The sequence below is a fragment of the Epinephelus fuscoguttatus genome, linkage group LG16 (assembly GCF_011397635.1).
Source record: "Epinephelus fuscoguttatus linkage group LG16, E.fuscoguttatus.final_Chr_v1".
Taxonomy (NCBI): Eukaryota; Metazoa; Chordata; class Actinopteri; order Perciformes; family Serranidae; genus Epinephelus; species Epinephelus fuscoguttatus.
The window spans coordinates 39,487,489-39,559,577 of NC_064767.1; the positions used below are offsets into that span (position 1 = coordinate 39,487,489).

At 43.2% G+C, this 72,089-nt stretch overlaps 1 long non-coding RNA gene across 2 annotated transcripts; it reads right to left on the reverse strand.

Annotated features, from left to right (window-relative positions):
* Window positions 1-9,630: 9,630 nt before the first annotated feature.
* LOC125904035 (uncharacterized) lies at window positions 9,631-27,418 on the reverse strand. Of its 2 annotated transcripts, XR_007451352.1 has the most exons (5): window positions 27,233-27,418; window positions 26,909-27,087; window positions 22,029-22,156; window positions 12,426-12,921; window positions 9,631-10,756 (listed from the first exon to the last, which is right to left on the reverse strand). It is a non-coding gene; the product is annotated as an uncharacterized LOC125904035 (long non-coding RNA). The 2 variants fall into 2 exon arrangements; XR_007451351.1 differs by having other exon boundaries at window positions 9,799-12,921.
* Window positions 27,419-72,089: the final 44,671 nt, after the last annotated feature.

The following is a 72,089-nucleotide window of genomic DNA, read 5'->3' on the forward strand; positions in this document are numbered from 1 at the left end:
GAATGCCACACAGAGTTCTAGCAGCAGACCCATCTCTAGAACAACTGTTAAGAGGAGACTGTGCGAATCAGGCCTTCATGGTCAAATAGCTGCTAGGAAACCACTGCTAAGGAGAGGCAACGAGCAGAAGAGATTTGTTTGGGCCAAGAAACACAAGGAATGGACATTAGACCAGTGGAAATCTGTGCTTTGGTCTGATGAGTCCAAATTTGAGATCTTTGGTTCCAACCGCCGTGTCTTTGTGAGACGCAAAAGGTGAACGGATGGATTCCACATGCCTGGTTCCCACTGTGAAGCATGGAGGAGGAGGTGTGATGGTGTGGGGGTGTTTTGCTGGTGACACTGTTGGGGATTTATTCAAAATTGAAGGCACACTGAACCAGCATGGCTACCACAGCATCCTGCAGTGACATGCCATCCCATCCGGTTTGTGTTTAGTTGGACGATCATTTATTTTTCAACAGGACAATGACCCCAAACACACCTCCAGGCTGTGTAAGGGCTATTTGACCAAGAAGGAGAGTGATGGAGTGCTGCGGCAGATGACCTGGCCTCCACAGTCACCGGACCTGAACCCAATCCAGATGGTTTGGGGTGAGCTGGACCGCAGAGTGAAGGCAGAGGGGCCAACAAGTGCTAAACACCTCTGGGAACTCCTTCAGGACTGTTGGAAAACCATTTCAGGTGACTACCTCTTGAAGCTCATGGAGAGAATGCCAAGAGTGTGCAAAGCAGTAATCAGAGCAAAGGGTGGCTATTTTGAAGAAACTAGAATATAAAACATGTTTTCAGTTATTTCACCTTTTTTGTTAAGTACATAACTCCACATGTGTTCATTCATAGTTTTGATGCCTTCAGTGAGAATCTACAATGTAAATAGTCATGAAAATAAAGAAAACGCATTGAATGAGAAGGTGTGTCCAAACTTTTGGCCTGTACTGTATATATATATATATATATATATATATATATATATATATATAATGTATTTTATACTTGAAAATGACATTATTTGCCAAAAATGCATTTTTCTCAGCTTTTTGTCCAAAAATTATTCTTTTTATTTTTATTTTTTTTTTTATGAAAATGTACAAATTCAAGTACTGATAAACAGAGCAACAGAAGGTCTCTTCTTGAGTTTCATGTATATACTATTAATATATTTATAGAACAAATTATTCTGTGGGTCTTGAAAGATTAATGAATATGATCAAAAAAGCTGGTGGTGGTTGGCAACTTAAAAATAATACTCTGGTGGAGAAAGTGTTAAGTATCTAGTGCTGTAACAACTACTATTCAGACACCAACATTATCAGCTCCTTTATATATTTTATTTATTTATTTATCAGGATCCCCATTAGCTGATGCAGGACATCATCTACTCTTCCTGGGGTCCAGACATAACAAACAAACATGACAGTATACATTTACAATGACAGTGTGATACATACTAATATACCCATTTTTTAAGTAAACTTAAAAGACAAAGAAAAATAATATTAACAACAATAAAACCATCTTGTCTTCCTCCTGCTATAGTGACACCCGCTATTTCATTGGCCAAAGCCAGGTGGCAACCAACAGAAGTTCAACACGAGGTACTCAGCATGGTAGAGCAAAATCTGTGTGCGTTCAGGTGGGTAGCAACTGTTTCATACTCCTACTGCCATTTTGGAAACCACTTCCCCTCTGCCACCCTGCCCTTCCTGACTGGAGGCTGCCAGTGATTATGTGGCAATGTGAAAGCAGCTTTAGAGACTACATAGTGAACATAATGGAGCATTTAACAACTAATGATTTATTTTTGTCAGGAGTTGGTGGACACTAATATTGCTTTGTGCCTGGTGGTTGCGGTAATAGGCAATGGGAGTGATGGGAGATGAAATCAACAGTCTACAAAAATACAATCCAAAATTTATCTGCAGCAAGTATCAGCCTTTAATTTATCCTTTAAAGCTAGGGTAGACAATTTAATTTGGGCTTCTCTGCGCAAAAATCCCATAATAAACTTTGAACATATTGTAATTCAAGTTGTCTGGAAAAAAAAACTTGACTTCTGCCCCTCCTCTTGGCTCTGTTGTCAGGCTCTAGAAAATGTAGCCCTTGATGGAAGACTTTGGCCAATCACAGGTTTGTATAAAAACCAATTAAGGATTTATCAAAAACAGAGTCTGAAAAACAGTCGACAATAAATGAAATAAATTGTTTTAATATCAGCGAAGTGTTTCAGAGATGGAGAGAAAATGTTGCTAATAGTTTAGCCTTCTGCTAACTGGAGCCAAAGGCTCATGCCAGAGGCTTCAAGTTCATGTTTAACATTATGAAGATGTTGATGTTAGTTAGAGCCTTGAATCAAAGTGTGTCCTCTGCCTCACTCCCTGCTGCTATAGATCACCTCACTGGGAGGCAACCCTGCTGGCACAAGATGTCAAAATGACACCAGAAAGACGTTGGACTCTTACATTGGTAAGACATTTAGATTTGATTGGAATGAAAATCAGGTTAACAATATTTTAAATATCTAAAATTTCACAATGTGTGAATGTTAACATTATGACATTTTACAGACAGATTTTGTTCTCAATACCATATGACTAAATGTCATTAGCAGAGTTGGGTATAATGCGTTACTTTGTAATGCGTTAGATTACTTTGATTACTTTTTGCAGTAATGAGTAACCTAACATGTTAGTTTGCTGTTTGAGTAATCAAATACTTGAGTACATTTTCAAACAAGCCATTAGTTACTTTTAGAACACTGATCCTTCAGTTCCGAAACAGCAACAACTGTCTTTTGGTTCTAATAACGGAGATAACGTTAAACCAGTCCGAAAGAAGTCATGAAGCTTGTGGCTAGCTACGTGGTAGAAGAAATGCTGCCATTGTCTACGGTGGGGTCTAAAATATTCTGCAGGATCGTCAGTAAAAATCCCCACAACTCAATAGATGGAGGAGGACTCGCTGACAGACAGGTCAGACTCAGGACTTTCATTATACCTGGTACACACTAGTACCACACGACTTTTCTGCCCGTTCTGAAGTCACTATGTCACATTACACGATTGTGGAGTCATAAAATCGTGCCGTGACTTGGCCGACAGACATGACACACTACACGATGGTACTCACCAATTATCCCCGGTCGTCTTTCACGATGTGTGTGATGTCATCGGGTTATTCTTGTCCTATTTTTATTACTTTTACTATTATTTGAGTCACTGTGTCTGTTCATGTGCCAGCCAAAATGTTGTTGTAGTCACCTAAAAAGCGCCAACAGGTGGCAGGAGCTACATTTGAAGTACTGTACGCAAACATTCAAGCTACTGTATCCTCCACAACCAAGTTCCTACAAATGTTTCACAATAAAAGCCTATTTAGAAAATGGAGGGATTCTTTCAGTCGAGGTTATAAGGGGCTTTTAATTTGAAACAAAATCAGGAAGTGTTGAGTTTGAAATGAAGGCACGATGTGTTAACTTTATAAAGACAACGGGAGCAGATACAAAGTAAAAATATAAAGATACAGAGTGATTAATAAATAATGGTCTATAATGTAGTCTGTTTCAAATGAAGCTGGTAGCCTGTGCAGTTGTGGTGAGTAAAAGCCCTGCCACTATTTGTTAGTGTATAATGGATTGTGAGGAAATTTGTCAGGTTTTTATTTTGTAGACAATCAATCTGTATTGATTGATGTGTGTGGTATCACTGGAAAGCTCTGGTCCTGCGCTCTGGTCCTGCGCTTTGCGTGGCATTCCTGTGCGACCCTGCATTCGCAAGTAATCCATCCAAGAGTAATATGTGTGCAACGCTGTATAAAAGCTCTGTTATATATAATTTTAGTGTAAATTTATAGATTTTTTTCACTGTGAAAACATTGGACTACCGACAAGTGCTTGGTCTTGTCAGAAAGCTGTTTCACGTGATATGGTCGTGGAGAGAATCCAAAGAGAAGAACAGGTGTGAATTTGGACGCACTATGCGTCGTTCGGGCCCATAGGGTTAAATGCAGATTTAAAGATTTACGCGAAATTACTGGCCTGGCAGCTTCAAGGCCATATGACAGAATTGATTCATAGTGCAGGGCTCCAGACTAACTTTTTCCACTAGGAGTACCAGTGCTCCTTACTGAAAATTTTAGGAGCACCAGCACAAAATTTAGGAGCACTGTCTATATCGACACAACATATTCATAATTTTGTCTATATTAATTGCACTACTGATAATTTAGCAATAAACACAAACAATTTAAAGTAATAGCAATGTACTGCTTTATTTCAAATGAAACAATAATAAAGTGCAGTGGGCTAGTGCTTAAGAAAACACCATTACGGTAAATTAAAGGGCTTCCTTCAACAGAGGCACCAAATAATAAATTCATTCATTCATCTTCTAACCGCTTCATCCTCTTGAGGGTTGCAGGGGGGCTGGAGCCTATCCCAGCTGACATCGGGCGAGAGGCAGGGTACACCCTGGACAGGTCGCCAGACTATCACAGGGCTGACACATAGAGACAGACAACCATTCACACCTACGGACAATTTAGAGTTATCAATTAACCTAGTCCCCAGTCTGCATGTCTTTGGACTGTGGGAGGAAGCCGCAGTGCCCTGGGATCGAACCGGCAACCCTCTTGCTGTGAGGCGACAGTGCTAACCACCACACCACCGTGCCGCCCAAATAATAAATCAGCAAATGTAAACATTAAGTATGTGGTCAGTAACTTACTGTCAATACAGCACAACCACAACAAAACAAGTAAACAAATACACTGAACAAAAATATAAACGCAACACTTTTGTTTTTGCTGCCATTTTTCATGAGCTGAACTCAAAGATCTAAAACATTTTCTATATACACAAAAGACAAATAAAATATTGTTCACAAATCTGTTTAAATCTGTGTTAGTGAGCACTTCTCCTTTGCTGAGATAATCCATCCCACCTCACAGGTGTGGCATATGAAGATGCTGATTAGACAGCATGATTACTGCACAGGTGTGCCTTAGGCTGGCCACAATAAAAGGCCACTCTAAAATGTTCAGTTTTATCACACGGCACAATTCCACAGATGTTGCAAGTTTTGAGGGAGCGTGCAATTGGCATGCTGACTACAGGAATACCCACCAGAGCTGTTGCCCGTGAATTGAATGTTCATTTCTCTACCATAAGCCATCTCCAAAGGCATTTCAGACAATTTGGCAGTACATCCAACCAGCCTCACAACCGCAGACCATGTGTAACCACACCAGCCCAGGACCTCCACATCCAGCATGTTCGCCTCCAAGATCGTCTGAGACCAGCCACCCGGACAGCTGCTGCAACAATCGGTTTGCATAACCAAAGAATTTCTGCACAAACTGTCAGAAACCGTCTCAGGGAAGCTCATCTGCATGCTCGTCGTCCTCATCGGGGTCTCGACCTGACTGCAGTTCGTCGTTGTAACCGGCTTGAGTGGGCAAATGCTCACATTCGATGGTTGGAGAGGTGTTCTCTTCACGGATGAATCCTGGTTTTCACTGTTCAGGGCAGATGGCAGACAACGTGTGTGGCGTCGTGTGGGTGAGCGGTTTGCTGATGTCAACGTTGTGGATGGAGTGGCCCATGGTGGCGGTGGGATTATGGTATGGGTAGGCATATGTTATGGACAACGAACACAGGTGCATTTTATTGATGGCATTTTGAATGCACAGAGATACTGTGACGAGATCCTGAGGCCCATTGTTGTGCCATCATCCACGACCATCACCTCATGTTGCAGCATGATAATGCACGGCCCCATGTTGCAAGGATCTGTACACAATTCCTGGAAGCTGAAAACATCCCATTTCTTGCATGGCCAGCATACTCACCGGACATGTCACCCATTGAGCATGTTTGGAATGCTCTGGATTGGCGTATACGACAGCATGTTCCAGTTCCTGCCAATATCCAGCAACTTTGCACAGCCATTGAAGAGGAGTGGACCAACATTACACAGGTCACAATCAACAACCTGATCAACTCTATGCGAAGGAGATGTGTTGCACTGCGTGAGGCAAATGGTGGTCACACCAGATACTGACTGGTTTTCTGACCCCCCCAGACCCCCCCAGTAAAACAAAACTTCACATTTCAGAGTGGCCTTTTATTATGGCCAGCCTAAGGCACACCTGTGCAATATTCATGCTGTCTAATCAGCATCTTGATATGCCACACCTGTGAGGTGGGATGGATTATCTCGGCAAAGGAGAAGTGCTCACTAACACAGATTTAGACAGATGTGTGAACAATATTTGAGGGAAATGGTCTTTTGTGTACATAGAAAATGTTTTAGATCTTTGAGTTCAGCTCATGAAAAATGGGAGCAAAAACTAAAGTGTTGCGTTTATATTTTTGTTCAGTATATTTCATTTGAATTGAATGAATTTCATTGTCATTTCAGCCTCTTCTGCAGACCTTTTTTTACTTGCCTGCCTCTTAAATGATGTGTGCAGTGGCGCTTTTGCTCCATCATTGCATCTGTCCCTGCATAATTTATGCCTGATGCTGTTGTTGTGCTTAACCAGCATTTCATGTTTGAAGTGTGTGGTAGAGTCGGCGAATCTAGTTTTCCCTGCAAATTTCGGACAGCACTGAGAGCAGTACATGCAGGACATCACTTTCTTTTCTTTACAATATCTCAACCACGTAAATTCAGTGAGCCATTCTTGTCGGAAATGATAGGGCTTTGGCTTTTTCGGTGCTGCGACATCACCTGCTGACTCGTCCTCTGAACTATCATCGTCGGAAGTTTGGGAAACTGGCACAGGACCGACAAGAGTTTCTGGATTATTTTTTCTTGTGAAAAACGAATCTATAGTTCATTCTATAGTTCATTTCATAGCGTCACTTTATGGTCAAACGACACAGCACTTTCGACTCCGGCTCTGTCACCCCTCTCTGTCTAACCCCACGCACAGTGCACATGTACTAAAACTGCTAGACGTTGCTACGGTTACTGCCCCCCCCCCGCCTTGCAGTGCACATCCAGACACACATGACAGGCACACACACACACACACACACACAGACACTCGCTTCCGCTCCTCCATGAAATGCAATTATAAAAAAAAAAAAAAAGAAAGAAAAAGGGGGAGAGGGGTGGATTTGTAAGTCGCGCTGGTGCTCCTAGTTAAAAAACTATGTCGCACGGCCTCCAAAAAAGGTCGCAAAATGCGACCAGTTAGGCGCAGTCTGGAGCCCTGTAGTGACCAGACAGGATTTATAAAGTCTAGACTGGCTACTGATAATGTTAGAAGACTACTACACGTTACAGATGGTCCTCAGATCATAAGTTCCCCTGCTGCTGTCCTTTCACTAGACGCAATGAAGGCCTTTGACCGCCTGGAGTGGCCCTTTCTGTGGTCAGTGCTTGAGTTTATGTGGTTCGGCATGCCGTTCATTAATATGATTAAGGTGCTGTATAATAACCCAACAGCTGTAGTACATACAGGCAAAACTAGCTCTCCTCCCTTTGCTATCTAGAGAGGATCAAGACAAGGCTGTCCTCTCAGCCCTCTGTTATTCATCCTTTCTCTTGAACCACTGGCACAAGCCATCCGCAGCTCACCCACAATCTCTCCAATTTCCATTAGAGGAACACACCATCACATCTCATCGTATGCTGATGACGTTTTATTGTATTGTATTGTATAAACAACCCAGTGCAACGTATCCCACATGTTTTGTCAACCTTTGAACATTACGGCAAGCTTTCTGGTTTCAGAATAAATTGGCAGAAATCAGCTTTGCTACCTTTAAATCAGGCCATGTGTAATACTCGCATCCCTGCATCTATTCCAGTCACGAAAAACTTTATCTTTTCCTCCATACAGACAATAATTAAAAACAATTTTTGTAACACACTTAACAAAGTCATGGTGGATCTGGACAGGTGGTCTAACCTGTCAAATTCACTTTGTGGCGGGTAGCCATAATTAAATGAATATTCTGCCCAGAATCAATTTTGTTAGCTTGATGCTCCCCCTTCCCCTGCCCCCTCAATATTGGAGCAAATTACAGTCAGCAATAACTAAATTTCTTCAGCATGGCAAATGACCTTGCATTAAGCTCACCACAATGCAGCGAGAAAGGCAGGCTGGCGGCCTGTCTCTCCCGAACTTCAAGTTAGACCTCTCCTAACTTCAATCTGATGCTCAAGTGTCATGGTGAGTTTTGGAGGAGCGGATGATAGCTCCATACTCTTTTACTAACATTCTGCATTCTAATATCTCACTCCATCACTGCCGTTTGAGATTTGGTCCTATGATTTCATATTTAGGGCCCGAGCGACGACAAAGTCGTCTGTGAGGACCCTATTGTAATCGCGCTGTTTATTATTATTAGGGCCCGAGTGACGACGAAGTCATCTGAGGACCTTATTGAAATCGCGCTGTTTATTATTATTATCATTATTATTATTCTTGCGACATTTCGTGCCCCAATTTCGCCCCTTTCCCAAATTTTAAAATGCTTCTAACTTTCCACATTCGTCTGGCCGCATCCGAAATTCGATATTTTTGGGTGGTTGCACATGGTCGACGCAAAATGCCGAAATAGGGCCCCCTACAAATATTCAAAAACCCCTCCCCATTGGGGTTAGTTTGTCGTAGGCAAACGCAATTTAGTACACACATGTATCATACCGAGACACACAAAAAAGTCATTTTGTTTTGAATTTTTTCGTTACGACGATTTCCACAACTTAAATTTGAACGAACTCCTCCTAGGGATTTCGTCCGATCGACTTCAAATTGGCTACAGATCATCCTGAGAACATGCTGATCAAAAGTTATTAAAAGCTTTTCTCTATGTCAAAGGGTGTGGCCGCTAGGGTGTGACAAATTTTGGCGACTTTTCGTTTTCTTGCCATCGAATTTCGAACGGCTCTCCCGCCCACATACTTGATCTCAGCAGCTTCAAACTTGCTGGACATGATGATGGCTCCGCCCCGAAATGTTAATATCCCACCTTACTCATAGCGCCCCCCGATGGTAACAGGAAGTTACCAGTTTTTACTTTAACATGTACTAATGCCACAAACTTGACCACATCAACTTCATTCCACTTCTAATACATGCAGAACAAGCTGGTGAAGCTACCTTATGAACGCTGTGAAGCTTCATGTAATGGTGTCCATGTGGCGGCGTGGTGACTATCAATCCCCTCGCCACTAAATACGTTTGACTTTTTGATGGCTTCAGCAACCTTGTTTCCTCATGAAAATTGATACACCGGTCAAAAATGGCAAGCTCTTACATGTGATAGGGGCGTTGCCCATGGGGGGGACAAAATGCCTCTAATGCCCCCCTTGAAATTTTCAAAAACTCTTCCCCATAGGGTTTTTTTTGGAGTTGGAACATGAAAATTGGTACACATGTGTATGTTGTCCAGACGCACATAAAAGTCTCTGGCACCAATGGTCCACTCCAAACAGGAAGTTGGCCATTTTGATTTTGATTTGTCATCTTGGCGTGATTTCCACATATTGTATTTTAACGAACTAGTCCTAGGGATTTCATCCAATTGACTTCAATTTTTTTTACAGATCATCCAGAGACCATGCTGATCAAAAGTTATTAAAAGCTTTTCTCTATGTCAAGGGGTGTGGCAGCTATGACGCCGCCCTCGCCACCAAATCAGTTGGCTTTTTGATGGCTTCAGCGACCTCATATCCTCACGAACTTGATACACAGGTCAAGAATGGCAAGCTCTTACATCTGATAGGGCTGTTGCCCATGGGGGGGACAAAATGTTTCTATAGTCCCCCTTGAAATTTTAAAAAAACCCTCCCCATAGGGATTTTCTTGGAGTACGAAGATGAAACATCACACCATGTCAGGGTTAAGTTACTCTGAGTTTTCACATAACCGCTTCAGTGATGCATGCCGCAATAGTGCGGGAGAGCAAGGGCCTGGTCACAGCTGCTTGCAGATTAGATTAGATTAGATTAGATTAGATTACATTAGATTACATTAGATCAGATAGAACTTTATTAATCCCTTGGGAAGACTCCCTCAGGGAAATTAAGATTCCAGCAGCATTGGATAACAGCACACAGGGTAAAGAGCACACAGGGTATCAAAACGTAAAAAGTAAAAACAATATGCAAAACATAAATATCAATTTCAATTTCAATTTTATTTATAAAGCCCAATATCACAAATCACAGCTTTCCTCACAGGGCTTTACAGCATACGACATCCCTCTGTCCTTAGGACCCTCACAGTGGATAAGGAAAAACTCCCCAAAAAAACCCTTTAACGGGGGAAAAAAAATGGTAGAAACCTCAGGAAGAGCAACTGAGGAGGGATCCCTCTTCCAGGACGGACAGACGTGCAATAGATGTCGTACAGAACAGATCAACATAATAAATTAACAGTAATCCGTATGACACAATGAGACAGAGAGAGAGAGACAGAGAGAGAGAGACAGAGAGAGAGCGAGATGCAGGACAGACGGTAATGACAGTAGCTTACAACAACATTAATGAAAGTAATAATATTATAATTATAGTTCTGGTTACTGTGGTACAATATGTTGAAAGTATATATTAATATCTGATAGTATACATATGTGACAATAATCATATGTGTATAATAACAGTAGAAGTATGACTAATGATAACAGCAGCAGCAGGAGGCATCTGGCAGGACCACGGCAGCAGCACAACGACACACGTCACACTATCCAGGCACCGCTGCAATACGAGTTAACCTGAGAGACAGTGGAGCACAAAGGCTCCGGAGAAGAAGGGTCAGGGTTAGTGACATCCAGAATGGCCGAGTTAGCAAGATGCAGTAATAGGACACGAGAGAGAGAGAGAAAGAGAGAGAGAGAGAGAGAAGGAGAGAAGGTGCCCGGTGTATTATAGGGGCTCCTCCAGCAGACTAGGCCTAAGTCAGCCTAACTAGGGGCTGGTACAAGGCAAGCCTGAGCCAGCCCTAACTATGAGCTTTATCAAAGAGGAAAGTCTTGAGTCTAGTCTTAAATGTGGAGACGGTGTCTGCCTCCCGGACCGCAACAGGAAGATGATTCCACAGGAGAGGAGCCTGATTGCTGAAGGCTCTGGCTCCTGACCTACTTTTGGAGACTTAAGGGACCACGAGTAACCCTGCTTTCTCCGAGCGCAGAGTTCTGGTGGGATAATATGGCACTATGAGCTCTCTAAGATATGATGGAGCTTGACCATTTAGAGCTTTATAAGTTACAGTAACAGTAGGATATTAAATTCAATTCTGGGTTTTACAGGGAGCCAGTGCAGAGAAGCTAAAACAGGAGAAATATGATCTTGTTTCTTAGTTCCTGTTAGTACACGTGCTGCTGCATTCTGAATTAGCTGGAGAGTTTTTAAGGACTTACTAGAGCTGCCTGATAATAGAGAGTTACAGTAATCCAGCCTAGAGGTAACAAATCTGTGAGGTTTGTTTCTCACGGTAGTGCTAGAGGCCAGAGCAATGACATTTAGAGAAACTATGTCATCAGATAAAGAGTCTCTGAGTTGTTTGGGGCCAAGAACAATAACTTCAGTTTTGTCTGAATTTAACATCAAGAAATTGGTGCTCATCCAGGTTTTTATGTCTTTAAGGCAATTATGAAGTTTAGTTAATTGATTAGTTTCTTCTGGCTTCATAGATAAATACAACTGTGTATCATCCGCATAACAATGGAAATTTACAGAGCGATTTCTAATGATGTTACCTAAAGGAAGCATTTATAGAATAAATAGGATTGGTCCGAGCACAGAACCTTGCGGAACTCCAAAACAAACTTTAGTATGTAAGGATGACTCATTATGAACATGAACAAACTGAAAACGATCAGATAAATAAGATTTAAACAAGCTTTGTGCAGAACCTTTTAGGCCAATTAAGTGTTCCAGTCTCTGTAGCAGAATTTGATGATCAATTGTGTCAAATGCTACACTAAGATCTAATAAAACAAGTACAGAGAAGAGTCCTTTGTCTGAAGCAATCAGAAGGTCATTTGTAATTTTAACTAGTGCTGTCTTAGTGCTCTGGTGCACTCTAAATCCTGACTGAAATTCCTCAAATAAATTATTGTCATGGAGAAAATCACACAGCTGGTCTGTGACTACTTTCTCAAGGATCTTTGAAAGAAAGGGAAGATTAGATATTGGTCTATAGTTGGCTAACACCTCTGGATCCAGGGTGGGCTTTTTTAGGAGAGGTTTAATTACAGCTACCTTAAAAGACTGTGGTACATAGCCTGTTAATAAGGAGATATTGATCATATCTAATATATGAGCGTTAACTAAAGGTCAGACCTCCTTAAGTAGCCTAGTTGGGATGGGGTCTAAGAGACACATTGATGATTTAGATGATATATATATGATACAGATATGATATAGACATAGAATAAATAAGTAATTCCTTATTATATTCCTTACTGTAGTGGCTACTGGCTTCTAGTTACTGCTCCTTCCTGTCCTCTGTCTTCTTGCTACTCCTCCTCCCCTCGAGTGAGGAGTTGTACAGTCTGATGGCCTGAGGGACAAAGGAGTTTTTCAGTCTGTTAGTCCTGCACTTGGGAAGGAACAGTCTGGTTGCTGATGATGGTGTGCAGAGGGTGACTGGCATTGTCCATCATGTCCAGCAGTTTGTCCAGTGTTCTCTTCTCTGCCATCATCACCAGAGAATCCAGCTTCATGCCAACCACAGAGCCGGCCCGCCTGATCAGTTTGTCCAGCCTGGATCCAGCCCCCCCCCCCACCCCCCCAGCACACCACTGTGTAAAAGAGGATGCTGGCTACCACGGACTGGTAAAAGATCCGTATGGAGGAGGGTGGAGAAATTAGTTGGTTGCTCTTCTGTTTGGGGCCCACACTCTCCAATATTTAACAATGAGAGTTTGTTGATTGGCGGTCTTCCTGTTCGTTTTCCTGACTGGGGAAAAAAAAACATTTGCACACTTGGTGATATTTATGGGGAGGGAGGGTTACTTACTTTTCAGAACATATGTATTAAGCATGGTATACCACGTACCTCCTTTTTCTTTTATTTGCAGCTGAGATCAACTTTAAAAGACAATGGTGTCCCTTTACAGGGCCCTCTCACACCACATCCACTTCGTAAATTGTTCCACTCTGCTAGGAGCACAAGTGGTTTTGCATCGAGACTCTACTGGTTCTTATTGCAGCACTCTAACAGACCTCTGGCGTTAGACATGATGTGGAGGAGAGATGTTCCAGATTTGGAACCTACTTTTGACTGGGATTGAAGTGTGGATTAGTGTGGGCTTAGCATCCAGAAACCCTGATCATCAGCAAATAAATTTTAATTATATACATAGGGTATATTTAACTCCTAGGAAGCTTTATTTGATGAAAGTTATTGATGATCCTAGGTGTATTTTCTGCTCTTCCAAAGTGATTGGCAGTTATTTTCACATGTTTTGGGAGTGTACCCCAGTGACTGAATTTTGGAAGATGGTTGCCTTTAATCTCTCTAAGTTGTTTAAGATCAGATTGCCCTTGCCAAGATGCATCGGCGTCAGGTTTCTCGTCTCAGTGACGCAGAATGCAGCAGTAATGTGAAACTCCGTTAAACTCGTCGTAGTGTCTCGTGTCATGAGATACTTAATATGTAGATAACAACAAAAAACAAAAGTAAATATAGCAATGTGAGCAGTGTGAGAGTGTGAGCCTGTCAGTGCGAACGTTTCTTCAATCACACAAGCACAGCGAGAGATGAGTGCCTGCTGCATGTCCCATACTAAGGACAAATGCCCTGTGTGTGCCAGACCCATACATAAAGCCCCGCCCAGCCTCTAGTTCTGCACAGCGATTTTTATAAAGCTTTTATTAACGTTTCACTCCTGCAGCTTTCATCAGCTCATAAGGAGAGTGGAGTGAAGAGAAATCTGTTAAATTGCTAACAAAAAAACAACAAAAAAATGACAAAACAAAACAAAAAAATATAAAATGTTCTGCGCTAGCCTATATCTGTTGTGTTTGTTAGTTCTGTTAGTTTGAGAAGTTTTTTTTATAAGACTAGCCTTGGTAAATATTGGCTATAGTGAGGTTATTGTAATTATTAGGTTCAAATTTATTTCATATGTCTAGATGCCTAATGGCCATCCGATAAGATAAATGTTAAGATGTTGGTTGTACCTGGATGAAGGATATTTTTATTTTATTTTTTCTTAATTTTTATTTTATTTTTTGTTTTTTTTATTTTTCAGTTTTCCTCCCTGAGGGATTGCCACCTTATTTTGGTCAGGGGGTCTTAGGGTAGAGGCCTGACAAAGTGCAGTCCATTTCTTTAGGTTGGGGGTTGGACACACAGTTAACAACAACCCAATTCCATGTAGAAAACACTGTTATCAACAATAACAACAACAAAACAAGCGGCGAGCACATTTGAGACAATGGTGCTTTAACACCTTCTATAGGGCACTCAGACAGCGTCCCCACATCCTGCAAGTGAGTGAGTGAGTGAGTGACCTTTATTTGTCAGCTCTACCTATGGCAAAAATGTGCTTGAGCATGATGCCCCCTTCACATTTATGACTGCCCCCTCATATACAGTACAGGCCAAAAGTTTGGACACACCTTCTCATTCAATGTGTTTTCTTTATTTTCATGACTATTTACATTGTAGATTCTCACTGAAGGCATCAAAACTACGAATGAACACATGTGGAGTTATGTACTTAACAAAAAAAGGTGAAATAACTGAAAACATGTTTTATATTCTAGTTTCTTCAAAATAGCCACCCTTTGCTCTGATTACTGCTTTGCACACTCTTGGCATTCTCTCCATGAGCTTCAAGAGGTAGTCACCTGAAATGGTTTTCCAACAGTCTTGAAGGAGTTCCCAGAGGTGTTTAGCACTTGTTGGCCCCTTTGCCTTCACTCTGCGGTCCAGCTCACCCCAAACCATCTCGATTGGGTTCAGGTCCGGTGACTGTGGAGGCCAGGTCATCTGCAGCAGCACTCCATCACTCTCCTTCTTGGTCAAATAGCCCTTACACAGCCTGGAGGTGTGTTTGGGGTCATTGTCCTGTTGAAAAATAAATGATCGTCCAACTAAACGCAAACCGGATGGGATGGCATGTCGCTGCAGGATGCTGTGGTAGCCATGCTGGTTCAATGTGCCTTCAATTTTGAATAAATCCCCAACAGTGTCACCAGCAAAACACCCCCACACCATCACACCTCCTCCTCCATGCTTCACAGTGGGAACCAGGCATGTGGAATCCATCCGTTCACCTTTTCTGCGTCTCACAAAGACACGGCGGTTGGAACCAAAGATCTCAAATTTGGACTCATCAGACCAAAGCACAGATTTCCACAGGTCTAATGTCCATTCCTTGTGTTTCTTGGCCCAAACAAATCTCTTCTGCTCGTTGCCTCTCCTTAGCAGTGGTTTCCTAGCAGCTATTTGACCATGAAGGCCTGATTCGCGCAGTCTCCTCTTAACAGTTGTTCTAGAGATGGGTCTGCTGCTAGAACTCTGTGTGGCATTCATCTGGTCTGTGATCTGAGCTGCTGTTAACTTGCGATTTCTGAGGCTGGTGACTTGGATGAACTTATCCTCAGAAGCAGAGGTGACTCTTGGTCTTCCTTTCCTGGGTCGGTCCTCATGTGTGCCAGTTTCGTTGTAGCGCTTGATGGTTTTTGCGACTCCACTTGGGGACACATTTAAAGTTTTTGCAACTTTCCGGACTGACTGACCTTCATTTCTTAAAGTAATGATGGCCACTCGTTTTTCTTTAGTTAGCTGATTGGTTCTTGCCATAATATGAATTTTAACAGTTGTTCAATAGGGCTGTCAGCTGTGTATTAACCTGACTTCTGCACAACACAACTGATGGTCCCAACCCCATTGATAAAGCAAGAAATTCCACTAATTAACCCTGATAAGGCACACCTGTGAAGTGGAAACCATTTCAGGTGACTACCTCTTGAAGCTCATCGAGAGAATGCCAAGAGTGTGCAAAGCAGTAATCAGAGCAAAGGGTGGCTATTTTGAAGAAACTAGAATATAAAATATGTTTTCAGTTATTTCACCTTTTTTTGTTAAGTACATAACTCCACATGTGTTCATTCATAGTTTTGATGCCTTCAGTGAGAATCTACAATGTAAATAGTCATGAAAATAAAGAAAACGCATTGAATGAGAAGGTGTGTCCAAACTTTTGGCCTGTACTGTATGCCTGCCTAAAACCTGGCCTGATAAGACCTTAACCCGTTTATAAGAAACCTGCTAGGTGGAGCACTCTGAAAAAAACAGGGAAACTGTTGCTTAGCCAATATGATGAGATAATCATTCAAGACAATATTGGTCAGCTACTATAATGGTCATCATGTGTCCAAGATGGTTGTACTACTACCGTGGTCCTGCCTGATGCCTCCTACTACCTGGTATTATTAGATATACTTCTACTGTTATTATACACATATGGTTATTATTATCACATACATATTCTATCATATATTCATATATACTTGCAACATATGTTACCACAATTAATGTTATTATTATTGTTACATTATTACTAAATGTTATTAACTGTCTGCCCTGCATCTCTCTCTGGCTCTGTAAAGCCCTAGGGCAAATTGTGATTTGTTATATTGGGCTTTATAAATGAAACTGGATGGAATTGAAAGATGATATTCAATTATGCAACCCCTGCAGGCTCCCAGGAATGCTCAGTCCTGCAGCCAATTTTTCCCGGTGGACACCAACGGTATTGCAATGAAATAGCAGCCCAGAAAGTATTTTCCCCATAGACCACCAATGTAAAAGAGATATGGTAAATGGTAAATGGACCTGCCTAGCGCCTTTCTAGTCATCTAGTGACCACTCAAAGCGCTTTTTACACTACGAGTCACGTTCACCCATTCACACACACATTCATACACTGGTGGCCGAGGCTACCATACAAGGTGCCACCTGCTACTCAGTTTTTTAACACACTCACACACCGATGGAACAGCCATCGGGAGCAATTTGGGGTTCAGTATCTTGCTCAAGGATACTTCGACATGCAGCCTGGAGGAGCCTGGGATCGAACCGCTGATCTTTCGATTGGTGGACGACCCGCTCTACCTCTGAGCCACAGCCTGTATCTGTAAAACTGTTGGCAGGACACCTCAAACTGCAAACAAGGTTGATTATGACACTTTTAATTACGAACTTTTGATCCATGGAGATTTTACATTTTCCTGGAACCAAGAAAAGCGACTTAAAAATCTATAATGTCATCATAATGTAAAGTCATAGGCGGGGCCAGCAAGAGAGACACCACAGCGCAAATTCAGTGGGCCACATACCATGGAAATAAACCCTGAAGCTAGAAACTTTTTTAGCGTATGCCACGTGAGCAACTCCGCAGGAATGAGTAGGCGTCATCTTGGCATCTTGGTATCTAGATTTTATTGCAAATCATGTTTGTTTTCTCTATTCTTCAGCCATACAAACAAAATAAGAAGAAAGGACACTGAACTAGTAAAAAAGAAAATAGCAGTTGTTGTTAGTTGTTATGGTGACAACACACATCAGTGAGGCCATAAGGTGTGTCACATTCACTAATTTGAAAGTTGGTCAGTTTTGTCCTATTCTTACGCCTGTTTCCCTTATCAAACAGATAGATACAATCATACACCAATCCAAGTTGTAAAACACACTTAATTTAACTCAACAGAAAAACAAAAAAAACTTCATCAAACCTGTCTTAGTTTGTCTTGCTGGTCATCTAGTTAGTTACTCCACTGTTCTAACACTCACCAACTCTTGTTTGGCCAAACAAACCCTTAATTCACTAAGTTAGATGTGCAAACATGGTGACCTGAACAGGGTCTCTGTGCGTCTCAGATGTCTGCTGAGCAGCGGTATGTCTGTGCAGGAGACCACAGAGAAAGACATTTTTAAAAGTATCTGTGTGTTCAGCTCTCAGTAGCTTCTAACGGAATCTCTGTGGTGTGGAGTTTAGTTTCTCTCTTGTGTCCTTGTTTGTACGTTAAGATATCTGCTTTATTTTACTATTTCATGTTCGCTCTCAGCTGTGTAGGAGTTATGTTAAGTTACTGCTGATGAAAACTCAGTATTTCCTTATTTTGCTGCTTCACAATATAAGCTTTTACATAACAAAACAATGGTGACTTTTATTGTGAAGAATTTAGAGATAATTAATTTGCAGAACTTTGTTAGTCGCTTTTCTTTGATACAAACAAGTCTACTAATACCACAGGGAGGAATAGTAAAAGCAGAAACAGCCACAGTGAGATGTTAGTGCATGTGTCCACATAGCGTGTTTTCTTCAGCAGAAAAGCAGTGGCAGGGTGCTGGGGAGCACTTCATCCTAGTGCTTCATAAAAAAGCACTCCCAGCATTTTTGTAAATAATGTATGGAAACCCATTTCCGCCACTTGATGGAAAAAAATAAGATCTAATAAGTCAAAATAATGAGATACTAAGTCAAAATAATGACTTACTAAGTCAAAATTATGAGATACTAAGTCAAAATTATGACTTGCTAAGTCAAAATAATGAGATACTAAGTCAAAATTATGACTTACTAAGTCAAAAATAATGACTCACTAAGTCAAAATAATGAGATACTAAGTCAAAATAATGAGATACCAAGTCCAATAATGAGGTGAATGAGTACAGTTTCAGCCTTCGACAATCCATACTCTTCATCTCTCAGTCACGATGGATAACATCATTGAGGGATACTAACTCAAAACAGTGAGGTCATAACTCATGTACATCGGATATGCCACACACTACACTTTGATGTAACGTATGGGGTATGTTTGGCTACTTAAGTAGTCTACAAATTACAAAATGTAGTAAAATAGTGTTGATTTTAAGTGTTCTGTTTGGCTAAGACATAAAGTTAATTATACAACAGTTAGTTCCGACCGAGTAATTTGACTGGACGAGAAGCATTCCGTGAGTGCTGATATAGAGTATAACATCACTGGGACTTGTAACAGTAAAATCACTCTGCTCACAGGTGTTAAAAATATAAACACAACCGTTAATTAGCTAACCAACTGTCACACTCGCTACACTGACACAAACTGACACTAGCGTTACACCAAGAAGATGGATATTTTCCCCAAAATTACATTTGAATTAAATTATGAGTGGTCGTCAGGAGAGCCAGGAGTCTTCTGTGCAGACCTCCAGGCAGGAGCGTCGTTTCAGCAAAAGCTAAGGTGTGACAATATGACGTGACATCACAGAGCTACTGATGATGGAGTTTCAAAAATATGAACTTATATAAAACTTCACTTTGGTCTTTGACCTGTCAGAAGTACATACTATGCTATTGAAAACTGTTTCAAAGGACATGAAGCTGTTTCTCACATTCATAATACCTCATGTCTGCATGTAATGCACAACTTGGTGAGAGCAGTGAAAACATCAGACCTATTTCGGCGCATATTTCAGCACCACGGACAGCAAGCGGACGTTTAATTATCATTATTTAACTTCACAGAAAATAAAGAAAATAAATTAATTACAAGCTCATTTCTAGAAGATAGCCAAGGGGTCCGGTGTATGAAACACAGTAAAACAAAGGCCAATTTGGTACAATACTGTACAGGCGAATTTATTGGAGTGTCTGACCGAAAATACAAGCTTAACATGCCGACATGAAGAAAAAACCCCACATACAATCAGACAGGCTTCAAGACATCATTTAGACGGGCTGTCTACAGCAGCAGAGCAAAATGCTTTTACAACACATAGATATCGTATTTTTCAAATAGTAGCCCGGGCGTTTATTTCACAAAATCGATTTTGACCCCAGGCATTTAAAAGAACCAGGCGGCTATTTGCTCAAGGCTCTTTTTTTTTTTTGGAACCAACCTGCACCAGGCCGTTATTTGGTTACAGTTCCTGTCCAGTATGTTTTTTAGTGCAAAAATACTGTATAATGTAGGGGTGAGTTCATGTACAAAAATCTCTAAACATTTAGAGTGGGTCATTTTTTTCGTGTACACGGGTTTAACCGCTGGGTGGTGCTATTGCATTATACCAGTAAAGCCCCAGTTACCCGGGCCATTTAACCAACAGTTACAGGCCAACACACCGAAATATCGCCATCCCGAATTCTGGTCCCTGAGTCCTGACAGTAAGCTATGGCGAGCCTGTAGAAGCTGCAGCCTATTCCCCCATGCATGTCAGCGATTTTCACCGGGGACGCACATGAGTAATTCAGGCTGACATTACCTGTTTTTCAGAGAACTCTTCTGGTAATTTTGTTAAAAGGCATGGCATATAGGTCCACAGTAACTTATTATTATTATTATTATTATTATTATTGTTATTATTGGGTCTTATAAGAGTGAGCTACAATGAGTACCGGGCCATCAAATCACAGCATTGCGGTGAGAGGACACGGAATTGTGTGCGCTTTTAGGCACGCGGGTCAAGACGATCACGGATATTTGATGTGGGAAAGATGTAGCCAGATGTATTATCTGTTTTAAATACGTGGCTGTCTGTCTGTCCATCCATCCGTCCGTAGCACGAGTCATGTGCACCACTTCACCACCGACCCGTGCATAAAAGCGCAAACAGCCCCTCAAGGAGGGACAGCCATGAGGCAATGAATGAGAAAATAATCGCCCGGGCGTTTAATCTGACCGGCGTTTAATACGCAAAATGGGGTCAAAATGACGGCTATTAGGTGCCCGGTGTCATTTGTCACCGGGCGACTATTTGGAAATATATGGTAACTCACATAACTCATAACTCGCGGAGGAGAGGCGAACAATTTGATTCAATAACACTCGTATTCACTAACACTTGTATTCACTGATGAGCATATTATTGACCTATTTAAGTGCAACTTAAATGTTCTTAAACTAACACTTAAAATCAACACTATTTTACTACGTTTTGTAATTTGTAGACTACTTAAGTAGCCAAACATACCCATATGTTACATCAAAGTGTGTGGCATATCCAATGTACATCAGTTATGACCTCATTGTTTTGAGTTAGTATCCCTCAGTGATGTTATCCATCGTGACTGAGAGATGAAGAGTATGGATTGTCGAAGGGTGTAACTGTACCCATTAACCTCATTATTGGACTTGGTATCTCATTATTTTGACTTAGTAAGTCATTATTTTGAGTTAATAGATCTTATTTTTTTCCATCAAGTGGTGGAAATGGGCTTCCATACATAGCACAGGGAGCAGCCACACTCTTCTTTCTGAGAACAACTTAAAAAAGATGCTGGCACCCAGAGAAAAACGCTCTGTGGACACAGGCCTTTAGATCACGAGCTGCAGCAACAGGTTCTTACTGCACCTTTGCAAACAGCTCACCTCCAACAGATAAATGTCTTTTACTTGCTGTGCTGTGTGATGGGTAAACACTCGCAAAACGTGTGCCATGCAACTCTCTCTTTAGCTTTTTGTTATGATAATAAATATGTAGTTGTTATTTTTATTTATATTGTCAAAAGGGAAATTAAAATTTCAATATCTATTTCTGATAGCTAGTCCTAATACTGCTGCATGTTTCAGGGGTTAAAGCAAGAAAAAATTTTGTGCCTGAAATGTGGAGCACGGAAGATTTGTGTGCCTGAAATCTGAAATCTTTTCTGGAGCGGGGGCCTTGGTGTTGCGGTCACAAAATGAAGAAATAGAAATGTATGTGTTGCAAAGGAACATGTTTATTATCAAAACGACCAAAAAGATTATAGCTTTAGTAGTTACTTTTCAGATTACTGATAGCATAATGAGTTTATAAATAAAGATTAAACTTTCAGTGGTTACCAGACTTTTTGACTTATAACTCCTACATCTCTTTTTGCCTTGGTGCTATTTATTTTTAGAAGCTAAATCATTTAGGCTGTTGGCAAAACTGTATTGCGCTTGATGTGAATTAAACAGGCAGTTTGGGCAAGCTTGTCATCATTGAAATGGATCATATAATGTTGTGGTGGTGACTTTAAAACTTAAGCATATAGGAATTTTATTTCAACTTTAGTTTCTGTCTGGTTTCTGTTAGCTTACCTTCAAAATTACCGCTGGCTTACTGAGGCCTCTCCCGCTCCGTCTGTGCTCTGTGTTAGAGCCCTGCCCGGGACTGTTTTCTTCATCCCACTCCTGCCCGCTCCCGCTGAATTTCTGACCATTATCGCCTGCAACCGCAACATGTGTATTACACTCCCGCCCACAATTCATCTGATGTAAACAGCCAATTTAGAAAATTATACCAGTTATAAAAAACAATTCTATCAAGCAAGCTAACATTGTTTGATTTTATGCTAGTGAGTGCCTCACTAGATTTATAGTATATTGGTTTATAGTATTGTCAACAGCACCACTTAGGGGAACGTCACTGCCAGGAATTCATTAGTAAATAACCCACTTTAAGACTCAAAAGGTCAGACAAAAACACTAAACAGAGATGTGATTTCCAAAATAAATAATTCATTTAATTATGCTTCTGGGGGGAAACAGAGGAAAATCCAACAATAAACAAGAAAAACAACCAAAAATAATAGTAGTAGAAATAAAACACAAACAAGCAGCTACCACTGGGGCTGAAAAATGAAGCCAACACAGAAGTCCCAAAAACTGTAGCTGTCTGAATGCCCGGAATCCTAGGACAGTGAAGGAACAGCCTACTTTACTGTGCCTGTAATTGGCTTACCCTGACATCCTTACGCCAACCCTAACCCATCCCACTCCTTGTGCCTAAATCTAACCATTCCAATTAGCGAGGACACTGAGCACTAGACAATAAAAGGGAGCGTTGTAGGGGTGGGCGGAAAAGATGATACAGCATAGTATCACAATATTTTGCCTGGCAATATTGTATCAATACACAGACGCCAAGCATTGATCCTTGAGCTGGGCTGTGAAATTATATACATTATTATTTTTTTCATATACACATTTTAATACAACTTTTGGTACTAGAAGAATAAAGTCAATTGCTTTTTCAGTCTAGATGGTGCTGATGTTTTTTTTGCATTGAGCAGGAATTTCATCAAAACAAAGATGGCGGCACTGGAGAAAGACATCAGAAATGTGCAGTCAGCATTTAAATCAAACATTTGGACTTGTTTTGCATTTTTCTAACATGGCAGAAAGGAGGACTTGGATATGACACGTGATTTGCAAGCAGTGTCATATGAGGAATAAAATACTCTGGGAATACTATAAACATGAGGGCTCACCTCACACTCCACCATCCATAGATAGCGTTAGCTTCTGTCAAGCTAATGCTAAATCTGCTTTGCTGAAAATTCAACCAGCACTCAACTAAACTACCATCAAACTCTGAGAGAGCTAGTAGAATAACTTCAAAAATTTGTCTTCATATAGCATTGTTGAAAACCAAGTCTTTTGTTACATGCTAAAAACACTGGAACCCGGGTATGTGACTCCGTCCCAACATTTTTTTACTGACACAGTCGTACCCAAGCTCTACAGAGAAGTGAAGCATAAACTTGAGGAATCTTTGAATACAGCAGAAGGGTGGCATTAACTTATGATGCCTGGACTTGAATTCATATGTGACTATAAGGGCACATTATCTCACAGAGAACTGGCGACTGCTGTCTCACGTTCTCCAAACTAGAGCAGTACACATAAGTCACACCGGAGCAAACATTGCAGACCTACTGCAAAATGCAGCACAAACATGGGAGATTGTGGTTGTAACAGACAACGCTTCCCACATGGGTGTTGCCATTCAGTTAGCAGGATACCTGCATGTATAGTGTTTTGTTCATGTGCTTAATCTGGCCTCACAGGGGGCGTTAAATTTGCCAACAGTTTAGTTTGTCAGGTGTATGCAGCAATTCTGACAGGTTTTATGACAGTGTTGGTCAGTCTGTCTGTTTTGCATCACATTTTGCTGCAATAAAAATGATAAAAGTCAGATGAACAGACTAAAAAAAAAATATCTATGAGGTAAAACTGATGCTGACAAAGTTTTCCTTTGGGGAAATAATTTGTAGTTGGAAAAAAGGCAGTAAATCCCAATATACTGTAATGTATGTTACCACAATACTCAGCATATAGCAATATCACAATAATATCTTATTATGGCCCAAGTATCGTGATGATATTGTATTGTGTGTCCTCTGGCAATTCCCACCCCTACTAATTACAGTGCCATGATGTGGCAGATTAGGGTCATATTTCTTGGGAAGCATTTGCACATAATTTCCAGTTTCATGTTTCTAGTTCATTCCAGCTCATTGCAATTTAAGCTGTAGTATAAGATGCCAAATAATAAAGAAAAAAATAAACCGGCACAACTCAGTAGGATCGTGTGGCTGCCCCTTCAGGGCTTTAACACTATTGACATGCCAAAATCAAACCTGGCACTTAGATCTTTCTCACTGAAAACAACTGCCTTCTCCTGCTGAAAGCTCAGGAAACTGCAGATTACACAATAATTCTCATGATTTTACTCATTGATTTTATTAAGAATATCAAGGCAAGACAAACAGAGGCAGAGTCAGGCAGAGTAGAGTGGGTCATGTCTTTGCCATCCTATAAAACTAGAATTACCACCTTACAGTTAGTGAAACAGTCAAGTTGCAGTTACAGTTTACATCCATGTCTGTCCAGCCTCATATGTAGCTATGATAGTTGACAGTGCTTCAAATATGGATGTGGCTCCAGAGGAGCTACAAATTCTAAAACATAAATGCTTTATACACATCTTCACCACGGCAACACAGAAGATCTATACAATTGGCAGAGTTTCAAGGTGGTCACCCAAGATTAGTGTCACCAATTCAATATCTGACCAAATCTCTTCCCTTCTGTTCCTGAGTAATGATGCTAAATAATGGTCATAAAAGTGTTTTTTGCCGAACATTAAAATGTCACTATAGAGTGCCCCAGGGATGATGGTTTTCTGTAGGCCAATGTGGCGCCCTGGTTCCTTCATCAAAAAGTCAATGGGATTTTTCCACTGGATTTTGGATTACTGACGAAAAAAAAGCACTGTGGCAAACCATTATTTATGATTCGTACACATTTTGCTCAGCAAGATGATGTTTATAAATGAACACCACTTTTATGATTTTCAAAGTCTAAATGCAATCACCAGAAGTTAAAAGCTAATGTTTGGGTTTAAACAAACTACATCACAGTTGCATGACCTCCACCACGTCACCACCTAACAAGTCTGTAAAGCCATGCTCAGCTTGGTGTGATGACATTCTGTAGTCACATTTAGCCACTTGTTAACAACAGCCTTTTTTAAGACACATAAAAACTTCAAAATTCACAGTGGAGTACTTACTGCCGTATTTGATGTTGTAGAAAAAAACGCGAATGTCTCTTAAGCTTGTGATAATCACAGACCTTCAGACGTTTAACCAAAAACATTTGCAAAAAAAACCCACTGACTTCTAGACAAGAGAACCATGAGTGCTAAAATGCAAACTTATTTCTGGGTTTTAGGACTCAAGGACTCTAGGGCTGTTGGACTTTAGGACTCATTCCTGGGGCACTCTGTTAGACATTTGGATGAAATTTTGTCATAATTAGCATATGAATTCTTAAGTTATGGCCAAAAATATGTTTTGTGAGGTTACAGTGACCTTTGACCATCAAAATCTAATCAGTTCATCCTTGAGCCCAGGAGGACATTAGTGCCATATTTGAAGAAATTCCCTCAAGGACTTTATTGAGATAGATTCCCGAGAATGGGACGCATGGACAGAGGGAGCAACAGAAGGACACTTTCGATGTACTACACACCCTTCCACCATTTCAATCTCCTACCCCTACTTTCAGCTCTGCACATTATGTAGATATACTGCACGTTGTGCTCTGTGAAATCACTCATTAATAATAGCAGAGTTCCTAGAGGTACCCTGCAGGACTGAGCTTAACATACAGTTTATACATCAGGACACTGAATGAGCTCTTTAACAACAGCATGCATGCAAAATGAATGCATGAACATTTGCATATCTATTATTTGCCTAGATGGGTGGATCTAAGGAGTTTGAGGGAAATCAAATCCCTTTGAACTCATCATAAAAGACTCTGATAATACTGATATTGAAAACTGATATTTCAAAAATGAGGGCACTGCTCCTGTAGGCAGAAGCCCTTCACTTGCATTAATTTGCTATTTTTTGCATGCGGCCTGAAACATTTGGATGAGCTCTCTAGGGGTTGCCGTCAGCCTCACATGGCAGTGCTTACCACTTCAATGTAGTGCTTTTCCGCCATCAGAGAGCTGCGCATGTCTCTGTGATGTGTGACTGCCAGTGTGTTGGTTGTGCAGGGGGCATGGTTCAAAATAATTTTCAAACAGTCGCTTACAAGCTATTGTGCGGAACATGCTGCGTCAAATGAGAATGGATCAGAGCTTCAAAAATGAGAAACAGCAAACTAAGAGTTTTTAAGGGGAAAATGTGTGCAATCATGTCATTTTACCTGCCACTCAACAGTGTACTCACCAAGACATTGTGTTCGTGAATGTGTGTGTGTGTGTGTGTGTGTGTGTGAGAGAGAAGGGGAGGGGGGGGGGGGGGAGAGAGAGAGAGAGAGAGAGAGAGCACATCTATATTAAAATACAGCAGAGGTATCCAGTATTTTAAGATACAAATCACGAAGCATTTCAGTTAGATATGTCTCCTCGACACCAAACTCACATATAAACTTCCACAATAATACTTTTAAATGGGATACACACAATATTCAACTAATATTTGATTATCCCTTTTCTTTTAAATAAAATAAAATAAAATACCAGTGGGCCCACACTCACCAAGCTCACACACACACAGTCACCCGCCGGCAATTAGTTCTAAATTTCCCTGGGTTGCAGGCCTGATAGGATGCTTGGGTACGGTGAGGCTTAAAACTCTGGCCGCTTCACTCAAAAGACCAACAAATAAAAATGGTACCTTAAGCAAACAGTGAAGTCAGTTTGGCGGTATGAAGCAGTCTCTCGAACCAGCAGTCAGCAATCAGGATACTCTTGAGTTTCATCTGGGTGGCTCACGGTGTAGTCAGTAGCTCAGGGCCTCTCGTCCTTCTCCTCCTCCTTCTGCTTCTTCCTCAAATCTCCTCTTCGGAAAGATGCCTTGTAGATAAGATAAGATAGCCTTGTTAGTAAACTGAGTTAGCTTAGCTTTTCTGTCGCTAAAAGTTCATTCACTTGGCTAGTGATGCATGCACACCCCTGCTAACCATACACCTGTGGCAGCTAATTGATTAATTATACATACCATGAAAAACTGTTCAACACACTTCGGGTAGAAATGTTCTCAGCTCCTCACAGAAGATATGTAGAATGTCCAGGCACAAACTGTCGGATAGGCAGCCCTAAAAACACCAACTACATACTTTTCACGGACTTTGTTTACAAGTTGTGACTCAGCCGATTAAGCGACACACATTCACACACCACTTCCTTTTCCTGTTACTACCTTCAAAGTAAAACACTCCTCAAAATAAAATAAGCATTTACTCAACATATATCTTTACATCCGTACCTGTTTAACTTATTTATTCCACAGCATTTTTTAATCTTACAGGAAACAACTTTTAACCATACTTATGATGTATCTTTTTATGAACTGACTTTTTAACCTTATTTAAGATACTTTTAATGTTTTAACAATTTTAAACATTAACTTTGGTATGGTATTTTTAACCGGGTTACAGATATGAAATGCCTTATCAAGAATGTAAATTCTCAAATAGTAACTGGGCCTTTGTTTATCCCAACTGCAAAGAGAACCACACATTTATTAGTTGTTTAGAACCTGTTTCCCATTCAAGTATATTCAGTTCAATACAATTCAATTTTATTTATAAAGCCCAATATCACAAATCACATTTTGCCTCACAGGGCTTGACAGCATACGACGTCCTTAGGACCCTCGCAGCGGATAAGGAAAAACTCCCCGGAAAAAAATCGTTAAGGGGGGGGGGAGAGAGAGGTAGAAACCTCAGGAAGAGCAACTGAGGAGGAGGAGGACGTGCAATAGATGTCGTACAGAACAGATCAACATGATAAATTAACAGTAATCCCTATGACACAATGAGACAGAAAGAGACACAGAGACAGGGAGGGATGCAGGACAGATAGTAATGGCCTATTTCCACCAGATGCGTGTTTGCATCTCCGCTCTGGCATGGCAGCGGAGCTGGATTCAATTCTAGTCAATGCGTGTGTTTCCACCGTCTGCAGCTGAGCTGCATTCCGGCTCCGTCTCAGCTCCAGCACTCCGGAGCCCTCCGGAGCCCTCTAGAAGAGATACGCAGGACTTCCATTTTTGTCGGATGCCGTAGCACAACACAGCAGTTTAGCACAGAGCAGATCGTGCGGGGCAGGAAGTCCTGCACAGAAACAAAATAAAACATCCGGTTAATTTTCAAAATAAAATACACAGTGTTCATGGCGGATCATATTTTCCTGCACTACACCTTGAAAACTACATAATGAGCAGAGGCAGGCCTGCAGTCAACAGGTCAGAGGTTTTCAGACGTCATTTCACCCCGTTGACACCATGGACGAGGAGATATTAATCATGGCAGTGCACCGAGATGTCTTCTGGCGGAGCTGCACCGCTCCACACAGCAAATGCAGCTGGTGGGTATTGACGGACGGCGGAGCACACAGTGGATAACCAGCGCTGCTGTTCCGCAACAGACACGCATCCAGTGGAAATCCGGTGTAATGACAGTAGCTTATAACAACATTAATAAGTAATAATATAATTGTAACTGAGGCTATTATGGTACAATATGTTGAAACTATATATTAATATCTGTTAGTATACATATGTGTATAATAACAGTAGAAGTATGACTAATGATAACAGCAGCAGGAGGCATCAGGCAGGACCACGGCAGCAGCACGTCGTACTATCCAGGCACCGCTGCGATATAAGTTAACCTGCAAGACAGTAGAGCACAAAGGCTCCAGAGAAGAAGCCGAGTTAGTGACATGCAGTACAGCTGAGTTAGTGAAATGCAATAACAGGATATGAGTGTTAGCAAAGGGGAGAGAGAGAGAGAGAGAGAGAGAGAAAGAAGGTGCTCGGTGTATTATAGGAGGTCCCCCGGCAGACTAGGCCTATGTCAGCCTAACTAGGGGCTGGTCCAAAACAAGCCTGAGCCAGCCCTAATTATAAGCTTTATCAAAAAGGAAAGTCTTAAGTCTAGTCTTAAATGTGGAGACGGTGTCTGCCTCCTGGACTGCAACAGGAAGATGATTCCACAGGAGAGGAGCCTGATAGCTGAAGGCTCTGGCTCCTAATCTACTTTTGTTGTTTTTTTTTGTTGACCTAATTTTTCCAATATTACACAGATGAAAAAGTCTGTGAGGTTTGTTTTAAATGGGAATTAAAAGACGAATCTTGGTCAAATATTACTCCGAGGTTTCTCATGGTAGTGCTAGAGGCCAGAGCAATGCCATCCAGAGAAACTATATCATCAGGTAAAGAGTCTCTGAGCTGTTTGGGGCCAAGAACGATAACTTCAGTTTTGTCTGAATTTAACATAGGAAATTGGTGCTCATACAGGTTTTTATGTCTTTAAGGCATTTTTGAAATTTAGTTAATTGATCAGTTTCTTCTGGCTATATCGATTAATACAATTGTATATCATCTACATAAAAATGGAAATTTAAAGAGTGATTTCTAATGATGTTACCTAAGGGAAGCATATATAGAGTGAATAGGATTGGTCCCAGGACAGAACCTTCTGGAACTCCAAAACAAACTTTAGTACATAGAGATGATTTATCATTAACATGAACGAACTGAAAACGATCAGATAAATAAGATTTAAATCAGCTTAGTGCAGAACCTTTTAGGCCAATTAAATGTTCCAGTCTCTGTAGCAGGATTTTATGGTCAATTGTGTCAAATGCCGCACTAAGATCTAATAAAACAAGTACAGAGATGAGTCCTTTGTCTGAAGCAATCAGAAGATCATTTGTAATTTTAACTAGTGCTGTCTCAGTGCTATGATGCACTCTAAATCCTGACTGAAATTCCTCAAATAAATAATTATCATGGAGAAAATCACACAGCTGGTCTGCAACTACTTTCTCAAGGATCTTTGACATAAAGGGAAGATTAGATATTGGTCTATAGTTGGCTAATACCTCTGGATCCAGGGTGGGCTTTTTTAGAAGAGGTTTAATTACAGCTACCTTAAAAAACTGTGGTACATAGCCTGTTAATAAAGATATACTGATCATGTCTAATAAATGAGTATTACCTAAAGGTAAGACTTCCTTAAGTTGCCTAGTTGGGATGGGGTCTAAGAGACACATTGATGATTTAGATGAAGAAATGATTGCGGTCAGCTGTTGAAGAGAAATGAGGAAGAAGCTATCTAAATATATATTAGGTCTTACAGCTGTGTTTGAGGGCAGGAGGTCATGAATTTTGCCTCTGGTTAGAATTTTGCCATTAAAAAAGCTCATAAAATAATTTCTGCTCGGGGCTAAAGGAATACAAGGCTCAATAGAGCTGTGACTCTCAGTCAGCTGAAAAGATACCTGGGGTTGTTCTTATTTTCTTCTATTAATGCTGAGTAATAGTTTACTCTGACATTGTGTAGGCCCCTCTTACATTTTACTACTAAACAAGATTCTTCCAGTTTGGTTAATTGCCAATTCCTTTCAAATTTTCGTGATATTGGTTTTAATTTTCAGGTTTGAGAGTTATACCAAGGAGCGAACTTTCTTTGCTTTGTTAACTTCTTTTTAAGAGGTGCTACAGAGTCGAGTGTTGTTTGCAGTGAGCCTACGGCACTATCGACAAGATGATCAATTCGGAGAGTTTAAAGTCGGTACGGGAAACCTCTGTTACAGAAGGACATGGTATTAAATTCAATGTCGATGAAATCTTTGCCTTAAATTTTGCAACAGCACTATCTGATAAACATATAGTATAGTAGCTGTTGTGTAATCGAGTAAAAAGAAAACAAAAGTTGTTAAATAATGATGTGATAGAGAGGGATTCTGTGGAAAGACTGTTAGGTTATCAGTTTCAATTCCATACGTCAGAACTAGCTCAAGGGTATGGTTAAAACAGTGAGTGGGTTTATGTACACTAGAGGGTGACAGAGAGTGGACTTTCAGTCCTGTCCCATCCCGTCCCAATCCCATGAAAAAGGAAAAAAAAAATCCCGTCCCAATCCCACAAGAATGACCCCCATCCCATCCCGCTCCCGTGTTGTTTCAGTTACAGTAAAAAACAAATATGTATATATATACATATTTGTTTTGACTGATATTATTATATATGGCATCATTAGATTATTAATACTGAAGCATCAGTGTTAGAGCAGCCTGTTACTGTTGGAGCAGGTGTGCAGTTAAGTTGGTCGTATTCGCTCTTTTTGTTGAGCTGGTTTTAGAACAAACCCGGCACACCGGCTCGTCCAAATTGCTGGGCTGCCCTCTGTCATTTGGTTTAAATCCAAAACACTCCCACACAGGGGCTGTGGCATTTGGTTTAGGAACAAGTTCCCTGTCTTTCTCTTACGCTCAACTCTCTGTTTTCTTCTCCACCTCGTCTCCCCCTCATGAAGATCACACTGTGTGTGTGTGTGTGTAGCCCATAGCCCTGCCTCCCCCACAGAGGCAAAGACACTTGATGACAAGAGCTTTCCCTCTGTTCATTACGCTAATGAACCAACTCACCTGGCTGCCAGACGATGCACGGAAGTGAACGCTCTTGTCGTCCAGTCTCTTTGGTGGAGAGAGACGAGGAAAACAAACACGCATGAATATGGCAATTAATCCCTTTTAATTTACTGTGCAAGTAACCGACTCGCATATCGCAACAGGCCTAATTATGATTCCCAGTCCTGCCCGCTCCCGTTGACTTTTTTTCCCATTCCGTCCCAATCACGTGAAGAATAGTGAAACTGATTCCCATCCCGTGGGAATCCCACGGGAATCACGTGACCCGTGGGACTCCCGAAAAAATGTCAGCCTCTAATGCACACCCTCACTAAAGCCAATGGAGTCTAATAATGAGATAAACGCAGTAGCCAGGGAGTCATTATCGACGTCAACATGAATGTTAAAATCCCTACAATAATAACTTTATCTGATTTAAAGCTGTAGTGCGTAACTTCTACAGGTCTGTAAATGTCCGTTTCACCCAAGCCACTACTAGAGGAGATGACACAATGCTAATTAAGCCAATCGGCTCCTAACATCTCGCGGTATTTTTCAATATATATAATTTTTAGTTTGCGTGTCGACCGGTGACATTCCCGCGCTGGCGCAAAGGAAATGCTTCCTCACAACAAGAAGGGAGGGGGAGGAAGAGCGGAGAGCGTCACAGCAAGAGGTAGAGAGCAGGCAGAAAGTGAAAGTAACATGGTGGAGAAGTGGCCGAGACATGGTTCAGAAGTGGATCCCACCACAAAGAAAAAGCCTGGACATTCGGCTGAAAGTCTGTTTGCAAAGAAGGAAAGTGACCGACGGAGAAGGCAAACAAGGATTTGTATTGGCGTCGCTTTTCCTCGGTGGAGAGCCCTGAAGGAAAAAGTTGGGCTGAGGGCAGACATGGATGTTGCCTTGCTGCTGTTGGATAATTAAGTGACTTGGTTTATAATTATATTATGAGTAGTATGAGTTGCTGTTACATGTACTGGACCTAGTACTTTATTATTTTCTTGGAAATGGTGCTATGAACGTAATGTAATGTTAGTAGACTGGGGCCGGTTGCACCAACTGGTCTTTACTACGCCCGGTCGTAACTCCTAAGACGGTCTTTGTTAAGACCAGTCTTAAGAAGTAGACTTATGCTGGTTGCACCAACAGGGCTTACGCCTGGTCTTAGCTCCGCTGCTTTTAGCTGTGCACGTTCATGTGAATGCCCCAGGAATGCCCCATGCGGCCTAGAGGAGCGCGGTGACATTAAATGATGCGCCACTGAATCACCCCGCGTGCTTGACAGATGACAATTGACAGTTGACAGCCCCTCTCATCTGTGTTGACAGTTTATTTACAGTTTAAGATTTGAAGAAAACATGAAGGATCAATGAAAAACTTTCTTTTACTGACACTGAAATTAGAAAATGAATCAAGCTGTACAGCGAGCACAGAGACATATCACAAATAAGATAAAACAGTTGGTATGGGCAGAGATAACGGGGCACATCAATACATGTTCAGACTCTGGCTGCCTTCATACAGAGGCTGACATGAGGAAGAAGTGGAAAGATCTTCTCAGCAAGGCAAAAAAATACATCTCCTCCAAAAAAAATCATCCAACTGGCGGGGGTCCTCCCTGAAAACCTCATTTTACAGTGACATCGTTGTTGACGTATTTGGGGAGGATTCCCCTGCCTGGTGGGAAGGCTGGGGGTAGTGCTGCGTTGCAGCCCAACACAAACTGTGAATCCTGTGACAGCTCTTCATTAAGTTCAAACAGATCTCTCCTACCGAATTGAAACCTCTCAATCAGCTCCTCGTCATTATATAGGCTATGTCCAATTGCTTCTGTCCCTAATTACCCTCTCCCGTCTAAATGCCCGTTCGTATACAGACGGTGGATGAGACATGCCATAATCAAGTTGCGCTCTCTGCGCTCTAGAGCACTTGAGCGCAGCTTGATAATGACCTTACACCTGCTCTTGACTAGGTGTAAGATTTACGCCCGGTCTTAGTGAGAAGAAGGCTTAAGCCCTGTTGGTGCAACCGGCGTAATTATTAGGTCGGACTTAGAACGCCAAGTTACGACCGACTTAGCTTAAGACCAGGCTTAAGACCAGTTGGTGCAACTGGCCCCTGGTGTTCGCCACGTTGTGTAGCATTGTGTAGCATTGTGTAGCATTACACGGTGTACACGGTGTGAAGCGAGTGTTACTCTGTGTACACGGTGTGTGGCGACTGGCGAGTGTTACTCTGTGTACACGGTGTGAAGCGAGTGTTACTCTGTGTACACGGTGTGTGGCGACTGGCCAGTATTACTCTACACGGTGTGTAGCAAGTGTTGCTCTGTTTACACTGTGTGTGGCGACTGGCCAGCGTTACTGTGTACACAGTGTGTGGCGACTGGCCAGTGTTACTCTGTGAACACGGTGTGTGGCGACTGGCGAGTGTTACTCTGTGTACATGGAAGTGCCGCCGGCTTATTAGTTGTAATAACACATTATCCGCTGGGAGGCGACAGAAGTTACGCACTACAGCTTTAAGAACTAAACTGGATAAAAACTCGGGCCCTACGGGCCAGGAGCACAGTACACTATATTAAATAAAAGTGGCTGCGAGGTTTTCCAGGTCGGATGTAAAAGACTAAGAACAAGGCTTTCAAATTAATTATAATCTAGTTTAGATTTAGGGCTGATTAACAGACTAGAGTTAAAAATTGCTGCAACTCCCCCTCCTCGGCCGCTGCCTCGAGGAATGTGGGTATTATTATGACTGGGAGGAGTGGACTCATTTAGACTGACATATTAATCAATATGATTATCTGATATTAATTCATTTACTAACAATATTCTGTCCTGTTTTATTAAGAAGCCTCCTAGTATTCTCCCATTTTAGTATGCTGTTGATGTTGCTTGCAATTAATTCATATTTGTTCTGTGTTTAGCTGTTGTCACGATAAATTGAACATCATGTACATTTTCACAACATTATTTCCATATGAACAGCAACAAAGTTATTACATACCTAATCTGCTATTCAGAGTTTCTCTTTAAACTGAGACATTGTTCTAACTAGGGATGCACAATAGTATCAGCACGTCATCAGTATTGGACGATATCAGCTTTAAAGCCTCAGTGTGTAAAAATGGTGAGTAACAGTGACATCAGTGGTCAAATTCTAGATTGCAGCGCTCACTTGCGCTCACTCACTCACCCCTCCCATCGGGTAAGTGACCGTGGCCTCATAGGACAAAAAGCCTTGCGCAGACAGCAGAGTTTTTCGAGTTTTTCAGGAGTATCTAGCGAAGAGGTGAATATTTATTTAGGAATCTAAACCATGTTACGATATGTTATAGTTTACCAGTGAGATATAGGTCATCTGTGAGATATATGTTAGGAGTGTTTTATTTCTAATTGTTTTGGTAACACGAGCATTAGCACAGTAATGCTAAAATAACATGTTTTATGTGATAGTCATGGCACAGTGCGGCAAATATAGGTTGGTACGATTATAATATATGCGTTTCCAGAGTGTTCTACCACAGGACACAGGGAGATGAGGAAGATGGAGAGGGAGAGGAGGAAGACCAGGGAGAGGAAGGGGGCGAGGGGGTAGAGGCGGTGCAGGAACGGCCAGGCGAAGAGGTGTGTCTCGGCTACCCAGAGGGAAGAAGAGGAGGAGGAGAGGGTGGCAGCCTTCGGAGCAGCGCGAGAGGAATCAACAGATTAAGCTGTAGGCTAGGCTAACCATTTAGCTGTAGCTCTGGGATAACATTAGCCAAGGCTAGGATAATGTTAGCATGTAAACGTAGCCGTCACTCGAACTTAGATGAGAGGGATAAGTGGTTGCAAACATAAGGCCGAAATGATTTTAAAATATCAGACTGAATTACCTGTCTAGCAGAAAGCAGGCGACCTCCGCACATACTACATACTTTCAACATATTGTACCACAGTAGCCAGAACTATAACTATAATATTATTACTTTCAATAATGTTGTTGTAAGCTACTGTCATTACCTGCATCTCTCTCTCTCTCTCTCTGTCTCATTGTGTCATGTGGATTACTGTTAATTTGTTATGCTGATCTGTTCTGTACGACATCTATTGCACGTCTGTCCGTCCTGGAAGAGGGATCCCTCCTCAGTTGCTCTTCCTGAGGTTTCTACCGTTTTTTTTCCCCGTTAAAGAGTTTTTTTGGGGGAGTTTTTCCTTATCCGCTGCGAGGGTCATAAGGACAGAGGGATGTCATATGCTGTAAAGCCCTGTGAGGCAAATTGTGATTTGTGATATTGGGCTGTATAAATAAAATTGATTGATTGATTGATTGATCCCTTGTGAAATCCTCCTCCTTCAGGAGTTCTTTCCACCTGGAATAAGCAATGCTGATATTCAGTCGCGTTTTGTCCCGTTCTCGCTTATCTGATCTTTTTCTTTTATTTGGTGCCATGGTCTCCCTCTTATGGGGCAAAACATATGTGTGGTCCTCCATTTAAAGTGCGACAGAATCATAAAAGTACAAAGCAGGTTTTAGGGGGATGCCAGCAGGGGCCAGTGCTTCCGTAACTCTGAGTCCAGCCCCCCCTGTGGCCCCCTCGCCGAAGAGTCGGAACTAAATCGTCTCAACAGGTTGCTGGTAGGACCACTTAAAGAGGCGCACCCACTGGATCATGCAAAATACACCACACAAGGAGGAAAAGGGCGCAAGTTTTCCAGTGTTTAAATACAGTGCTTTTCATACATTGACTAATTTGCCCCACCATAGTCTCCAAAAACCGGTCAGATATAAAATGCCTCCGGTAAAATGAACGTCACTCTGTAGCGCAGCGGCTGAGGCGCCTACTGAGAATTCTTTGGCTCCCCCTTCCCTTCCCCCGGTGGCGCCACCAGGGGGTGGCCAGGGGTGGCCATGGCCCCCCCACTCGCCTGTGGGTACCAGGCATTAGTGCGACCTCCCATAACTCCGACTACCTGCTAATCCGACCATGCAGGTCTATGGCGAGTTTTATCGTTTTAGTCCCATAATGTCGACTGACCATTAATCCGACCATTTTAATGCCATTATTCCGACCGTCGGATTTCATACCCAGTAGTCCGACCCCACAGCACTTCCAACATGAAGCAGTATGTGCATTTCTCCCTCACTGCGCCAGCACGGACTATGAGGACAGTTGCGTTTATCGCATCGACGGAAAATCACATCCATCTGCTATATGTGACGTACATGCCCTTATTTGGATAACACATCCTGGTTTTCCCCACACATAAAGCCTATTGACAGCGTAAAGCACTCTCACTACAGATGTATATTAAGCATCGATCTGTTCTTGCAGCACGTCTACATAAAGTATTTTGTTAGAGACAAACCATCCATCTGTCTGTCATCTCACCTGTACTAACGTTTTGCCTAGCCTTGACCAGCGAATTCATCAGCTTGTAACAATTCACCAACAACAGAAACTGAGGCTTATGTCACAACGCTACTTTTACAGGTAACAGGAGGCACAGGTTCACGGTGCCATGCTGAAACCCCTGATATAACAAGAAAACTTTACTCTTTTTGCTTTCAAAATGCAGCAATAAATTGTATAAAAATGAAAAGGACTCGTATGGTTAGTTTAACTCAACAACTTTAGTGTAATTAAATTAAATCAAACTCAAATTAAGACGCGTCCGGCTCGGACGATTCATTCAATTAACACAGCGCGTCACGCCGATACAGAAAACAAATAACCCCCACTGTGCATGTACTGCTTGTTTATGTTTTATGTGTGTGAGGTCCAGCTTGTGTGTGTGCGCACCTTGAATATCATATGGGACGCTATTTCATGACTAAAATGATGGTGAAAATATTTAACTTTGCTAGACGGCATTTCTCTGAGCCATTCGTTAAAAGGAAATCATTTATTTGCTGTGGAAAGAAGGCAACATAATGCGGAATTATAGGTTAAACAATCTTTGCCTCCTTAAATTTAGTTTGGATAACAGTAGTAGCCTAATAGTAGCTGCAGCAGCAACAGTGTTAGTTGCCAACAGCTGTCTTGTTTTTCATTTCTTTATTACCTCCACCAAGGTGGTTATGTTTTCGCCGGCGTTGGTCTGTTTGTTTGTTTGTCTGCAAAGTAACTCAAAAAGTTCTGAACGGATTTTGATGAAATTTGAGGAAAAGGTTGATAATGGGACAAGGAACAGATGATAACATTTTGGTGGTGATCAGTTGAAACGAAGTGGATAAAATAATAAAATGGCAGGAAATCCGAGCTGCTTGGCAGAGGTCTGCGCTCTCCAAGTGCTCTAGTTACAGATATGCTCTGTCCTGTACCAGCCCTTAGTTAGGCTGACTTAGGCCTAGTCTGCCGGAGGACCCCTCTATAATACACCGGGCCCCTTCTCTCCTTCTCTCTCTCTCTCTCTCTCGTATCCTATTACTGCATCTAGCTAACCCGGCCATTCTGGATGTCACTAACTCGGCTTCTTCTCCGGAGCCTTTGTGCTCCACTGTCTCTCAGATTAACTCATATCACAGCGGTGCCTGGACAGCGTGACGTGTGTGGTTGTGCTGCTGCTGTGGTCCCGCCAGATGCCTCCTGCTGCTGCTGCCATCATTAGTCATTAGTCATACTTCTTCTGTTATTATACACATATGATTATTGTCACACATGTATACTGCCAGGTATTAATACATACTTTCAACATATTGTACCGCAGTAACCAGAACTATAACTATAATATTATTACTTCCATTAATGTTGTTGTAAGATACTGTCATTACCTGCATATCTCTCTCTCGCTCTCTCTCTCTCTCTCCCTCTCTCTCTCTCTCTCTCTCTCTCTCAATTCAATTCAATTCAATTCAAATTTGCTTTATTGACATGAAAGTTATAATAACAATATTGTCAAAGCACTTAGAGAATTAATAACATAAAATAAAATAAGTGTAAAAATAGTATAACAACAATAATAGTAATAGTATTAGTAGTAAAAGTAGTAGTAAATAATAGTAATAATAAATAATAACAAGTGATATATAAAATTTAACATTAAACTATATACATGTATGTGTGTCTGAGGGGGTTGAAGTGTTACATTGTTGTGTTTATGTGTGTGTGTGTGTGTGTGTGTGTGTGTGTGTGTGTGTGTGTGTGTGTGTGTGTGTGTGTGTGTGTGTGTGTGTGTGTGTGTGTGTATTAGTTGTGTATCTCAGTGTCCACTGGTCGTTCTCAGCTCGTTACAGCAGCAGATGAATTTTGCTGCAGTCGTTAAACATTTGGGGATTTCTCCCAGTAAATAAGGGAGTTTCTCTGTGTCTGTTTTAAATTCAAATTCGGGGCATGTTTGTGTTATATGTGTGAAATATTTGTTTCTTAACGTTTGATATTTTGGACATGAGGTGAGGAAGTGGAGCTCTGTCTCTACCTGTCCTCTGTCACACTGGGAGCAGAGTCTGTCCTCCTCTGGCAGCCAGTTCTGTCTGTGGCGACCTGTTTCTATGGCAAGACTGTGTCCACTGAGTCTGTACATAGCCAACACTTTCCTCACTGAAGCACTTTGGATTGTGCTCAGATAATTTGCTAACGTGTATTCTCTTTTTAGGGCCAGATAACATTGTAATTTACTCTGTGTTTTGGTTGTTTCTTTCCAATATGTAATGTATTTTTCTTTCTGATGGTTTATCATTTGGTTGGGTCTGATTGGGTTGGTGTTTTGGTCTGCAGAGAGCCTCAGGACCAGCCGGCCGAGGGGACTCTTCTCTGGGCAGCTGAGGGCTTTGTGATGGTATGTCTGTGGGTGACTTGACTTCAGGTGGTTGTAAAATTTAATTGATCTCTTTTGTATTTTTAAAATAATGGGTATTGGCCGAGTTCTGCTCTGCAGGCGTTGTTTGGGGTCTTTCTCTGGACCTGTAGGATGTTCTTACAGAACTCAGTGTGAAACTTTCTATGACTGTTTTGTCCCATTTGTCGAAATTTTGATTTAATTTAGGACCCCAGATTTCACTTCCATACAGGAGAATTGGTTCAATTACAAATTGGAATATTTTTAGCCAGATTCGAATTGGAATGTTTGTTTTTATATTTCTTTTTATGGCGCAGAAAGCTCTTCTGGCTTTGTCTCTCAGATCCTTCACAGCCATGTTGGTGTTTCCTGTGTATGTGATGTTTAGGCCGAGGTATGTGTAGTTTTTTGTCTGTTGTAATTTAGTGTTGTCCAAATAGAAATTGTGTGTGTTCATTAGATTTGTGCATTGCTTTTGAAAGATCATTATCTTTGTTTTTGTGGTATTTACAGTCAGGGCCCAGGTCTGACAGAAGTCCTGCAGGATGTTCAGGTGCTGTTGCAAACCCTCTTTAGTGGGTGAGAGCAGCACTAAGTCGTCTGCATATAGGAGACTTTTGACCTCTGTGTCTTTCAGGATGAGGCCAGGTGCTGTGGACCGATCTAATTGGTTTGCTAATTCATTGATATATAAATTAAAGAGGATGGGACTGAGGTTGCATCCTTGTCTGACCCCCCGGCCCTGGGAGAAGAAGGCTGTTTGTTTGTCTCCAATTTTTATGGCATATCTGCTTTTTGTATACATATCTATATATGTATATATATATATCATATATACATATAAAAAACCCCTTCTCTCTCTCTCCCTGTGTCATATGGATTACTGTTAATTTATCATGTTGATCTGTTCTGTACGACATCTATTGCACGTCTGTCCGTCCTGGAAGAGGGATCCCTCCTCAGTTGCTCTTCCTGAGGTTTCTACCGTTTTTTTTCCCCCGTTAAAGGGGTTTTTTTGGGGAGTTTTTCCTTATCCGCTGTGAGGGTCTTAAGGACAGAGGGATGTCGTATGCTGTAAAGCCCTGTGAGGCAAATTGTGATTTGTGATATTGGGCTTTATAAATAAAATTGATTGATTGATTGATTGATTGATTGATATGCGACGTTATTTGGCCATGGTGATCGCCGTTTGCTGTTGGTTTGCAGGACTTCTGTTATTCTGCTGATGTTGTTTTTTTTTTGTTTTTTTTTTATCTATGTACGCTGTCTTGGTTCATCATGTCAGAGGTAGTGAGTTTTGGAGTATAGACATTTGTTTGTTTTTGCATCTTCAGCACCAAGGACAGCGCTTAAAGTGATTTTGTTATAACCGCTGCCTGTAACAGGCTCAGGGACATCTCCAGCACCAAGGACAGCGCCCAAACTAGGTAGTTCTTGTCTGCTTTTGTCATGTGGTGAATTCTACTGTTGGCCTCCTTATGGAAAAAATGTAATAAAATTTGCATTTGTCAGAAATTCTTAATGTTTTATTTGTGTGTAGCTTATGGCAGCCAGTCAGCAGGCTAGTGAGTGGCGATGTGCGATGCAGGAAAAAAAATACAATGATGCCACTCATTCATTCATTCAGTTGGCAGCCCCCCCCCTACTTAAAACATCTTCCTGTGTGTTTTAAGTATTTATTTGGATAACACCAGGATGTGTTATCCAAAATAAGGGTATGTACGTCACATATAGCAGATGATGTGATTTCCCGTTGATGAGATAAATGCAACTGTCCTCACAGTCTGCGCATAGAGACATTGCAACTGTTTAGTGGTACTGCTGCTCTGTGTTTAATAGGGACAAAAAGCCTTGCGCAGACACAAGTTTTTCAGGAGTAGGTCTATCTAGCAACGAGGTGAATATTTATTTAGAAATCTAAACCATGTTATGATATTGTAATGAATCACTCACGAGCAGGAGACCAGAGTAGCGTTCGGGAAAAAGGCCTGTTTATTTGAACACTCCAAAAACTCCGGTAACACTCCAGAGGGTAGCATGTAAAAGACTCCGTCCCAAACTCTGACTCTTCTAGGGTAACACACACACACTTCATACACACATACTCCCTTACAGTACCCAGTGGGGCAGCCCTCCCCTCTCCGCTCCACCAATCTCCAGCCCGCACACTGACTGACAGCGTAGCCTGTAAACAAAACTCAGCTGTTTATTTAGCACACTCCGCACAGAAGGGCTCCCACACCCAGGATCGAACCGGCAACCCTCTTGCTGTGAGGCGAGAGTGCTAACCACCAGACCACCGTGCCGCCCTTCCTTCAACCTATTTGGTGAATTTGATAATTTTGAAGACTGGGATGCAGCAGAAGAGAAAGAGAGAAAAAAATATAAGAAGAAGGAGATGCGACACAAGGAGGTGACACCGGAGGAACTGAACAATTTAGAGGATGACAAGGACGAGGTAAACACAAAGAAAACCACGAAATGGGCAGTTAAAACATAAAGAGACTTCCTGGCTCAGAAAAACATGGACATCAACTTTGAGAGCTACACTGCCACTACTCTCAATGACATTTTGCGACTGTTTTATGTGTCTGTCCAGTCAACTAAGGAAGGAGGAGAATACAGTGTTGCCAGTTTGAGAGCAACATCATCAGCGACACTGTGTTCAAGAGCAGTAATGTGGTTTTTAAGGCAATACTGAAGCGTTACAGAAAGAGTGGGAAAGACACCAGCTTCCACCATCCTCGTATCCCTGAGTCGGACCTTGAGATAATCAGATGTTCATCTGCGCTGTCTCCCGATACGCCCCTCGGCCTCATCAGGAAGGTGTGGTTTGACATCCAACTGTGTTTGGCTCGGCGTGGCAGGGAGGGGAACCGTGAGCTGACCATGACATCTTTCAGCATCCAGAGAGACGAGGATGGCGTTGAATACGTCAGCCTAGCGCATAATCCTGACACTAAAAATCATAAAGATCCAAACGACCCACACAAGCAAAACCTAAGAGGTTTCATGTTCGTAAGGCCCGGGGATCCCCTGTGCCCAGTAAAAAGTTTCAAGAAGTACATCTCTAAATGTCCCCCAGACGCAAAATCTTTTTATCTGCACCCAAAGCGCTCCATCACCGTGGCACCTGATGTGTGGTACATATAAACATATTAATGGGTAGAATATTCAGATTCAGATTTGAAAATAAACCATGCCAAATATTACACACTGGCCCTTTCAGCAATGATATAAGTGTTTGCTAAACATACTGTATAGCCTGGTAATCAGAATCAGAAAGACTATTGATTCCTGGTGGGAAATTCTTGTTACATAAAGCAAAGATATGAGTTTTTCTGTACTTGCTTCTGTTTGTATCTGCCAGTACCTGCTTTTTCCCAGTAACTGTTTTGATTACAATAAATGTACACCTTTAAATTAAGCTGTATATGTGTCTTTTTAAGGAAAAGGATAACTAGCCTATTTTTAAAACAATGAATCGCTTAACACATATACATAACACAATAAAACAAGATTATTGTGGAACTCAAAATGTTAACTGTACTGTTATTAGTCTGTGCACAGTAGATCATTAGTAATGCAACACAATAAACCACAGTATATCAGTAGGTGTCTCCTTAAGTCTTTCTGATAGTTTTTTACAAGCCTATACTACAACAGTATAATAAAATCCTGAAATTATGGCTTTTAGTTTTGGTGTGCCACCCCAAGATTTTAAGTGGCCCCATCTGGCCACCCCTATGAAGAATTTCAGGAGACACCCCTGCCTATGAAAAATTTCTGGAGGCACCCCTGGTGAAATACGATCTGGAGTTTTCATGGGTGTTTTATTGTGAAAATTGACCGGATATTCTTGTCTTTTCTGCACCTGACTTCCTGTTTGACTCATTTGGTCTGTGCAAATTGACGTGCTGTCGCGCGGTGTCCATCAGAAATAGACCCGGCACGTGTTTTTAACGGCGCACTATTAGCTCCGGCACCCACGCCTCGGTTGGATCGCGCACGCCACGGATCCAGTGGGTTGCCATAAATGGGTCTGTCCCAGAGGCATTCAACTACCAGAGGACTTTTGAAATCTTCTTTTCAAAGCCACATAAAATTAAATGCTCTGATTCAGGGTGCCATACTTGCAAATTGTGAGGGAGGGAGGGAAGGAGGAAAGCAGTAATTTGTGTCTGTTTGTATGTAATTAATTTGAGTCTTACTTTTATTTTATTTTGGTATTGCATATTTTGTATTGTTTTGCGTAGGGCACCCTTTGCGAGAGGGCCTGCGCTCAAATTGAAATTTTCACCGCAATGCGCTGTGACGACACCTCTGCGCGTCCAACAGCAGAGAAGAGCCTGAAGTAGACCTGGAAGCGGTCACCATGGAGCTGTAGCTCCTGAACGAGCCTGTATTCCCCCAAATCCTGTCTTGCGCGCCTTGCTCTCCGCTTGCTCTGCGCCCTACCCTGTGGTGGGCGCCACGAAAATCGCGCTCTGTATGAAAGAGGCTTAACCCTTCACCATAACATAACACTAGTTTTTTTATCAGTAAAAATAGAACATTTTTCAAACATAAAAAGCACAAAGATGTTGAGATCTAGGCATATTCTCCCATCATAACTTGGCTCTCAGAATTCTCCAGATTGATGCCTTTAAATCAAATATATACAAAATGTTCTCCCGGGGAAGCTTGCCCCCAGACCGCCCCCCCCCCCCACAGGGTTTGGAACAATATATATATATATATATACATACATACATACAGTACATACATATGTAAATGTGTGTATCTTATTGTTCAGACTTAGATATTAGACCCTACTTGTATGTGCCCCCTCCGGCTTCCTCCCACAGTCCAAAGACATGCAGATTGGGGACTAGGTTAATTGGTGACTCTAAATTGTCCGTAGGTGTGAATGTGAGTGTGAATGGTTGTCTGTCTCTATGTGTCAGCCCTGTGATAGTCTGGCGACCTGTCCAGGGTGTACCCTGCCTCTCGCCCGATGTCAGCTGGGATAGGCTCCAGCCCCCCCGCGACTGTCACAATCCCTGTCTCTCAGTCCTCTCCTGCCACTCTGCTGCAGTGTTTTTCCACTCCTCCTCCCTCTGCTTCACTCTACCTGCCAGCCACGCCCACCTCATCAGCCCAACTCTGCTCACCTGTCTACACAGCTGCAGCTCATCTACCAGCCTTGCATATAAGCCTCTCCAGCACCTTCACTCACTGCCAGATTGTTCTTTAGCATTATGCGAGACTCTCCAGCGTTCTTCTCCTGCCTGATCTCCCGGTGCCAACTCTGCCTGTCCCCGACCTGCTCTCCTCGTCTGCCTCCCGGTAAACTCACCTGCCTTCTGTCCCCGACCTCGTGCTTTGCTTCAGCGTCTCTGGTTTCTGCCTGCTCGTCTGGTCTCGACTCCTCCGCCCGGCCTCGTCTACCCTCCTGCCTGCTCCTCAACGGTGCTTCTGCCTTCGCTGACGGCTCTTCTGGCTACGGAGCGTTTGCCTCGCCACCTTTGGCTGCCGTAAGCTTCATCTCTTCCCCTCTCTCTGAAAGAGTTTTGAACTGTGTGGAACCGGGGGCTCTGGAGCTTCCCCTCGGTTCCGTGGCTGATCACGGCCGCTTCTCTTTCCCTCATCTGAGCCTCAGAGACTGTGTGAGGGCAACTTGCCCGAAGAACGAACTTTATTCTGTGTTTATTCTGCCTGCTGCATTCCCTGTTTGCTGTGGTGCTAATAAAAGTCATTACCAACTGTTCCTGCGAGCCTGGTACTGCATTTGGGTCCACAAACACACCCGTTTCAGTACAATCTGGCCAGAAATGGACCCAGCAGACCCTGCTTCACCTCAGTCTCGCCTAGCCCGGGTGGAGGGCATGCTCCAGCAGCATGAGGCTCTGTTAGCCTCTAACGCGGCGGAGGCTCGTCAGTCGGCGTCTGCTCTGGAACGAGCGCTAACCTCGCTAGCTGCCCAGGTGCAACAGATGGCGGCCGCCATGACACAACATGCCGTTCCTGCTGCGGCTCCAGCCCCTCCTGCTCCGACCCCGGGGCCGTCCTCTAGCACTGCACCCGAGCCCCGGGTGGGGGCGCCAGAACGCTACGCAGGGGACCCTGAGGGCTGCAACCCTTTCCTGACAAACTGTTCCATTCTGTTCGCCCTGCAACCTCATACCTTCGCCACAGAGGGGGCTAGAGTCGCCTTCACCATCAACCACCTCACTGGAAGGGCACGTCTGTGGGGAACGGCAGAGTGGGAGAGGCACACCAGCCTGTGCCTCTTTCCAGGCCTTCTCAGAGGAGCTTCGTAAGGTTTTGGTCCTGTTTCCCTGGGTCCTGATGCTACAGGGGGTCTCATGAGCCAGAGGAAGGGGGATCGGACAGTTGCTGACTACGCCATAGACTTCAGGACCCGGGATCGTCTCAGTGATTGGAACGCTGACGCCCAATGTGACGCTTTCCTCAACGTGCTGGCTCCGTACGTGAAGGATGAGCTGGTTTCATTCGACCTCCCAGTTCCCTGGACGGACTCATCGAGTTGACCACGAGGCTGGACAGGCGGATTCAGACAAGGAGGAGGAACAACGCCACGAGGGGATCACCGGCCATCCTTCCGTCAACGTCGACTCCCAGCCCCTCCTGTCCCACCTCCTGAACCCATACATGGAGGGGCGGAGCCCATGCAGGTGGGGCGGACCAGCCTAACGCCGGAGGAGCGAGAGCGACGACGCCGGAGAAATCTCTGCCTCTACTGTGGCCAGGCCGGCCATTTTGTTTCCCGGTGTCCAGCAAAAGGGAGGGCTCAGCAGTAAAGAGGGCATTCTGCTGAGCCGTTCCCAGAACTCTGCCCCGACCCAAGACCTCTGTTCCACGTCCAGCTTTTGCTGCCAGGGGTCCCACACCTCGCCACATTCATCGACTCGGGGCGGACGTCAGCCTGATCGACGAGGAGCTCGCCCGCCAGCTGGACCTCATTAGGGTCCCTCCCTCATCCCGTGCCAGCCAGCGCCCTGGACGGTCATCTCCTGGGAACTGTCACTCATCAAACCACTCCCATCTCGATGCTTCTGTCCGGCACACATCAAGAGACTATTCAGTTTCACATTCTGAGATCTCCCAACCTTCCCCTGATTCTTGGCTACCCCTGGCTTCGCCGTCATAACCCCCACATAGACTGGTCCACGGGGTCCATCCTGGGATGGAGCCCCTCCTGTCAACAGATCTGCCTCAGACCAGCAGTGGCATCCACGCCACCGGCCAGCTCCCGTTCCACCTCAGACCTCTCCATGGTGCCCCCTGACTACCATGACTTCCGGGAGGTGTTTAGCAAGGCTAGGGCCACCTCTCTGCCCCTCATCGGCCCCTACGACTGTGCCATCGACCTCCTTCCCGGCTCCGTCCCTCCCAAGGGCCGCCTCTACTCCCTGTCCGCACCTGAAAGGGAAGCCATGGAGACCTACATAAACGACGCCCTGGCCGCCGGGATCATCCGACCCTCCTCTTCACCTGCCGGAGCGGGGTTCTTCTTCGTCGACAAGAAGGACGGGACATTAAGGCCCTGCATCGACTACAGAGGGCTCAACGACATCACGGTGAAGAACCGCTACCCTCTCCCCCTCATCGCCTCAGCCTTCGAGCTGCTCCAAGGGGCCACCATCTTCACTAAGTTGGACCTCCGCAACGCATACCATCTGGTCCGGATCCGTGAGGGAGACGAGTGGAAGACGGCCTTCAACACCCCTACTGGACATTACGAGTACCTGGTGATGCCTTTCGGCCTCACCAATGCCCCTGCTGTGTTCCAAGCCCTCATCAATGACGTGCTCCGAGACATGCTCAATAAGTTCGTGTTCGTCTACCTAGACGATATTCTCATCTTCTCCCGCTCCAAGCAAGAACACATTCATCACGTCCAGACAGTGTTGCAGCGACTGCTGGAGAACTCCCTGTTCGTCAAGGCGGAGAAGTGCGAGTTCCACGCCCCCTCTGTCTCCTTCCTGGGGTACATCATAGGCCGGGACCGCATGGAGATGGACCCCGTCAAGGTATCAGCTGTCACCTCCTGGCCCGTCCCTGATTCCCGCAAACAGCTGCAACGATTCCTGGGGTTCGCCAACTTCTATAGGAGGTTCATCCGGGGCTACAGCACGGTGGCAGCACCTCTCACCGCCCTCACCTCCTCCAAGGTCCCTTTCAGGTGGACCTCGGCCGCCGAGGAGGCGTTCTTGCACCTGAAGGGGCGGTTCACCTCAGCCCCCATTCTCCTGATCCCTGACCCCGAGAGACAGTTCGTCGTAGAAGTCGACGCCTCGGATGTGGGGGTGGGGGCCGTCCTCTCCCAACGTGCTGCCAGGGACCAGAAGCTTCACCCCTGCGCCTTTTTCTCCCGGCGTCTGTCCCCAGCTGAAAGAAATTACGACATTGGGAATCGAGAACTGTTGGCAGTGAAGCTGGCACTGGAGGAGTGGCGCCATTGGTTGGAGGGAACCAAGACCCCCTTTGTCGTCTGGACTGACCACAAGAAGCTGGAGTACATCCGCTCGCCAAGAGGCTGAACTCGTCAAGCCCGGTGGGCCCTCTTCTTCGCCAGATTCAACTTCACTCTCTCCTACCGTCCAGGCTCCGCAACGTCAAACCTGACGCCCTGTCCCGTCAGTTCATGGTCGGGGAAGAGGACTCCCCCAGCCCTGACAACATCCTCCCCACTTCTCGTCTGATGGCCGCTCTCACCTGGGGGGTGGAGGAGCGAGTTAGAGCTGCTTTGGAGGACCAGCCCGGGCCCAGCTCCTGCCCCAAGACCGCCTATTCGTCCCGCAGGAGTTTAGGACGGAGGTTCTGCAGTGGGCCCACGACTCCCGGCTCACCTGCCATCCGGGATCCTCCGTACCAAGGAGATCCTACAACGGCGGTTCTGGTGGGCTACTTTGGATGAGGACACCAGAGACTTTGTTAACGCTTGCCCAATCTGCAACCAGAACAAGGCCCCTCGGCAGGCCCCTGCCGGCCACCTGCAACCCCTGCCTGTGCCTCACCGCCCCTGGTCCCACATCTCTTTGGACTTTGTCACTGGACTGCCGCTGTCAGGGGGCCACACCGCCATTTTGACTATTGTGGACCGCTTCAGTAAAATGGCTCATTTCGTGCCCCTGCCCAAGCTTCCATCGGCCAAAGAGACTGCTGAACTGATTCTGCAACACGTGTTCCGGATTCACGGCCTCCCGTCTGATGTGGTCTCCGATCGAGGCCCCCAGTTCACCTCTACCTTCTGGAGGGAATTCTGCCGTCTCCTGGGGGCCTCCACCAGCCTGACGTCTGGATTTCATCCCCAGTCTAATGGTCAGTCAGAAAGGATGAATCAAGAAATGGAAACGGCGCTCCGCTGCATGGTCTCCAGGCACCCTGCCTCCTGGTCCTCGCAACTGCTGTGGGTGGAGTACGCCCACAACACCCTCATCAGCTCCGCTACTGGACTCTCCTTTCCAGTGCGCTTACGGCTTTCAGCCTCCCCTGTTTTCTGCTCAAGAGAAAGAGACCGTCTGTCCCTCAGTGGAGGCCTTCATCCGCCGCTGCCGCCGGACCTGGACACAGGCCAGGGCTGCACTTCTACGGGCCGCCGACAGATACTCGACAGCCGCCAACCGTCACCGCTCCCAGGCCCCCCCTTATCAGGTGGGACAGAAGGTGTGGCTTTCTACCCGGGACCTGCCTCTGAGGGTGGAATCGAGGAAGTTGGGCCCCAAATTCATCGGTCCATTCCCCATCGAGAGGGTGATAAACCCAGTGGCTGTTCGACTCAAGTTGCCCCGTTCCATGCGGATTCATCCCACCTTCCATGCCTCCAAGCTAAAGCCGTGTCGGGAGAGCCACCTGCAGCCCGCCTCCCGGCCACCCCCACCGCCTTGCATCATCGATGGGGACCCTGCTTACACGGTGCACCGCTTGCTCCGCTCTCGTCGCCGGGGAAGGGGCCTGCAGTACCTCGTCGACTGGGAGGGGTACGGTCCGGAGGAGCGGTCATGGGTTCCGGCCCGTCAGATCCTGGACGCACGGCTCATCAGGGAGTTCCATCGCCAACACCCTGACCAGCCCTCCAACATCACCTCGGCACAAGGGGGTCCCAACACTGACCTTCGGTCTCCTCCTACATCTGAGGCATCTGGGTCTGAGGAGGAGGATGCGGGACCGGCCTCGGAGCATGAAGAGACTGGGACAGAGGCCTCTGAGGAATTTTAGCCCTCCTCCAGGCCCCCGCCACCCACCCGGCTCCTCTGGAACTGTTTGGGACGTCAGGAGCCGTCCCTTGAGGGGGGGGTTCTGTCACAATCCCTGTCTCTCAGTCCTCTCCTGCCACTCTGCTGCAGTGTTTTTCCACTCCCCCTCCCTCAGCTTCACTCAACCTGCCACCCACGCCCACCACATCAGCCCAACTCTGCTCACCTGTCTACACAGCTGCAGCTCATCTACCAGCCCTGCATATAAGCCTCTCAGCACCTTCACTCACTGCCAGATTGTTCTTTAGCATTATGCGAGACTCTCCAGCGTTCTTCTCCTGCCTGATCTCCCGGTGCCAACTCTGCCTGTCCCGACCTGCTCTCCTCGTCTGCCTCCCGGTAAACTCACCTGCCTTCTGTCCCCGACCTCGTGCTTTGCTTCAGCGTCTCTGGTTTCTGCCTGCTCGTCTGGTCTCGACTCCTCCGCCCGGCCTCGTCTACCCTCCTGCCTGCTCCTCAACGGTGCTTCTGCCTTCGCTGACGGCTCTTCTGGCTACGGAGCGTCTGCCTCGCCACCTTTGGCTGCCGTAAGCTTCATCTCTTCCCCTCTCTCCGAAAGAGTTTTGAACTGTGTGGAACCGGGGGCTCTGGAGCTTCCCCTCGGTTCCGTGGCTGATCACGGCCGCTTCTCTTTCCCTCATCTGAGCCTCATAGACTGTGTGAGGGCAACTTGCCCGAAGAACGAACTTTATTCTGTGTTTATTCTGCCTGCTGCATTCCCTGTTTGCTGTGGTGCTAATAAAAGTCATTACCAACTGTTCCTGCGAGCCTGGTACTGCATTTGGGTCCACAAACACACCCGTTTCAGCGACCCTCAAGAGGATGAAGCGGTTAGAAGAATGAATGTATGTGCCCCTCTATCAAAAGGACTGGCCCCAGCTTGGCCCCCCATTGAAACTGGCCTAGAACCGCCACTGGTGACGGCAAGTTCTAGGTAAACGTGAAAGGCGAAGCGCGTATATATATAGGTTGTTACATATCGGATATCAGCAAAAAATCCAAAATCGTGCATCCCTAGTTGTGACTAATTATTTCTAGTAAGATCTGTTTCTTCTGTCTCTGTACTAAGTCACCGTCAGTAAAACTCAACAATTAATGCATATGTTTCCACATTAAAAACCTTCCAGAGCAAATGTGGAGCAACTGGATGGGGAGTTTGGACTGACTGTGTGGCATTAATGGCGTAAAAATTTGGAATTTCTCATGACAGCCATTAGGCCTACACAAGGTTTTGCACTAATAATACTTACTTTGACAGTGTGTGGAAACATATAGTTTCAGGTTTTAGAATATCAAGTGCTTGTATTATATATCTTCTTATTTACTTTTTCTTCCAGCAACAACAGGCAATTTGTCATTAACATAGACTGTATGTAATCATGGATGTAGCTGCTGTGACGTCACCCATTGGTTTGTGGACTGCCATTTTGAAGACTGAAGTTTGGCATTATGGCTGTCGCCATCTTGGTGTTATTGTAGCCAGAAGTGACAGCCCGTTCTCATTCTGAAGTTGTTAAATACCATCACTTTTTCTGTGATTTCATCTTTGGAAAACCAATGCCAAAAGCCACTTTTAAGGTGGTATGATACACTGCTGGGCAGCGTCAGTTTGTAACGCAGCTGAACTGAACCTTTTGCAGTGTTTGTTATACCACCATTCAGCTGGACGAATGGTGTTATGTTATACCACCATTCAGCTGGATGGCACCTGTCTCAGCAGTATGATTGCAGAGGAATGACACACCACTAGAAGGGTTGAAACACTGCAGGTAGCAACATGATGTTAGGAGCTGGAAAGTCCCTATGGGGCGAAAGTCCCTATTTAGGCAAGAGGGTGGTGGATGGGTCCAACAAACCCTGAACATTTACCTGGGAGCCCGGTGTTCGCTTCAGGTATGAAATCATATTGTTTATATCTGAACCTAATCACTTGCTTTTGCTAAATGTAACCATGTAACCATATGGGACCAGGACAATTCTCAGTAGTGTCCAGTCATAGCACTGCATGGTATCACGTATGCTGCTACCGCTGTCCCTGGGCCGCCTCCACTGGCAGCTCTTGTTTTTTTGCAGACGCACCCTGACGTGTGTGTGCATGGGGGACGTTCAGACGTAGCATCTTTTGTGCACACAAACCCATTACTTTAAGTGTCATGCGTGCTCACAACCCAAAGCAGCCCCGTAGCACATTCTTCTTCCTCCGGTGTTGTGTCAGATCCCGGTTCCTGGTGTCTCTCCTACTGTTTCTCACAGAGCTCTACTCCGTTTGAAAGGCGAAGAAAGCCCGTATGTAGAAAGACGTCGCCTCAGAGATGTAGAATGTGTATTATATAAGAGAAACACACATTTCAGGCCCGCTGACTTGTATCATCAGATACAAGGGGGACTGTATCTAAAAGTAGAGTTGTCAAGATGCCTCCCGCCACAGGCCTTTGCCACCTTGGTCTCGAAAAAACCCAGGGAAAACCCTGAGAGATAGTGTTATTAGAGAGTGCAGCATTTTTTATTTTATTTTTTATTTTTTTCACATTTAATATTCATTCATTCATTCATCTTCTAACCGCTTCATCCTCTTGAGGGTCGCGGGGGGGTTGGAGCCTATCCCAGCTGACATCGGGCGAGAGGCAGGGTACACCCTGGACAGGTCGCCAGACTATCGCAGGGCTGACACATAGAGACAAACAACCATTCACGCTCACATTCACACCTACGGACAATTTAGAGTTATCAATTAACCTAGTCCCCAATCTGCATGTCTTTGGACTGTGGGAGGAAGCCGGAGTGCCCGGAGAGAACCCACGCTGACACGGGGAGAACATGCAAACTCCACACAGAAGGGCTCCCATGCCCGGGATTGAACTGGCAACCCTCTTGCTGTGAGGCGAGAGTGCTAACCACCACACCACCGTGCCGCCCACATTTAATATTCAATATTATTATTTATTATTTTATTTCATTTTTAAGGTTTGGAAATCTGTGAACACTTGTTTGAAAAGAATATAGATTCTGATATTGTTGAAAAAGATGTTGTGTTGTAAAGAATGATGTTGGAGATGTGCACTCATGTTGAAATAAATCTACATTGTGAAGCAACCCTTACTTGCACTAAATTAGAAATATTTTAGAAAAATACACTGAATTACAAGGCTTTAGAGAACAGTGCACCATTGTAGACTTAACATGTAAGATTATAATAGGTTGTGATCTAAAGTGGGCCGGTCTGAGGCATGAAACTCAATGAAAATGAGTCCCATTCCGGGCCTGGTTGTACGTAACCATATTTGGACAAGAGGGTAGAGCTGTGGAGGAAAGAGGGGTGGATCTGACTCAGAGTGTAGCGATGCCTTGCAGGCAGCCTGTCACTCAGGCAGCCCCGCCCTCAATTATGTGTAACCTTAAGCCTTAATAAAATATAAAGTTGTGAGTTGTAAACAAATTCACCCCAGTACAGTTGTCATGAATGATGATATTAACTACAGAGACGAGAAAACCAAGCTGTAAACGTGTTTATTTCTGCTGTAAAGTTGGGTATTTTAACATGGGGGACTATGGGGATTAACTGTGCTTCCGATCCACCCTCAGGTGTTCATTTAAAGAAGTGCAGTTTTTGGCACTTCCATATTAGTTTCATTTGTCAGCCTCGGAGGTTGCCCCTTGGTCATTCATTACAACAAAAACACTGTCATGTGAGTGGACTAAACAGTGACTAATTTACATCTACATGTGCGGTGTTTAGGTTATCACAGAATGTATTATTGAAGCATGAGCAAGCGACAACGTCTGAGGCTGTAAAATGAGGAAGTGTCGATGACTGCAGTTCCTCTAATGGCCACTTGAGGCTGGCTCCAAAACAGAGTAAATCCCTATAGACCCCCATGTTAAAATGCCCAACTTTAAGGCAGGAAAAAAACAAAACAAAAACATGTTCACAGCCTGGTAAATGGTTTCTTTATAGCTAATTCAAACATTCATGACAACTGTATGGCGGGATGATTTATTTATATATATACCTATATATAACTCACCCGTTTACATTTTATTAAGGCCCAAAGTACTGCAAACTTAAGGGCTGGGCCACTTGAGTAACAGGCTGTCTGTGAAGAGTTGCTGCATTCTGTAAGTCAGATCCACTTCTCACTTCTCCACAGCTCCACCTTCTCATCCAAATATGGTCACTTCTGGCTCCTTCTGGCTCACAGTGACTACGTCCATTATTTTTACAGTCTATGAATAGGAGGTTGTCACTTGAGTTCCTGATCTGTCAACCTGTGCTAATAAAACAGTTCAGGTTTTATCAGCAACTTTGTTCATGCTCATTCATCAGGCAGAAACTTGAACATGGTGTCAGAAGTGATGCCACTTGGATGTGTATAATGGTAAAGTTTAATCCTCAAAAAAAGTGGCGGCAATGGTTTCAGAATTACCATTCAGCTACTAAGCTAACCTGGAGACTGTAGATGTACACACTGTGTGCTAGGCAAGGAAGCCAAAGGTGTTTTTAACACTTTTGTGTTTGGGGAAGAGGAAGATAATGACTATGAGACTGTGTTGGAAAAGTAAAATTACTACTTTGTATCAAAAGTAAAAATCCACGAAAGGGCTTGTTTTTAATAATAATAGTGATAATATGGGTGGCAGAATTCTGAACCATCTGCAGTTTATGGAGGATTTTCTGGGGGAGACCAAACTGGAGGGAGTTGCAGTAGTCAAGCTGGAAAATGACAAGACTGTGAACCAGTATGGCAGCGGTGTGAGGTGTGAGGGAGGGGTGTAGGCAGTAGATGTTGCGGAGATGAAAGCAGGCTGACTGGGTTATATTGTTAATGTGGGATGAGAAGGAAAGCGTGCTATCGAGCATGACACCCAGACTCTTGACCTGAGGGGAGGGGAGGATGAAAGAATTGTCAATCGATATGGTGAAACTGTGGGCTTTGGCTAGAGTGGATTTAGTGCTGATTAGTAACATTTCTGTTTATCACTGTTTAATTTGAGGAAATTGCATGTGAACCAGGACTTTATTTCATGAAGGCAATCAGTAAGGAATGAGGGAGGGAGGGTGGAATCAGGTTTGGAGGAGATGTAGAACTTGATGTCATCCGCATAGCAATGGAAATTAATGTGGTTTTTATGGAAAATGTGACAAGGGGGAGTAAGTATATGATAAATAGTAGGGGCCCCAGGACAGAGCCCTGGGGCACACCTGTGGAGACTGGGGGTGCGAGGTAAATGATTTAAGCTGAATGAACTGAGTGCGGCCAGAGAGGTAAGATTTAAACCAGTCAAGGGGTGTATGTGCGATGCCAATAGTATGAAGTCTGTCCAGGAGGATGGTGTGTGAGATGGTGTCGTAGGCCGCACTCAGATCAAGTAGAATGAGGATGGATAATAGACCAGAATCAGCTGCCAGGAGGAGATCATTGGTGATTTTAAGCAATGCAGTTTCAGTAGACTGGAAAGGGCGGAAACCAGACTGGAATTGTTCATAAAGATTATTGCAAGAGAGATGGGCATGGAGCTGATAGGCAAGAGTTTTTTCCAAGAATTTTTGAGAGAAATGGAGATCCTCTTGGAGATTATTGAGGTTATTGGGATCTGCACCAGGCTTCTTCAGTATAGGAGTAACAGCAGCTGATTTGAGAGGTGAGGGAACAATTCCAGTGCTGAGAGAAGAGTGGATTATGTGTGTGATGAGAGGGGCCAAGGAGGAAACAGTGGCTTTGACTAGAACAGTTGGAAGAGGGTCTAATTGGCAGGTTGACGTTTTGGCTTTCTTAATTAGACCAGAAACTTCAGCAACAGGTGGTAATGTGAATGCTGAAAGTGACTGAGAAGGGAGCAAAGAGGGAACAAAGGAAGATGGATAGCAGTTGGGAACAAGCTGTTGATGGATATTTGTGATTTTAGTAGAAAAAAAGGGAATGAGGGTGTTACAGAAGGCAGTGGAATACATATGGGGAGAAAGTGAATCAGGAGGTTGTGTGATATTTCTGAGCACAGAAAAAAGAGCTTTAGAATCAGCTTCATTAGAATTAATTAAACCAGAGTAGTAGGTGGATTTGGCTTGCTTGATACAATCTTTATAATGAGAGATATAATTACAATACATTTCCTTATGGATAGTGAGACCAGACTCTCTATAGAGACGCTCGAGTTGGCGACCTTTAGCTTTAAGAAGCCTGAGAGTGGGTGTAAACCAGGGTGAAGAGCGAGTAAAAGTTACAGATCTAGTTTTGAGTGGATCCAGGTTATTTAGGAGATCATGAAGATTGTTGTTATAGTGAGAGTGATTATAGTGATTGCGAAAAGACATAGTACGTGGGGGATTGGTTTTGCAAAGTGGTATGTTGACACTGAAGGATAACATCATATGGTCAGAGAAGGGAACCGTGTCTGCCTTGCAGCCAACAGGAACAAAACCAGAGCAACAGATTAAATCCAGAGTGTGTCCTTTTGAATGTGTTGGGAAGTTAGTATATTGCTGCTGTCCAGACAAGATGTAAAATCTCTGGTAAGAGGGTTACTGACATTGTCCATATGGATATTAAAGAGTAACATAAGTATTAAATTGGGAGAGAGTGAAGGCAAATGAGTCAGAAATGCAGCAAAGTCATTTAAAAACTCCTTGTTGGGTTTGGTAGGGCGATACACTGAGGCGATAATCGTGGGAGTGGGTCCAGAGAGCTGTGAGACCATTGATTCAAATGACTGAGAAGCAAGAGTAGACAATGGCGAGACTCTCCACTTCTCACGATAGAGTATTGTGAGACCTCCTCCCCGGCCCAAGTCACGTGGTTGACAGCTGTAAACAAACCCGGGGGGAGTAGAGTCATTCAGTGAAGTAAAGTCGTTGTGCTGTTGCCAGGTTTCACTCAAACATAAAAAGTCAAAACTTACGGTCAATGAGGAGATCCTGGATGAGATGCCCCTTGTTTGTAAGTGCCCGGATGTTTAATAGACCGAAGTTGACATTGGTGGTGCCATGGCTGAGTGGTGTTAGCCGACCTAGCTAGGCTGGCTAGCACACTGTGGTCAGCAACACATCCGGTGTTTCAAGGAGGGCGTCGAGACGTGGACCATATGGACTTGATAGTTTTGGAGCTAGAAGTGGTATATCCGATGAGACCCTTGGTGGATGTGTCTCCGGCAGGGTAGGATGGCCGGCGGAGGTTCTGTCAGGTGGAAGCAGAGCCGAAGCAGCTCAGCAGCTGAAAACTGGATGATGCCAGTTACAGGTTGACGGAGTGACAGGAACAACCAGATGAATACAGACCAAGGGTAGGTCTTGCCAGCCAGCATGGTTAGTGAGAGTTCAGACAGCAGAATGAGAAGGTGATCAGGGCAGGGAGGCTAAAGCCGGAGGCTAAAAGCCAGAGTCCGTTCCCAAACACACAGTGGGACTGAGCGGCCAAAACTGTGTGTAGATGTCGGATAAACTTCTCATTTGAGCTTAGATGCACAACCTATCAGTTGCACAGCCCATTAGTCGCAGTTAACAGACCATATGTCCGTGTTTTTTTATTTTAAAATGCAAAAGCAAAGCGAATCAGTGGAGGAATAAATTCCCATGCTCTATGAGTTAGCTGAGACCTGCTAGTTCAGTTTGGTGAAAAAAGTAGAGAACATTAGAGAACTAGACATCAGGGTTCTAGACAAGGGATTGTCAGAAAAGCTACGGTTGACAGAAAAACTTACACTGGAAAGAGCAATGGAGATGTGAGACAGTCAAAGAAGTTTAAGGGGCAAGTAGGCCTACAGGCTAAGGCCAGCATGGCTAGTGTTAGCTACCTCAGCCAAGTGGCATGTGCCAAGTGCTTTAGGTGTGAAAAAGACCACCCCAAGCATACACACTGTGCAACCAGAAACACACAGTGCAGGAAATGCCAATAGATCAGGCACTTTGCCGTTTTGTGCTGTTGAGAGAGTGATAAACTAACCACATCTGAGCAGGAGGCCAGTCAGTGGCAAATACTTTACTGGCAAAATCAAAACAACAGAGGCTACATCAAAGATTCTAATATGCAATTGAGTGTAAAGCTAAATCTTAGTGACGCTCCTCAAGCCTTCAAGAATGACACAGATGCAGACACCACTAATATCAGATGAAACCCAAGGGAGCATGACTGAAGCTTCACAGGATAAAACTCAAAACACTGGAGGCACTTTCTTGTTTAAAGGTTAAAGCACATTTGTACCACCAAACAAACAGAATCCCTCTATTGACACTTTTTGCAGACTTGTTTATTCTGAGTTCAAATGGGAGTTCTACTCTTAAAAGGTAAACTTCTTGGATTTAAGATAACAGACTCATCACAGGTCCCTTTCAAAAAGGCACAGTTTGCAATAATCTCCTCAGAATGGACAGCTATTGTCCACAGACTGAAATGAATCTGTAGTATACCAGAATCTTTGGAACAGCAGGTTGACATCATGAAGGAAAGATTCAAAGAGAGAGTATATGCTAATGAACAATTAGACATGGCACTTAATAAAACATTGGGAGATTCAAGAAAAGAAAAAGTCCCCTCCAAATTGTCTTTGGTTTGTGTTTTGGGATATTCTAAAAGGGCACAACAAATTAAACATTCAGTCAAAAAGTATTGGCATATTCCAACCAGTGACCCACAGATTGGTGAACTACATAAAGAACTTCCAAAGTGTTACTTTTTGTAGAGGAAAAAAATCTCAAAGATAAATTGGGACACTTGGATTGCCTTTACACGAAACCAACCCAGCTGTTGTCATCTTTATCAGAGGGAAATTTCAGATGTGGATGGTGTACACAATGCAAACAGACATTTAAGTGTGCCCCATCTAAGGGGCATTATTTCCTGTACTACCACTGGGGGTCATCTACCTCATCAAGTGTCCTTGTGGTAAAGGATACATTGGCATGACAACCAGATTCTTAAAAAAACAGAGTGGATTACTGTTGAGCCAGTCAAACTGTGACTAAAGACAGTCCTGTTGCCCTCCACTTTGCATGATTAAACATCCTGTTACCTCATAGTACTGCACGTTATTGAGAGGGTGCAAATTTCCACAAGGAGGTAACTTGAAGGAAGCTTCCTTAAAGTGTTAAACTGACTGGGTCACTGAACTAAAGACTCTCAACTTTGGTAATGAATGAGGACCTGGATCTCAGGGTCTTCATACAAAATGTCCTGTGAAACACTGCTAACTAAACCTGTTTCTAAAGTTTCTAAAATGAGTGATGTTAGAGATTACTTTTCTACTATGTGTGGGGTTATTAAGAGTTGGTCTTTCAGATATGTATATATACACATACACATATCTGAAAGACCAACTCTTAATAACCCCACACATAGTAGGGTATAGTAGTGTAGTGTATATACATTTTTTCATTGTCAAAAATGTGTGCCACTTAAATTTGTTTTATTTGAATACTCTATTTAAAGATTGTTTTGAACACAATTTGTATCTTTTTGATTACTACAAGTAATTGTCCCACTACACCTACCTGCTAGCCTCTTGCCTGTCCACATGCCCCCCCCCCCCCCCCCCATCAAGTAATGCCTCTGGCCTGTCGATCATTACCTCAACTATAAAGACTTCCACGTCACAGACTCTCCTTACCAGATTTTCTTTGCCTTAATTTAAGATTTTCCAGCATTTGTTTCAGGACTGCTTCCATGTTACTGACCCTGCCTGTCCCTGATTCTCCTGTTTTGTCTGCTCCACGGTAAATCACTCTGCCTTCTGTTCTCGACCAAGAGCTTTGCTCTGGCTATCCTGGTTCTTGTTAGCCTGTTTTCTGTGACTATCTGGAGAGGCTGTCACCCAGCTCTCCAAAGTGAGTTTATCGGTTCAGTTGGAATTCGGGAAGGTCACGTGACTACAGACAGGCGAACATGCCGTTTTAGTGTGGTTTGCTCACCAGACTGGAGAAATCTATTTCAAAACAGCTCAAAATCGGGTAGCAGTTTGACAAGAACGGATTGGAAAGTACTTGTCAAATGGATGTCTCAAGATTGGGCAACAAGACGGAGACGCAAGGCAAATAAATTAAAGAACGCAGACATGAGTGCAACGAGGACGCACCTGTCTGATACAGACACTGACGAGGAGGCTCCTGCATGGGTGAAATGTTTGACAAACGCTTTCAAAAGCCATCAAGCTTCCATGAATACTAAACTTGAAGAGATCAACTCTGCAATAAAAACCCTCTCCAAAGACTTTATTGCAGTAAAGCACAGGGTCACCAATGCAACAACGCATAAGTGATTTGGAGGATGATTTTGGAAAAGAGAACACGCTGGTTAAAGAATTATTCAAAAAAAGTTTGATCACTGTGCCAGCAGGTTGACATCCTTGAGTCACGAAGCAGGAGGAACAAAATCAATTAATCAATCAATCAATCAATCAATCAATCAATCAATTTTATTTATAAAGCCCAATATCACAAATCTCAGTTTGACTTACAGGGCTTTACAGCATACGACATCCCTCTGTCCTTAGGACCCTCACAGAGGATAAGGAAAAACTCCCCCCCAAAAAAACCCTTTAACGGGGGGAAAAAAACGGTAGAACCCTCAGGAAGAGCAACTGAGGAGGAATCCCTCTTCCAGGACAGACAGACGTGCAATAGGTGTCGTACAGAACAGATCAACATGATAAAATAACAGTAATCTGTATGTCACAATGAGACAGAAAGAGAGACAGAGAGAGAGAGAGAGAGAGAGACACAGAGAGAGAGAGAGACAGAGAGAGATGCAGGACAGACGGTAATGACAGTAGCTTACAACAACATTAATGAAAGTAATAATATTATAATTATAATTCTAGCTGTTGTGGTACAATATGTTGAAAGTATGTATTAATATCTGATAGTGTACATATGTGACAATAATCATACGTGTATAATAACAGTAGAAGTATGACTAATGATAACAGCAGCAGCAGGATGCATCTGGCAGGACCACGGCAGCAGCACAACCACACACGCCACACCATCCAGGCACCACTGCAATATAAGTTAACCTGAGAGACAGTGGAGCACAAAGGCTCCGGAGAAGCCGGGACATCAGAGTAATAGGCTTGAAAGAAGGAATCGAGGCAGATGATCTGACTGGGCTGCTTGAGTATTGCATCCTGCCTGGTTGGTAGTCAACACTGATGGAGAAAAGATCATTTACAACACACCTGAGGTGGCACGGAAGGAGCTGCAGAAGCGGCTGCAGGGTGGGAGCCCTCTCAGTACCTTGCACCTGAGGCCGGCCCGTGGTGACATTGTACAGTGGGTTCATGATACTGAGAACTATGATCCTTTCAGACCCCCTTTTCTGTCTTCTGGTTAAGACTGATGTAATAATATACTATGATCAGTTTCAAATAAATTTACGCCTAACTATGATCACACACTGCAAATAATTTATATGGGGGACTTTTTTGTTTGTTTTTTTTTTTGTTCAAAAATAAACTAAGAAGTAGTCTAAGCGTACTTAGCTCCTCCTTTCAGTATTTGGCTGTTTGAAAATTAAATTTAAAGTTTTCCCCTTACCCATACTTCTTGTGGGGATTGAAATCCTACTAATCGAAATGGTCATGATCTGTTTATCAATCATATTACACCTACACCCGACTATCATGGACTGAAGATGAGATGGACTTTCGTCTTATTGTTAATCTGCTTACTGTGGGTTATTTCTGTTGTCTGTGTTTTTTAGGTCTTTGTGTGTTTTCCCATTCCTATTTGTAGTGCATGCACCCTAGCTACTTCAAAGAAGGTAAAAAAGAGCCTATGCAGGTTTTCTTCCTCTTATTAAATATTCTTAATGCCTTTAAATAAAATTAAAGTAATCTCTTGGAATATAAATGGAATCCAAAATCCTGTGAAACAATTCAAAGTTTTATCTCACTTAAAATCTCTTGATTGTGACCTAGCATTGTTACAAGAAACACATCTTTCCAAAGAAAAGTCTTTAAAGTTCAAACAAAGCTTGGTGGGACAAATTTTCTTTTCTCCAGGTACAAGTGCCTACAAAGGGGTTTGCAATCTCATTTCTAAGAAAGTATTGTTTACAGTCCTGGATGTGATCACAGATAAAGAAGGATGATGGGTGATGGTCACAGGAGAACTGGAGAACAGTAAAATCATTTTGATGTATTTATATGTTCCAAATCTGGCACAGGCCAGTTTTCTGTCCTCAATTAATATTTTCCTAACTCAGTTTAAAAATATACCACTATTAGGGATTTTAACTTGGTAAGCAGTGTATCAGTGGACTGCTGAAGAGCTCCCCTACCAGCTGATAAATCTCTCTCTCAACCCTTTAAAGAGCTACTAGAGACACAGTCAATAATTGATGTGTGGCGCTTATTTAATACAAAATCAAGAGAAGATACATTTTATTCAAAGACTCATCATACCTATTCCTGGACTGACTATCTCCTTTTGTCAAACTCTTTATTGGAAAATGTTTCAGACTCTACAATTCATAGCTTCCTCATCTTTGATCATGCCCAAATCTCAATAACGTTTTGTCCCACCAGTGAAAAGAAATCCAAGCCTGAACAATGGAGTTTTAACAACTCATTGTTAAAACACGATGCTTTTGTTACATTAATTACAAAGAATATCAAAGAATTTATTGAAATAAATATGAACTCAGTAACTCCTATTTCAACAGTCTGGAAGGCATTTAAAGCAACCTGTAGGGGCTGGATTATCAGTTATGCATCATGTAAAAAATAAAGACATACTGAGGAGGAAAACTGAAATGTTATCTAAGCTTAAAGATCTTGAGTTGAAACATATGAGAGACACAGTGAACACTTCTTTAAAACAGGAATTACTTCTCACAAGGGCTGAAGCACAAGCAACGTTACATGAGGAGCCTGCTTTTTCATTATATAAATTGAGAAGGGCACATTATGAAGATGGCGAAAAGGCAGGCAATTGAAAAAACTTGAACAAAAACACTCCATTACTTCTTTAAGGGATAGTAGTGGCATGATCATTAGGGATCAGGGGGCTATTAATGATACCTTTAGAAGTTATTTTACATCCTTGATTTAAATAATTTTTCAGGAAAGGAAGAAAAACTTTAGGCACCTCTTTCAGAGGAAGAAATTCACAACATAATTAAATCTCTATCAAACAGTAAAGCACCTGGTAATGATGGTAACACTGTAGAATTTTATAAATGTTTTTCAAGAGAAGTCATGCCTATGCTTTTTTGCTTCTACGATAATGCTATTGAGGAACAGATTTTGCCACCAACAATGCAGACAGCTATTATATCATTGCTGCCAAAACCTGGAAAAGACCACTTAGATGTTAAAAATGACAGGCCAATAAGTTTGCTTAATAACGATTATGAAATTATTAGCAAAACGGTTAGAAGAAGTTGTTACAAATTTAATTCATGTGGATCAAGCTGGCTTTATCTGGTGGCGGCTTCTATCTGATAATATGACAAGGCTCCTGCAAATCATGCAGATGACCAGCTCTCTTCGGCATCCAATGGTAGCAGTATCACTGGATGCTGAGAAAGCTTTCAAATTGAATGGTTGTACCTGTTTTTACTCTCTCCAGATATGGTTTTGGTCCAAAGTGCTTACAGTGGATCAGAGCACTACATCAAGAACCTGTCTCAGCAACAAAGAGCAATGGCATGATTTCAACTCCCTTACAACTTTGGCGTTCCACTAGACAAGGTTGTCCCCTATCCCCCTTACTTTTTATTTTAACCATTGGCACGTGCAATCCGACAAGATAAAGAAATTAGAGGCATTTTAATTAGTGGTCATGATTTCAAGCTAAATATGTATACAGATGACATTTTGTTGACTTTGTCCAAACCCTCACACTCTATACTAAGAGTTTTAGAAATTATTAACTTATTTGGCAGCCTTTCAGGTTACAAAATAAATTGGACTAAAAGTGAAGCCATACCTTTGAACATGCTAACACATGTTACTGATCTTGGACCTGCTTCCTTTGTCTGGAGATCAGAAGGCATGAAATATGTGGGAATAAAAATTAGATCACTTATCAATGAAATATTTGACTTAAACAAAGCAACAGGCAGCATTTTTGCCTATATATATCATTATGAAAATAATGTGGGTTGCACAGGGTAGTGTTGGGAATCAACATATATTTATCTCACACGGTGGCACCAAATATGTTGGGGTTTAATTGGCTATCGGAAATAATTAATAATTATTATTAATAATTAATAATTATGTTAAATAATGTGACTTAATTAACATTAAATCACCTCGTGGGGCACCATTCCCGTAAAGGGAAAAATGATAGCCAGTTAAAGATATCAGTCTCATAAAATATGCTAAACTATTAATTTGGAGTTTGATTAATAATTAAATTCATGAAAACAACCAAAATTAACAGTAACGCCTGAAGGATTTCTGAGTTCTTGACACAGCAGAGGTTGACTATTCATTCACCCTTGTGCAACATTAAACAGACAGCAGGCATGATTCCAAAGAATTATATTTATTCACAAATTAGCAAAGCAAACCAAAACACACAAATTCTAACTAACTATATACAAGCTTGGTGTGTATGTGTGTGTGTGTGTGTGTGTGTGTGTGTGTGAGAGAGAGAGAGAGAGAGAGAGAGAGAGAAAGAAGAGAAAGACAAAGGCGGGTGTGGTGATCAAGGAGCTGTTTGGCCTACAAAGCAAAATGGCTGACAACAGACAGCTACCAAAATGGCCGAATCAAGGCTGCTTCAGTTTCGGGGGAGGTGTTTGTCTGACCATGTGGTCAGGACAAAGACAAAGGAAAAGAAGAGGGAACTTTGAAATGCCTGTTTGGGTGTAGCTCTGTTGAAAGCCTGTTTGTTAATGAGTCCATGTCAATGTGACCTGTGTTGCAAACGGTCTGAATTAGTGCAGAGATTGTTTAGTTGTGTGCAAGAATCTGTTTGTGAACAGTATTAGCAAACTAAACACTTAGCTTTGGCGAAGCCAACTAATCAATGACCTAACTGCCAACAATCACAACAATAACTTAATGAACAGCATCAAATCACATACAACAAGTTAAACAGTCTTGCTTAGCCTGTAAAGCTGTGATAAGCTATGCCCAGCTGTTACATTACCGATCCTTGAATGGATGGGGGAAAGAGTCACTTGGTGGTCGCTCAGGGTTTAACAGAGTTAGATGCTGGGTGCTAACTCACGTAGTTCCTTGTTGCTGGAAAGCTAGTTGCAAAACCTTGTGTTCGCAACAGTCTGTGATCAGTTGCCCTCCCTTTTGTGGTTTGGGCTATGGAGCAGGGGTTTAGGCCTCTGCTGTTCCAGACCCAGCCAGAAAGAGATGGGAGCTGCTGAAGCAGCTGGACCAAGAAGAGGATTCTGTGGAAGGGAGCAGATCTTGTACAGATGCCTGTGACATCACAGAGTCATGTCACTATAAAAGGTCTTGTCCAATCAAGTTTTCAGACTTGAGTCTCACTGAGGTGTGAGGTGAGATCTCCTGTGGAGATGGGTGTCACATGGCTCTCTTTGTTTGAAGACAAAGAGCATGCAGAGGAAAAAGCCTTTAAATTGTCCTGTGATAAATCATCTGTGGTCCTGTGAATCCCAACAGTAGTATACACAGTAAAATAAGACTATCAGCGTTTACATAGGTTACTTAATGGCTGTGCAATCTTTGCAATAAGCTTCTGCCACTGGGGACGAATGTGCGTGGAAAAAATCTGCTTTACGGCAGGAAATGCGTCATGTATTGCCAAACTGGTCGGTCAGCCAATCAGGGACTGGAGCTGGTCCTTATGAGGAACTGGCCGGGGCATGAGATAGTTGAGTCAGAAGCACAATGGCAGACGGACAAAGTTTGGAGATGAGGTGAAAAACGGCCTCCCAAAAGAAAACAAGCTAATCTGTCTGAAGAGGCGAGGTTGCACAAAAAGGAGAGTGATAAAAGAAGAGGAAAAACAAGAGTAAACCTCAGTCAGGCGAGAGATGGAGGGAGCTCCGTGACCAAAGAGGCTTTATTCCCTGTCGGGAGTTACTTTTTCATATTTTTTTATGTGTCTACTATTGTTTGTACTGAGCATATTGGTATAATTTATGGTGTGTTGTTTATACTGGTACTGTGCATTCTGGTATAATTATTTGCATTACTAATTGTTTTTTTCTTCAGATAAATCTGATAATTGTTGCTTGGTCTCCTTACTCATTTATTTAGTAGAGTGTCCACACACCTTCTCATTCTACATATACAAAGAGGTATACTGGTGGCTTTACAGCCTACATTTTATTGATTATCTCTGATCCCCACGGTCAATTTGGTCTTTGCGACAGTGCGAGCAACACTGCTGACGCTAGGTGGCGCCAAGCTAAAAAAAACCAAATCCTATCTGTTGCCTCTTTAAATGCAAAACCTGTATTAAATAACATAAAGGAAGACCTTAAAAGATACTCTGCTCTGCCTCTGTCCTTACGGGATAGGGCGAAAGTGCTAAAGATGAATATCCTTCCAAGATTGACTTTTTTAATTTCCTCTATTCCTTTGTTTATTCAGAAATCTTGGTTTGATAATGGCCGTGTTTCCCAGTTAAGAGCGATCTTAAGACTTAAGAGCGCAGTTAAGAACATCTTTGGTAATAAGGGTCGCTAAGATACGAGTGTTTCCCAGATGCGTCCTTAATGCCCTTCTTAGGGTTGGTCTTAAAAGAATACTCCAACGATTTGGGAGTTATGCCCTTTCTCTGTCATTTTCATATTGAGACAACATGTTCGATATCTTTTTTGTGTCTGTACGTCCAGTGGCTGGGTCTCAGCGGTTAGTATTGCGGCTTATCTTAGCAAATACAATTGATGTCTATAGGGGGTCAGTAGCCTACTGTAAAAGTGAACAAATAAACATTACAGAAACCCTGAAGCTGGTATTTCTACACATGCATTTAAAATAAACATGTTTAACGAGAGTCCTTTTTAGTTGTTTTAGTAGAAGTTTGATACACAGAACTATAGTGTGTTTACGCCCTGCGCGGAGGGATACACCGGTGAGCAACAGCTGCAGCTGGCTCTGGGATGCTAGGTCACTCCGTAAAAGCAAACAAAGAGACGACATGGACGATCATGCCTCGAAAATGTATTATTGCAACTTGCAAAAACATTCAAGGCAAACCTACAGACTAGATGAAAAGGCATTGTAAATGTGCATTATAAAGTGATACTATTCACTCAACTGAAAGCTGTCCTTCAGCTCCTGCAGGCCTGGGGCGTTTTTCCGGTTTATCTTAGGAACATGAAAAAAAATTTCAATCACACCAGGATTAGTGATTGCTGCAAAGTTTTCACTCCTTGTGATGTACTCTCTGCAGTGGTTTTCCTCCTGATGATGATGATACATCTCTAGCCTCCCAACGATGGTAGCACCGAATCCCGTTCTGTGCAGCAAAATAATTCCACCTCCGTAGGCATAGGTTGGCAAGCCCCACAGCTACACCACCAATCCTCCCCTGACCTCCATCTCCCCTCGGCCCCTTGCTGTTCCACTGCCTCGGACGATTCAACCTCTCTTCTCGCCCACTCAGCATCCAACACCTGAAGTTCCTCATCTGTATGCTCCGGCTCAAATAGGTATGGCTCTGGATCTGTGTCTGCTACAGGAAACTGTTCAAAATCACGTTCAAAGTCGTCCATTGCAGCTACTATAGTCTGGAGATATTGTTAGGCTAAACAGGCTACGTCTGTGCCTGTACCTGCTCACCGGTGTATCCCTCCGTGGATCACAGCGCAGGATGTAAACACATTACATTTTTGTGTATCAAACTTCTTCTAAAATGACTAAAGAGGGCTCTCGTTTTTCAAATTAATGTTTAAACATGTTTATTTTAAATGCACGTGCAGAAATGCCAGCTTCAGGGTTTCTGTAACATTTATTTGTTCACTTTTACCGTAGGCTACTGACCTCCTATAGACTTCAATTGTATTCGCTAAACTAAGCCGCAATGCTAACCGCTGAGACCCAGCCACTGGACGTTCAGACACAAAAAAGATATCGATCATGTTGTCTCAATATGAAAATAATTGAAAAAGGGCATAACTTCCAAATCGTCTGAGTATTCCTTTAAAGGGATAGTTTGACATTTTGGCAAATTCGCCTATTGCCGTAATCCCTATAGTCATATGGGTAGGTACATTACCTTTAATTGTCAGTGCCTGCAGTTCTGAGATCGGTGGAGCAAAGTTGCCCACTGAAATGGAGGTGAAAGGTACAGCCCCTTCTCTCCCTCAAAACTAATCAAATACACCATCAAATGACTCAAAAACGCTCTAGTGGAAAACACACGGCTTGCGCATTCCCCACGCTATGAAATAATAATATATAATTAAGTAACATACTCAGAACTACTTTTTTGAGTAAACCACTGGGCGGAGTGACACAGTGCGTACCTGAAACAGTGCCGTAGTTCTTACTTGTAGCCATTTGCGTTAGCTGGACACACCAGAAGGTTTGAGGAAAGTTTACAAGTGTTTTTGTAAATCGTGGTTTACACATGTATTGTAAAAGGTTGCAGTAACAAGCCGAAGACATGGAGCAAAGTGAAGTTTCACGTAGTTCCAACCAGTAATACGGACAGGATGAAACAATGGCTATTTGTGCTGGACATCGACCCCAACACGCCTGTGGAAATGGTCCAGAAAATGTTTGTGTGCTCCTGCCGGAGGACTACAGTGAAAGGAAGGAGCGCAGAAGCTCAGGAATGGTTCAAACACTTTTCTTGAAAGATACTGTCACACCATCTGTCAGCATCACTAAACGAGCAGACATGGTAAGTGATCGTTGTGTATTTTGCTCAGCAATCTCTCTGCTGTAACGTTACCTCCATGTTGAGTAACATTAGCCTACAACCCAAGCATGGTAAATAAGGCTAAAATGCAAATGTTGTTGTGGTTATGTTATGGATAAATGCTTGCCCAGAGCATATAGTGAAGTGACTGGCATTACTTCTCATTGTTGGGAATAAACAGACTGCTAGGGAACATTTTATGTAGTTGTTCCTTCAGGAGTTGTAGTGATTTATGAGTGTGGAGTTAGCATGTTCTCCCTGTGTTCCGGTGATTATTTTGAGGCATACTCTATATTTATATTGCTTAGGTGTACCTAATAAAGTGGCCAGTAAGCCCCACATTTACACCACTGGCTCTGGGTCTCCCCTCAGCCCCTGGTTGTTCGGCAGCCTCAGCCTCTCTTCTTGCTCTCTCTTCTTCCAAAACCTGTAACTCTTCCTCTGTATATTCTGGCTTCTTCTCAACAAACTTGTTATTTTGATGACGGGAGTAACTGCACTAAACATACGCTGTTTGAAATCACTCCGCCCAGCAAGTACTGTATGTCTGGAATGTATTCTAGCTCTGCATTTGGCTTCAAAACAACTCTGTCTCATAATATTACATTATTATTTCATAGTGTGGTGAATGTGTAAGCTACAAGTTGTCCACAAGAGTGTTTTGGAGTCATTTGATGGTGTATTTGATTAGTTTTGAGGGAGAGAGGGACCTGTACCGTTCACCTCCATTTCAGCGGGCAGCTCTGCCCCACCGATCTCAGAACAGCACGCACTGACAATTAAAGGTAATGTACCTACCCATATGACTATAGGGATTACGGCAATAGGCGATTTGCCAAAATGTCGAACTATCCCTTTAAGATCGCTCTTTAAGAAGCTCTTAACAGGAGCTGGCCACTACTGCAGTGCTGAAACTAAATCAATCGATGTCAGGCAAATCGATCACCCACCACTTAATCAGCGCATAAGTCACACATGTGTGTTCTAATAATTCTAATGAAAAACTAAGACGATAAATATTTGTTAATGACCTATTTTCATGATGAAAACAAGACTACAACTAAATAAGAAGTAAACTTGGTAAGAGAATCATGAAGAAATGTATTATATTTAAACAAAAAAACAAAGACGCCGGGTGGCACGGTGGTCTGGTGGTTAGCACCCTCGCCTCACAGCAAGAGGGTTGCTGATTCGATCCCGGGTGTGGGAGCCCTTCTGTGCAGAGTTTGCATGTTCTCCCCGTGTCAGCGTGGGTTCTCTCCGGGCACTCCAGCTTCCTCCCACAGTCCAAAGACATGCAGATTAGGGACAAAGTTAATTGATAACTTTAAATTGTCCGTAGGTGTGAATGTGAGTGTGAATGGTTGTTTGTCTCTATGTGTCAGCCCTTCGATAGTCTGGCGACCTGTCCAGGGTGTACCCTGCCTCTCGCCTGATGTCAGCTGGGATAGGCTCCAGCCCCCCCGCAACCCTCAAGAGGATGAAGCGGTTAGATGAATGAACAAAGACGCCTTGCTGAGGCTGGTGCCATCTCCCACCACCTCCAGGAAGCTTCCCACTGCGTAAAAATGCAGCGCAGCCAGACACTGCACCTCCGGGGTGAGGGTGAAATTGCACCGGGTTCCCCTCTGGATGTGTGGAGACACTAGTTGATGAGGCATTGTATCTTGTATCTATCCGGTACTTCATTTGGACAGCCTGGTCTGACAGCACGTCGAGTGGGCTGAAGTGCTGACGCACAAATGCATTTACATATACGGTTTGGCTTCGCACACGGCGACGCTGTTGGTTAGCAGTGAGAATATGCTGTAAAGCAGCCATTAGAGGCTGACATTTTTTCGGGAGTCCCACGGGTCACGTGATTCCCGTGGGATTCCCACGGGATGGGAATCAGTTTCACTATTCTTCACGTGACGGGGACGGGATGGGAAAAAAAATCAACGGGAGCGGGCGGGACTGGGAATCATAATTAGGCCTGTCGCAATATGCGAGTCGGTTAATTGCACGGTAAATTAAAAGGGATTAATTGCCATATTCATGCGTGTTTATTTTCCTCGTCTCTCTCCACCAAAGAGACTGGACGACAAGAGCGTTCACTTCCGTGCATCATCTGGCAGCCAGGTGAGTTGGTTCATTAGCGTAATGAACGGAGGTAAAGCTCTTGTTATCGAGTGTCTTTGTCTCTGTAGGGGAGGTGGGGCTATGGGCTACACACACACACACACACACACACACACACACACACAGTGCGATCTTCGTGAGGGGGAGACTGGGCGGAGAAGAAAACAGAGAGTTGAACGTAAGAGAAAGACAGGGAACTTGTTCCTAAACCAAATGCCACGGCCCCTGTGTGGGAGTGTTTTGGATTTAAACCAAATGACAGAGGGTAGCCCAGCAATTTGGACGAGCCGGTGTGCCGGGTTTGTTCTAAAACCATCTCAACAAAAAGAGCGAATACGACCAACTTAACTGCACACCTGCTACAACAGTAACAGGCTGCTCTAAAACTGATGCTTCAATATTAATAATCTAATGATGCCATATATAATAATATCAGTCAGAGGAACCAAACACTACTTCTACTGCAATACTTTAACTACATTTTTCTCTCTCAGAACTGGTTCTTATGACGTGTTGTCTGACCACATCAGAAATCAAATGTGTTTATCATTCTGAACAGCTTAAAGGTGGAGTGAATGTTAAAATAATTAGGCAATAAACATCAAAACACAACATTAGATGTCATATTTGGGTTTATATCCAACTAAGGTAAGTATTGTGTGATCCATGTACTATATATACTATATATATATATATATATATATATATATATATATATATATACAGCTAAACTCAACAAGGTGAACAACAAGGCGACTCCCATTTACACAGTGGTCAAGAGCGCTGGACCGGAAGTGTTGCATAAAAAAAAACAGAAGCTGGCTGCGTTCTGTTTTGCCTCCGTGTTACCGTGAAAAATAAGGTGAATATTTCAAAGAAATGTATTTGACCCAGTTTAGGAAATGGATTTCTTTCAAGACGGCATGTGTTTTGTGATCAACAAAAACATTTTTTGTATTAAAATGGCTCAGAGCAATGACCCATTTTGACAATAACGGGGTGTCCCATTTTAACCGTTAGCTATTGAATAAAATGGGACACGACCCAATGTCACATTATTCAGAAGGGTGAAAGGAGCATTAAGCTGATTATAGCAACTTTGATACAGAATTACGTTCCATTAAAAATACATTGGAATATAACAGTAAGCCTTTGTTTTTTGATATTTATAACCTCAACAATTTTTACATCAGAATGCTATGTCATTTCATTTACCATTGGGATTCTGGAATCATGTTAGTCTATGTGATGTCATACTCACTTGCATGACATCATATTCATGTGACCTTTTTCTCCTAATCAGATGCTTTTTTAGCAAGGCATAAGCATTGCTTTGGGGTTATGTTGTGTATTCATTGAAAAGATACTCATTGCAAAACTGTCCCAATTTGCCAGGTGTCCCACTCTACCAATAACTACTCGCCCTTTATAAACCAAATTCTGGTAGATCTTTACCTATTGTAGATACAAGTTTTGTTTTTATTTCACATTTGCTTTAGC